General features: G+C 27.2%; 5 protein-coding genes across 8 annotated transcripts; 1 reads left to right on the plus strand and 4 right to left on the minus strand.

The window, feature by feature from the left end:
• Positions 1-5,982: 5,982 nt before the first annotated feature.
• On the minus strand, positions 5,983-10,934 carry LOC127276834 (odorant receptor Or1-like). 2 transcript variants are annotated; one of them, XM_051297505.1, is made up of 5 exons: positions 10,228-10,934; positions 8,792-9,157; positions 7,096-7,300; positions 6,861-7,016; positions 5,983-6,729 (listed from the first exon to the last, which is right to left on the minus strand). In XM_051297505.1, the coding sequence occupies exons 1-5, from the start codon at positions 10,602-10,604 to the stop codon at positions 6,679-6,681; spliced, it is 1,155 nt and encodes a 384-aa protein (XP_051153462.1). In that variant the 5' UTR covers positions 10,605-10,934; the 3' UTR covers positions 5,983-6,678. The 2 variants fall into 2 exon arrangements, with proteins under 2 accessions (XP_051153462.1, XP_051153463.1); XM_051297506.1 differs by lacking the exon at positions 10,228-10,934 and having other exon boundaries at positions 8,792-9,216.
• Positions 10,935-18,356: 7,422 nt separating this feature from the next.
• On the minus strand, positions 18,357-18,848 carry LOC127276807 (odorant receptor 22b-like). Its single transcript, XM_051297462.1, has 3 exons — positions 18,780-18,848; positions 18,543-18,698; positions 18,357-18,407 (listed from the first exon to the last, which is right to left on the minus strand). The coding sequence occupies exons 1-3, from the start codon at positions 18,846-18,848 to the stop codon at positions 18,357-18,359; spliced, it is 276 nt and encodes a 91-aa protein (XP_051153419.1).
• Positions 18,849-21,729: 2,881 nt separating this feature from the next.
• LOC127276836 (putative odorant receptor 92a) lies at positions 21,730-22,734 on the minus strand. The gene is made up of 3 exons (XM_051297507.1): positions 22,217-22,734; positions 21,980-22,135; positions 21,730-21,843 (listed from the first exon to the last, which is right to left on the minus strand). Exons 1-3 carry the CDS (start codon positions 22,418-22,420, stop codon positions 21,793-21,795), a joined length of 411 nt encoding a protein of 136 aa, XP_051153464.1. The 5' UTR covers positions 22,421-22,734; the 3' UTR covers positions 21,730-21,792.
• Positions 22,735-26,337: 3,603 nt separating this feature from the next.
• LOC127276838 (uncharacterized) lies at positions 26,338-40,561 on the minus strand. 2 transcript variants are annotated; one of them, XM_051297512.1, is made up of 6 exons: positions 40,247-40,561; positions 35,532-35,671; positions 33,539-33,887; positions 33,285-33,472; positions 30,329-30,542; positions 26,338-27,472 (listed from the first exon to the last, which is right to left on the minus strand). In XM_051297512.1, the coding sequence occupies exons 1-6, from the start codon at positions 40,404-40,406 to the stop codon at positions 27,294-27,296; spliced, it is 1,230 nt and encodes a 409-aa protein (XP_051153469.1). In that variant the 5' UTR covers positions 40,407-40,561; the 3' UTR covers positions 26,338-27,293. The 2 variants fall into 2 exon arrangements, with proteins under 2 accessions (XP_051153469.1, XP_051153468.1); XM_051297511.1 differs by having other exon boundaries at positions 33,285-33,887.
• Positions 40,562-40,843: 282 nt separating this feature from the next.
• LOC127276837 (uncharacterized) lies at positions 40,844-59,999 on the plus strand. Of its 2 annotated transcripts, XM_051297508.1 has the most exons (6): positions 40,844-41,051; positions 44,100-44,177; positions 45,235-45,301; positions 47,539-47,658; positions 51,301-51,432; positions 56,958-59,999. In XM_051297508.1, exons 2-6 carry the CDS (start codon positions 44,149-44,151, stop codon positions 59,238-59,240), a joined length of 2,631 nt encoding a protein of 876 aa, XP_051153465.1. In that variant the 5' UTR covers positions 40,844-41,051; positions 44,100-44,148; the 3' UTR covers positions 59,241-59,999. The 2 variants fall into 2 exon arrangements, with proteins under 2 accessions (XP_051153465.1, XP_051153467.1); XM_051297510.1 differs by lacking the exons at positions 40,844-41,051; positions 44,100-44,177; positions 45,235-45,301 and adding an exon at positions 50,937-51,205.
• The last annotated feature ends 2,697 nt before the right edge of the window (positions 60,000-62,696 follow it).

Here is a 62,696-nt window from a genome sequence, read left to right on the forward strand (position 1 = left end):
TACAAATAAACATATACTCACACACATCTGCACACACACACATACACACACACACAACATATATTCTGCCAAAGATATTACAAAAATAATAATAACGTTAAAAATGAAAAAATCAACATAAAAATCGTTTTCAGTAACGTTTTAAATAATATTAATTATCAATTATAAATAATAATAATAATGTAAAAATGAAAAAATAAAGATAAAAAACGTTTTCAGTAACGTTATAAATGTTATTTTATTTTTTTACCCATAATTCACTTCGATTTTCACAAAGTGTCCAACCCTGAGTATAATGTCCATCCCTGACGACATTTTTATTTTTTTCAAATGATCAGAACTTTTTTAATTTTAGACCAATCAATTTACGATCTGCAGAAAAAGTGTTCCTCTTTTTTTGTACATCTTTCTAACAATATAACTGAATTGACTAAATTAATTTTTTAAAAAAAGATTATAAACAAAGTCCAAAATGGTGTCCAACCCTGAGTATATTCCCCTACTTATCAAGTATTTTGCGAGTAAATTTACGGACAATATTAAGGGGTTAAACCACTCTAGAATTTTCAAAAAATCAAAAAAATTTTTTTTGCTTTAAAAGGTGCCTAAGGGTGTATAGAATAAGAAACAATATCAATTATAAGTCAAAACACTTTTTAATTTGGAAGGTCAATTATACGGCGCAGGCATTGCAGATTGAAGGTATATCGAAAAGTCGTAAGTAAAACTTTAAACTCGTTTTTCTCAAAACTACATTTTTTGTGCTGGCCGGAAACATAACTTTTACAAATCTCAACCGATTTACTTAAAAATTAAACTGTAGCTTCTCAATAACATTATCTAGAGAAAGACGTACGGATTTTTTTTTATGTTGCATATTTTTTTTGTTATAAACAATTTAGTGTCAATTTTTTAAGTAAAAAACTCGGTTTTTCCTTAAAATGTTCGCCATTTTTGCAAAAATCAATTGAAAAAAAATCCCCTACGTCTTTCTCTAGCTTTTAAGATGTAAAAATAGAAAGAAATTTGTTTTTTGTTCTAGGATGAAAATTGGAGCTAAAACCTTTCCGACCGCGACGTGATTCCTCTCAGAAAGGGTTCCTATCACGTACCTGGAAATTTGATATTTAAAAAAAAAATAATTAATGAAGTATATTTTTTTTCTCTTTAAAGTGTACCTAATAAAGATATGTAAACATAGACGCTCTAGAGTTGTTTAACCCCTTAACATGTGAAATCACAACAATCACATAACCTTAAAAAATGTATCTATAGATAAAACAACAACTGAAGAACCAGTAAGCTGCATAAGACGGCTGGCTCTCATCATTATGATTATCAATTTTTGCTTTGTTTTTAGACTTAATATGTTCCAGTCCATTTGATATATTTCATCAACAATAGACAAACTCTGCAAATTTAGTTTTTTTGATATAGTCACATTTGGAAAATGTGTTATCAATTTTTTGATTTTAAAAAAATACTTCAATGGAATAATGTTTAATTACACGGAATGAAGAGTTACAGTATTATATAATTACTCAAAACATTTAATAATGATTCTACTATATCAGTGTAGTTATTGCTCTGTCGCAAGAAAAAAAATTACCGAAATAAAATGCACAAATCTCCCAGTCAGCACAAAAACTTGCAGGAAGCTTGCCGTGCAAGTTGTGCAAGATTGCAGTGCAAAACATATAGCATGTTTGGTTCAAGTAACAAAATGTAAATGTAAATGTAAAATGTAAAAAAATTGTATTTATTCAGTCAAAAAAGATTAAGATCTGTAACAATACGAATAATAATGTGATCAAAAAATTATTAAATTCTTTTTATTTATTGTGGTCACACAATTGCACTCACATCGGTATCGTTACAGATCACAATATATTTTAAAGGAATCGTAAGAAAATTCTTGAAAAAAGCTCTGATTGTGTAAAGTGAAATGAACCCTTAATTTAACAAACCGCTGTTTCTCTTCATTCTTGTGGTAAATAACAGCTTCTTTATTATTACGAGGAAGGCAATTTTTTTGTAACATCATATTAATTAAAGAAGTGATGTCTTTTTGATAAATGTTAAAATAAGTTGCTTTCAATGATACTAAAAGAAAACTTGTAAAGAAAAGAAAGTTTTCTATATACACTTCAGGATTATTTCTATTTTGATAAAGATTAATTAAAAAAGTAGACGTAAAGAAGTATTTAAATATAAATATAATATGAGTATAAATATTATAAAGGCGTATTTTCGAAATAGATTTTAAAGATATCGGCTTCCAAATTCCAGTAAATGATAATACTCTAAAAGAATATTCAGCTCCTCTTATACTTCTAACATACATTTTTAAACACTTTTATTTAAAACTTTCTCATAATAGACAGTTTTCAATTTGAAATTGTATTTCAAATAGTGTTAAACACTTTCAGAATATTCAGATTTTCAAAAACAATTGTTTTCTGATTTTTTTTATTACAATTTAAAAATCATTTTTTTTTAAATTTAAAAAATCTAAAATTTTATTTATAAGGAAGAGTAATCTCTAAAATTTAAAATATCCTAATGGTTTATATGCGACATACAAATTTAAATTTAATTTCTATCTAAACTTAGTTAATTTGTTGTTATATTTATAGTTAGATGATTATAGGGTTTTCTGCCTTATGACGAAAATTATATACTGAGTCTTTAATTACGAGTATTCTCCTTTCGAAAATAGTCGTTGAAAGAGAATTAAAAAAATATATATTGTCTCTGGCGACTTATAATGAAATATTATTACACGTAGGTAAGAATAATTATTTAACCTGTGCATTTATATTGAATCTTATATTCGACTAAAAAACTACGATAATTATTGTCACGACTCAGTACAGAAAAATAATCGATCGATTTTTGTTTCAGCAATAGTGTATAGACAGTCCTTCTTCACATGGCATTTATATATATATATACATATATATATATATATATATATATATATATATATATATATGTCGTAGGGAAATAGAAGAATCCGGGAGTAAGTCTACTTCCTAGGCAGTAGGCTTACTGCTGGCAATTAGAGGAATTCACGTAGAAATCATTCACATTCATCTATTTGCGTAGGGAGTAAGCTTACTGCTGGGCAGTAGGCTTACGGCCCGATAAAGATTCGGCATTTAGACAACTTACATCGCGTGTACATCGCGTTATACTGCACTCCGAACCAATCTGCAGAATTTCATACATTTTGGAGTAATGATAGAATTTTTTTGACTTTTTTTCACTTCCATTAATCAAAATTGATTTCACTGCTTCATATTGCTGTTTACTTCACACGGATCTATTTCCTGTTTAAGCCTCCACTTTCATTTTAAATATTTTTTTAAATTCACAGCGATTCACCGAATTAACTTCCATTATTAATAATTGTAATTAATTTATATAAAAAATAATAAAACGATAGAAATTAAAAATGAATAAAATCACTACTGTTTGCTTCAACGGTTCTATGACATTTGTAAATTGTAAATACCAATTTTCACTACCTATGAAGTCTTATACTATGAATATTAGACGAGGAAAATCTAGGAGTCATTAGTATCTAATTAAATTCATTGTTTTGAATTGCGACTTTAGGTTGATTCATAAACAAATACACGGATGGCGATGTAAGTTGTCTAAATGCCGAATCTTTATCGGGCAGTAAGCCTACTGCCCAGCAGTAAGCTTACTCCCTACGCAAATAGATGAATGTGAATGATTTTTACGTGAATTCCTCTAATTGCCAGCAGATACCTACTGCCTAGGAAGTAGACTTACTCCCGGATTCTTCTATTTCCCTACGACATATATATTATTTACTCTCCCTGCATAGCAGGGTTCGAGGATCCAATTACATTGTTCTTAAATCTAATTACACTAAACTTAAAACTAATACAAAAATCTTAAGACTATTGCAAGAAGGCAAAAATTCTCTCTCTCGCTTTCAATTGCCTGGGCTTCCGTTTCCTGTTTTTTAGCTCATTTTGTCTTTCTCGAGAATTCCCCTTACAAGTAAAAAAAAATCTAGTTTTTTAACGCCCACCCCATATCTAATTTCCCTGCACAATCTTCCTTCTCTCATCCAAATCTTCCATCCATGCTACACCTTGTCCGCTTTCATCCAAAATCCAACTAATTATCTCACCCATTCCCCAATTATCCTTCCAAACATTCATTCCTCTTCCACACCTTTCCAGCACATGTCTCCAATCTTCCACCTCGTACCCACATACCCTGCACATTTTCTCCTCATTCTTTAACCAATACCAACACGCATTCACTCCCTCACCCATTCTGAATCTAACCATCCTACTCCACTTTGACTCCTTTCCTTTGCCATCAAGATATTTTGGCACCCCAACCCGCTTCACCATCTTGTACTATATGTTGTACCTCGACCTTAATATCTTTTGCCATCTTTCTACCTTATCCATCTCTTTCCAATTTCCCTCCAAACCGTACCAACCCCTACCTTCCTTTCTCGCCTCCTTTAAAACCATTCCTCTCTCGACCTCCCATTTTGACATTTCTTTTTCCCCCCTTTCCTCCCTTTCCATTTCTCTGCATCGTTGAGTCCACTGATTCCCCCTTCCTTGCCTTCACTTCTCCTCAAAACCCCACGCGTTCACATGGCATTTATATAAAATTTAAAAACATACAAATATGCTTATTACTTTAGTAGTCCAGTCGCCCTGTATAAAATGCGTGACAACTAATTCGGCAGTTGAAAATATAAATCATTCGTTGGTAAATATGATTTATAATAAAACTATGACATTTTCACCCACTGAATTTAGTTGTCATAAATCTTCAAAATTGAAAAAACCAATTTTTTAAGGTTTTTTTGAGGATTGTTGCTCCCAGTGAATTTTTATGAAAAAAAGCTTAAAATAAAAGTTGTAGAGCTTGCAAAGACCGATAAAATGACTGGTCGAAAGATATTTTTCAGTCATTTGTTTACGAGTTAGCAAATTAAAACGATTTAAAAATTCGATTTTTTAATGTTTAATAATTTGTTTAATTTTTAATGAATCGGGCTCAAACTCGGTAAAAGTGTTGATTGCAGGACCCTTAATAAGTGTACAAAACTTGGGCCCTATTGGATTGATTGTTTTTGAACAATCCAATTGTTAATTAATAATTAATAAACTTTTTTTTTATTTCTGATGTCAGATTCCGGGCCCCTAAAAAAATTCGTTTTAAGGTGTTTTTTTACTCTTAAGGACCTATATTACCGATAAGAAGAGCCGCAGAATTTAAAAAAAAAAATTTATACCCGAAAATGACCGTTAAAAATCGTTAGATTTTTTCACTATAAACAATTGACTCTATCTTAGCGAATTTTTCATTTGAGACATTAGCATAAATGCCATTCAATTCCTATTATTTTTCTGAAAATTTTTTTAAAATCATCAATCTAGCTTAATGGGGGGGGGGAGATGGAATAGGGCTTCCAGGCATGACCTAGGGATGGATTCAGGGTAATTGTAGAAAAATTGTAAATTAATGTTGGAAAATCAGTTGAATAAAAAGTTCAAAAATTAATTTAAAATAGAGACGTTTCGTTGACTTAGATTTGTCAACCTCATCAGGCTCAAATTTATTAAATTCAAACACTTTAGTAACAGGAAATGTCTAGCTTTAAAAATAATTAAACTAATAACACGAATTTTTAAAAATTACCTTATTAAACACAAATACAAAAATTAATCACTCTATATTGAGAATTCTTTAAATTTCTAAACAAGTGACGTAAACAACAGAACATACATAAAATACTCATGGTCAAGACTTTAGTAGATTTAGGAATGATGAGAAAATCATAATAATACACGGAGAGAAGGGCGTAGTAGATTTTACTAATATCTCAGTTAAATCTACTAAACAGTATCGTTCATTTTGGACGGACTAAACATTCAGTTAAATGAACGATACTGTTTAGTAAAAAAAATATCTACTTTTAACCATCAAAATCTTACCATCTATTTTTCTCAGTGTTCTAGAATAATTGCCTTAAAATGAGTATAACAATCGATCCCGGATAATTAGTTTAAAAATTTTGTAAGACAACAAAATTCCATTGTTTTCAGTATAGTCACTCTTAAAAAATTATTGTTTTTTTTAATAGTGATTATCGATAGTCACTCCATAAAAATAATCGATAATTTTGGGGCGCATGATTATTGCCCAATTATGACATGTAACCAAAATGTGATTTGACTGAAATGCCATGTAACAAAACTGTCATTTGACTTACATATTTTAGTGCGAATTTCAAAATTGACCAATTAAAAATTATTATTAAAATTGTGATTTGTCAATTTTGAAATTCGCGCTTAAATTTGTAGGTATATCAAATGACAGTTTTGTTACATGTTGTGTAGATCAAATGTTAGTTTTGTAACTTGTCGTGTACATCAAATGTCAGTTCTGTTATTTGTCGTGTAGGTCAACTGAGAGTTTTGTTACGTATAATTTTGGTTAAATGACATGCATGTCGTATGCATTTCGGTTAAATTACATTTCGGTTACATGTCAATTAAGCAATGATCATGCGGCCCATAATTTTTTCATTTGATGGAGTAAATCATTTCAGATACTCAATAACGGTAAATCACAGTTTGCATATAGGATTTTGTGAAGTCACATTTTTCAATTTGTATTCCTCAATAAGTTATAGGATGAATAAGATGCCTTTAAAACCTAAGCATAGAATAATAAATTGTATCATTATTTGTTTTCACAATAAAAGATATAAATGTTTTTATAGAATACATAGAAAAATTAAATACAAATTGTTGAATTTAAAAATGTGTAAATCATATTTAAAGAACCTTAAAAAATGTTTCTATAGACAACACAACAACTGAAAAACCAGTAAGTTGTATGGGACGTCTGGCTCTCATCATTATCATTATCAATTTTTGTTTTGTTTCTAGACTTAATACGTTACAATCCATTTGGTATATTTCATCAGCAACAGACAAACTCTGCAATTCAGTTATTCAATGCTTTGTTATATGATGTCATTTAAAATTGTAATTTCAATTTGAAATAAGAATTATTAACCTTTCTTGTTATTTCCTCTCCTAAATAACAGTGTGTAAATATTTGAAAAATAAAACAACCCATTATCATAATTGAAAACCAAAAATATGCACCACTTGCATTAACTTTCGTTATATAAAATCCAGTAGTACATAAATTTAATACAGAAACAAAGAACTGAAGAGAAATCAATAAACCAAAAATATCATTTAATTGTTTTTCCATTCTGTAAATTAACTTTTGTTTTAAACAATTAAATTGGAAAACGTTTAACTGGTATATAGAATAATGTCAGTGTAAATAACATAAATAAACAACAAACCAATAAAATAAACAGATCTATTCAAAATCACTACTCAGCTTCTAGATTTTAGTTCTTGTGCATCTTGGTGCGCTATAAAGCGAGGGGTTTTTCACTTAATAAAATAACGCAAAATTCTGTTTTACTAAAACTTTTAACGTTTTGGTGCAAAAGAAAAAAACGTTACTGAACGCATTGCATCGCAAAGTTGCGTGAGTTTCAACTGGATTCATCAATACAAAGCATTTTTGGCGATGAAACGTGTGATTTCGCTAAAATCTGTAGAAGTCTGTAGGATTTCGTTTGATTTTGCTTGCGAACGCAAGATTAAGTGTTTCTGACCGAGGCCCGTTCGCGTTGCGCATGCGCTGTACTGATAGTTTTATTTATTTGTACACATTCCTTTTCATGAAAACTTTGCGCCGTCAAAAAAGGTAATAAAGGATTTGAGTAGAATATAATTCTACAGATTTTGTCGGATTTTCTGCATACATTCTAGGAAATATATTCTAAAAAAAAGTAAAATAAATTATATACAATTACTTTATAGTCTATTTAAAAATATTCTAAAACGTAATTAGAGAAATTTTTTTAATTTTATTTTTTAAAAATTATTTTAGACATAATTAATATTTTTAATTAATTAAAATTAAAACTAAAAAATTATTTTAAGTATAAATGTTTTAAATTCATTAATAATTTAATTTAATTTTAATTTGATAAGTTTAATTATTTCTATAATTAATAGTTTTTGAAAACATAATTGTGCTTATTAATGTATTTTAATAAATAATTTTTATATATTTATTTATTTCTTAATTATTATTAAACTAATTTTTTAAATAGTTTTATTCGGCTATAATATAAATTAATAATGTAAATTTTTGCCTTATGAAATTATATAAGTTATTTTAATTTTGTTATATATATACACATAAAAGTTCGTAAATATAATTAAAACAACAGCATTCACTATTATGTATATATATATTTAATATATTATATATTATTATTAATAATATATATTTAATACATATATTTAATATATACATATTTTGCCTGTAGCATTCACGCATATTCGTGTTTTTCTTCTCCTTCTTCTTACGCGCATCCTGTTAAATTCTGTTAAATTCTGTTAGATTTCGTCAGATTCCGTCCAAGTCTGTCATAGTCTGTGACAGAATGCGTACACAAAGAGCGGGCTCTGACAGAACGCTCAAAAGTGCAAAGAAAGGTAAATTTCTGAATACAAATCTAATTCAGCGTTTTACAACGTACTGATTTGACGGAATTCGCATTACATTGCAGATATTGCATACATTTGTAATAATTTGTGAAGTAATGTTTAAATGATTCTTACGGAATCTTAACTGAAAAACCCCTCGCTACAAAGTCTACGTCTCTTTTTAAACTTACGAGAAAATAAACACATGATGATCTACACAATCCTTTACAATGTTACACTCTTCTTGTAAAACATCAATTTTCACATATTCGGTTATCCTTAAATTTGTAATTTCGAATAGTCGAATGATAAAAATTTCAAGTTGAGTGCAAATATGTTGCATCAATATTGTTAAAAGCAATTCTGTTGCAGTGTACAATAATACCTCAAGATAAACACCACAACACTGATATAAATATGTTATCCAAAATATTGTCTTCGAGTTAATAGCATAAGGAACCCAACTTTTAACTGGTAGTGTTATATTTATCAATGACCATAATACATATATTGTGGATGTGAAGAAAATACAAGTCACAAAAAGACGTTCATGTAATCTGAAAAATATCTGTATATTTAACAACATTTGATTGTCAAGTCAACAATATTATTTTTGTCTAAAACTTTACACTGAAAATATTAAATAGATCCAGATAGCACAATATATTCCAGAAAAAATTAGCAGTTACGATTTAAGTCAAAGTATCATTTTCATCCTAAAGGTTTGTAGAAACATAAAAAATGTTCAAAACGTTGTCACAAAGAAAGTTCATAATATCGTCCTTCCTGTACAATGTGAAATTTTATGGAGATGTCTACAATATGATGAGAAATTGCTCTTATGTTTGAAAAAGTGTAATATTTGGTTGATTTAATTATTATAACACTATAGGTACTTAAAAATTTTTGAGAAAAAGTAGGATTTATCTTTATTAAGTACACAGCCACACAAAAAAAAATGTTTTGATCTGGGGGTCTGACTATGCCTACTTTTTTTTGGGTCGCTGAATCCGAATTCGAGGTCTGTTTTACCCCATCAGATCAGAATTTTGAGATAACTTAAAAAAACCAATATGGCGGACACTTTTTCGAAAAATTCATCAGAATCGCATGAAACTTGTTACTCGGGGGTTTTCGGAGTCGCTGATTACGAATTTGATCCGATGAATTTTTGGAAAAAGTGTCCGACATATTGGTTTTTTGAGGTTATCTCAAAATCCTGATCTGATAGGGGTAAAACGGACCTCGAATTCGGATTCAGCGACCCAAAAAACATCATAGTGAGACACCCAGATCAGAACTTTTTTTTGTGTGGCTGTGTAATTAATTCAACATAATATTAAAGATTTTTCACATAAAAGACCTTGCTCACCATTTATTAGACTTTTACACAAAATCTCAAATCAATCCATTCAATATTTTTAAATTAAAGTCCCTGAAAAAATTGACATTGTGGATACCTAACGATCACATATGCTGTTAAAAAATCAAATGCACAATATAAAAATTTTATGTTTGAAAAATTTTATATTCATATTCAATAGAAATATAAAATTCTTTTTATGAAGGAATAATTTATAAAAACCTATAATTATGATATAAGAAAAAATATTTTAATTTTACAAACCGCTGTTTCTCTTTACACTTGTTGTAAATTGCAGCTTCTTTATCATTACGAGATAGGCATTTGTTTTGTAAAAGCATATTTGTTAAGGAAACTATATTTTCTCGATAAATCTTGAAATAAGTTACTTTAAACGCTACTAAAAAACAACTTGTAAAGAAAAAAAAATTTTCTATATACACTTCAGGGTTATGTCTATTTTGATAAAGATTAATCAAAAATGTAAATGTAAAGAAGTATTTAAATGAGAATACAATAGCACTATATATATTATAAAGACGTATTTGCCAAACAGATGTGAAAGATATCGGCTTCCAGACTCCAATAATTGATAACACTCTAAAAGAGTATTCAGCTATTTTTATACTCCTAACATGCATTTTAAAAACAAATTTATTTTTAACTGTTTCTTAATAAATAGTTTTTAATTTGTAATAATTTTTCAAAAAGAATATACAATATTTTCAAAAAATTCAGATTGTTAAAATTTACAATAATGATATATTTGTTGGTTTTCTGGTTTTTAAATTATAATACAATAAAAAAATAATTATTTAATTTGAAAAATCTATAATTTTATTCATAAGAATTAACAATTTGGAAAATTTAAAGGAAAAAATCACATATATGCGAAAATGCAATTTAAGTTAGATTTTGCAAAATTAGGTTAATATTTATAGTTAGACTATGTTCGTGTTCTCTTCTATATGTCCTGCATTATACTGAGTTGTAAGTACACCCCTTTGGAAATTAAACTTGCAAAGGAATTAAAAATATTATCTCTCGCGACATATAATGAAATATAATTACACGTTGGTAAGAATAATTATTTAACCTGTGCATTTTTAATAAATCTTATATTCGACTAAAAACTGCTATAATTATTGCCACGACTTAGTACAGAAAAAAATCGATCAATTCTCGTTTCAGCAATAGTGTATAGACAGTCTGTTAGAATACTCCGTCAAGTTCACATGGCATTTATGGATAGAAATATAATATACATAATGGACTATACATAATAGGGAGTTTGCATAAAAAAAATGTTACGTTTTTTTTTATAAAATCGTAAATATAGGTATTTTAAAATATATTAGTGTTGAAAGTTTTAATTTTTTTTAAATTTTACATATTAAAATTTTTATTTAAAAGTTGAAACTATTTATACTAAAAGAAAACGATTTTTATTGGTACTGGGACGTGACGTCATAAGTGTCTACTGTCGCATCGTCTGCTACATGATCCATGTGTGATCTGTGTTTACTAATATATGCGTTCGCTGTTTTCAAATTATTTTATTTTTTTTAAGTAAAAATAAGTGATTTATTGTGTTTATTTATTATTGTAATTATTATTGTATTATTATTGTAATTATCCATATCATCCTTCAACTACAATGAATAAGTGATAAAAATATTTTGAGGTTTAAAATTTTTTATTTTTAGGTTATGTTGACTACTTTTATTTACATTATATAGTGACATTTGAAAGTTTTTTTAACTTTGCATGTCTAAAAATATAATTTATAACTAGTTTAATTTTAAATTATTTCAATGTAAATATTCACATTGAAGTGATCTTGACAAAAAAAAAATTTTGAATTCATCGATAACATATTCTTATCATTTCGTTTTGCAACTTGAAACCATTGTCTCCTAATATCTTCTTTCTGTGGCACAGTAAAAAACAATTTTCCGGGTGTTTTAATTGTTGTACTAAGACAATTTGGCACAAAACACGTTTTATATCTCTTGATTTTCTCCATTTCATAAAAATTTCCAGAAAAAACTTTCGTTCCATTAGGTTATTCACAAACAGTTCATGACAGCAGCAATATTTGGGCACTACATACGTCACATTCTGTTCGGTAAGACTCGGCTCTTTCCGGACCGTTTTCGATGTTTTAAAATAATATAAACTATTATTATTTAATTATATGCTTATTTTTGATTACAAAATTATTTAAAAAAAAATTTGTTATATAAATTAGACCTAATCTATCGATTAAAATTAAAAAAAATTTTAATGCAAACTCCCTATTCGGCTATAGTGAATTTAGAGTTCAATCTTTCTGGTAAGCCATGTTGGCAATACAATATCGCTGGTTCATTTTTGACGAAATGTTTAATTGTTATGGCGCAAAAATCCTCAGATGCAGTTGTACTTTTCATTCCGTGCAGGGCTAGACAGATGAAAGAATTTTTCAAGTCTATTTACATGCAATGCAATGCGCGGAAACGTCTATGTCTGTCCACTTGGCCTTTTGGCAGGCCAAAGTAAATATTGATTACAACTTCTTTGCAGTTAAAATTTTTTTATATTTTTCTTATATTTTGAAATTTATTATTATGTTTTATCATTTCGTCGATTGAGGGCAGAAATACGCCAATTCAGGCGAATGTTGAGAAACATGACAATCTAAAAAATATTAGGGAAACCTGCCATTCCAGTGAAGATTTCAAAAACATGCCATCTCAGATGTCAAATTTTTGTAAAAAAATTATAATGAAGTATACATTTTTAATAATATCAGTACATACTTATATCCTTTTTTCCACAGAGAACAACTACAGAAAACCCTTGGAAAACAAATGCATGAAAAGAAATATTCGTTATGTTTCAGAATTTCTGAAGCAAATAATTCAATATTACTTCAAGAATACTGCTTTACTCAAAGGAAAAATTTATATAATATAAAGTGGATGTAAAAATGTTTAACGATGGATATATCGCAGGAGTACATTGTGAATGTGTTATTGGAAGTGATTATACTACACATTGCAAGCAGGTTGCAATGCTCCTTTGGATAATCGAGTAAATGGTAATATAATGATATATTTGTTGCTAGCATTGTCTATTCAGATTTGTAGTAACTGTCGTTATTTTGTTAAAAGCACTTCTTATATTTTCCTCCAACTCATATTTTTGTGAAACCGAGAAAATGACGAAAGAATTGAATTGATCGATTGCATCGATCGAAATAGATGATAGTCGGATGGTGCCATCTCTGGACTAAATGGCGGATGGTCCAGGAGATCCTAGTTCAATTCTTCAATTTTTTCCTGAGTGATTTTTGCAATATTTGCTCACTTTTCCAATCACATGTAAATGATTTTCAATAGTAAAATGACTGCATTCAAACTTCACAGCAAGTTCTCACGTTGTTTGACAAGGATCTGATTCGATTGTTACTTTAAGAGCTTCGTTATTCACCAATTGGGGTCGACGGTTATTGGATTCGTCTCCAAATGCGTTAAACAAACTTTGTTTCGACTCATCTGCTGCCGTTTATCCTTGTTTAAAGTCATACAATTTACAAAAACGAATTCTAAATTTTTGATCAGCCATCTTTTATACATCTCTAAAGATGTTTATCTTGGTGACTTATCTGCGAATACTAATTATAATATTACCAACTGTTTATGCAAGCATTTTAATTCTGTTTATACAATTCCTTCGACTAATATTTCATCAGCAAACTTCGATTATATAAATTCATGTCATATCAACACTTTTTCAATTAACAAAAGCTTAATATTATCAAAATTAAAAAACTTAAACGTTAATAAGGGAGCAGGTCCAGATCATATTCCGCCGTCCTTCTTAAGGTCATGCTACTCCGTTTTTTTGAGCCTTATTATATATTTTATTTAATCGTTTATTATCTTCGAACATTTTTCCTTTGGAATGGAAAAGAATTATTGTTGTTCCTTTAAACAAAGATGGTGATAAGAGAAATGTAGCTTACTACAGACCAATAGTTATACTCACAATCAGCTCTATTTCCAAAATCTTTGAAAATATAGTTTTTGACTAATTTTATAGATTAACTGAACATTTAATAATTGATGAGCAGCATGGCTTTATGAGGCGACGTATTGACTAACATGTCATTGTTTACAAACTTCACATTTACGAATCTTGAAAAGTCAACTCAAGTCGACTGTATATATACCGATTTTGCTAAAGCCTTTGATACGGTCGATCACTCAATACTGATGGCGAAGCTTGAGGTTTTTGTCTTCTCTCGCAACGTGATCTGCTGGATAGAGAGCTATCTCGCGGATAGATTTTTGTCCGTTCGTGTCGAATATGACTTTTCAGTAATTTTTTTGGCAACTTCTGGTGTTCCTCAGGGTTCGCATCTTGGTCAACTCTTTTTTCTGCTCTTTATTAACGATATACACCCTTTATTTAAACATAGTTTATTTCAACTTTTCGCCGACGACCTTAAATTATATAAATCTACCATTTGTAAACAAGACTGTATTGATCTTCAGGCTGATCTTAGTAGGCTTGTTCATTGGTCCATCAGAAAAAAGCTTTTTTTAAATTTTAAAAAAATGTTTTGTCATATTAAACATAAAAAAATTTTTGAGCATTGCTACAAAATGGGTACAAAATATATTTCTAGATTGACCACAGTGTGTGACCTTGGGGTAAGATTAGTTTTTATCATGGATTTTAATACACACATATGTCAAACTATTAATAAGGCCAATTGAATTCTGGGCTCTGTCATCCGTAATACTTCTTTTTTTACAAACATTTGAGCCTCCGGAAAATAAAACCACACATAGAATTTCCACGGGCGTTTGAGTTGGCCCCTGATGATTAAAAAATCGATTTTCAAAAAATGCAATTTCATGACCACTATCTTATAGGAAATTTTATGGCGCATCTTTTTTTTCTTATGAAAAAAATTTATAACTCTTACCAATTTCGAGAAAAATGCAAAAAACTGTTTTTTTTTTGAAAACACAAATTTAATTAAATTTTTCACTTCAACTCGCTGGCAAATGAAAAGTTATGAATATTTTTGGATGAAATTTATATGGGATATAGTTTAAACTATCCTAAAGACAACAAACTTTGAATAAACGCAAATTTTTTCATTTGAAGAAAGTTAATAATTTTTTTATTGAGCAGTGTAAAAATTATGGTTTTCAAACTTCAGGCGCTAGGTTTATCTAAAAAATTTTCACTTCGGAAAAACTTCCAGTGAAGAAGTTGTTGATTAAGGTGTAATAAAGATTTTTGTAAAATAGTTTTACAATCCGATTAACCGTTTAGAAAATATAAGTGAAAAACTATTTTCCGTCATATGCGCGAGAGTCAACAATTGGCCGTTTCCACGGAGCAAGGCACGTTGCCGTCGCAGCGGTCTGAAGGTCATTTTTGTTTACTATAATATGTACCAGAAGTCTTTTAACATGTAACTAATGACTTTAAAGAATGTAAAAAAAGTATTCTTTTTATTTAATTTTGGATTAGCAGTACGTAAATTCTTTTTTAAAAAGATGTCTGATTTCATCAGAAGCTCGGATCTTGGTAGAAAGAGACTACAGAATAAAGAATTTTGGTTAGATAATTTGCGAAAAATAAAAAGAAATAAGGTAAGTGAAGTTTCATTTTTTTCAATAGAAAATCTTTAGTGTTATTTATTGAAATTTATTTTATAATTAAATTTTTTAAATTAGATTCTGAATATATGAAGAAATTAGACTAAAATCAAAGTTTTACAAGTTTTAATAAAAATATTTTTTTTAAATGAAAAATATTCTACTAATTATTTTGCTTCCTCGTGGAGGAAGCTATGTAGTCCTTTCGTTTATAAACTTTTTAAAAATGGTGAAAACAAATTTTCCTCTATATAGAAACATGTTATATGAGATCCTGATCAATTGTCCGGATGTATGTATGTGTGTGTGTATGTGTGTGTGTGTGTGTGTGTGTGTATGTGTGTGTGGATCGTTTTTGTGAACACGATATCTTTAACAGGTTTTAATGGATTTGGATAAAATTTGGTAGGCTTATTTAGCTCATTAATCTCTCAAAAATGACGAGAGGATTTTTAAAAATACCCCAAAAAAAAAATTTTATCGTCTTTTTTCCAAAAATTTTTTTTTAATTGAAAAAATTTTTAAATCGAAAAATTTAAGGTAATATATAATATAATCGTCTTCTTTATGTCAAGATGAATCGATTGATATATATAAAGTATAGATTTGATTGAAATTTAAAGAATTAAAGAAAGTTAAAAAATCAAAAATTCTCATTTTAGCTAAAAAATGAGGTGTTTATTTAAATTCATGTTTATATATGAAATAATTTTATTCCCTGCATTGAAACGAATTGGTTGGTATATATAAAGTATAGATTTGATTTAAAATTTGAGAATTAATAAAAATTGAAAAATCGAAAATTCATATTTTAGCTAAAAAATTTTGTGTTTTTTTTAAATTCAAGTTGATGAATAAAATAATTGTATTCCTTGCATTAAAACGAATCGATTCGTATATATAAAGTTTATGTTACACTCAAAATTAATTAAAATTTTCTTTATTTTTCAAAAAATTTAATTAATTTAAAACATTTTTAATTCGAAAGTTTTTAAATCAATCAATTGAATTGGACAAATTCATTGCTTCCTTCACGAGGAAGCGAATTTTTTGCTTCACATAATGAGGAAGCATAATGTTTATGAAATAAACATAAAGGACCCCCTTCTTGTTTTTAAATGTAAAATGTTTAATTAATTTTTTTAAAATAGTATTATGTCAAAGACTTAAAAAAAATCGTGTATTGTTTTTTCAGTTAACAATACTATATTTTTTTGAAACAGGAGTGCTGTGATTTCAAAAAACAGTATTACGCTTATACTGTTAAAGACTGCTGTTTAATCAAAAATGTAATAGGGTTAAGAAATAAAAATTTTTGGAAAAAAGACGATAAAATTTTTTTTTTGGGGTATTTTTAAAAATCCTCTCGTCATTTTTGAGAGATTAATGAGCTAAATAAGCCTACCAAATTTTATCCAAATCCATTAAAACCTGTTAAAGATATCGTGTTCACAAAAACGATCCACACACACATACACACACACACACACACACACACATACATACATCCGGACAATTGATCAGGATCTCATATAACATGTTTCTATATAGAGGAAAATTTGTTTTCACCATTTTTAAAAAGTTTATAAACGAAAGGACTACATAGCTTCCTCCACGAGGAAGCAAAACAGTATTACGCTTATACTGTTAAAGACTGCTGTTTAATCAAAAATGTAATAGGGTTAAGAAATAAAAAATTTTCTAGAATACATAAATAAATGTTACCTTTTCTATAGTAAGTAAATCCAAATGACCTTGAAACCGCTGCGATGGCAACGTGCCTTGCTCCGTGGAAGCGGCCAATTGTTGACTCTCGCGCAGATGACGGAAAATAGTTTTTTACTTATATTTTCTAAACGGTTAATCGGATTGTAAAACTATTCTACAAAAATCTTTATTACACCTTAATGAACAACTTCTTCACTGGAAGTTTTTCCGAAGTGAAAATTTTTCAGATAAACCTAGCGCCTGAAGTTTGAAAACCGTAATTTTTACACTGCGCAATAAAAAAATTATTAACTTTCTTCAAATGAAAAAATTTGCGTTTATTCAACGTTTGTTGTCTTTAGGATAGTTTAAACTATATCCCTTATAAATTTCATCCAAAAATAGTCATAACTTTTCATTTGCCATCGAGTTGAAGTAAAAAATTTAATTAAATTTGTGTTTTCAAAAAAAAACAGTTTTTTGCATTTTTCTCGAAATTGGTAAGAGTTATGAATTTTTTTCATAAGAAAAAAAAAGATGCGCCATAAAATTTCCTATAAGATAGTGGTCATGAAATTGCATTTTTTGAAAATCGATTTTTTAATCATCAGGGGCCAACTCAAACACCCCCCGTGGAAATTCTATGTGTGGTTTTACTTTCCGGAGGCTCATTTAGGCCTTGAAAATACTTTTTTTCTCACTAGTTAAACCTATTACGTTAAAACAAAGATTTTTGTACAACGATTTACTTTTTCTTTTTAAAATTATAAATGGTATTATAAATTGCCCTGCGCTTTTGTCGTTAATGAATTTTTTTGTTCCAATTAAACCGGTTAGATATTCTATATTATTGACCTTATTTTAATTGGAAAACTTTGTTATAAATAAATTACGTTTATCTTGGTAGAAATATTTAATACTTTAAATTACAATTATTTACTAAATATATTTACTCTTTAATATGACTCTTTATAGCTCATTATAAAATTGTCTTACAAAAGTTTATATTAACAATCGCATTTTTCAATTAGTATTCCTCAACAAGTTATATGATGAATAAGATGCTTTTAAAACCTAAGCAAAAGAAAAATAAACTATATAATTAATAATTATAATGAAATAATAAAATAAAAAATTCTTTTTAAATACATAAAAAAAGTTAAAACAAAAAATTGTTGAATGTCTAATTATGTAAAACATTTAATTAACCTTAAAAAATGTTTCTATTGATAAGACAACAACTGAAGAGCCAGTTAGCTGAATCGGACGGCTGGTTCTCATCATTATTATTATCAATTTTTGCTTTGTTTGTATACTTAATGTGTTCCAGTCCATTTGGTATATTTCATCAGCAATAGACAAACTCTGCAAATTCAGTTTGATAATGTTTTGTTATACTGTCATTTGAAAATTATGTGTAATCAATTTGAAATAAAAATTATTAACCTTCCTTGTCATTTCCTCCCCAAAATAACAGTGTGTAAATATTTGAAAGATAAAACAACCCATTATCATAACCGAAAACCAAAAAAATGCACCACTTGCATTCACTTTTGTTAAATAAAATCCGCTGGTACATAAATTTATTACAGAAACAAAGAACTGAAGAAAGATCAAGAATCCAAAAATGTCATTTAATTTTTTTCCTATTCTGTAAATTAACTTGTTTTGAAAAACACTTTAATGGAAAAATGTTTAATTGGTAAGGGATAAGGTCAGAATAGATGAGCAAGCATAGTTCTTTAAAATGACAATTGAGGGTTAATAACACAGGCCTACAAGGTTTTTTTAAGATATCAATGTGGTTTCTAATGTATTTTTGTGTCCTGAACACGAACGCGGGTTCCAAAATTGCGTATCACATCAGGATTTAAAGTAAAGTGGGGGTAAAGTCTCCAAAAACCGTGTTTTTGAGGGTGTAATTAAAAAAATTTTCAATTAAATTTAAAAATTGAGGACACCAATGCAATAACCAGACGGACGCTCGGACCGGTCGCGCTAAAGCCAGTCAACGAATGAAAAAGTCGAAAAAATTAAAATTCAAAATTTTGATTTTTGAAATATACTACGTTGTAGAAAATAAAACGGCGCATCTCTTTTTCCTTTAACTTTTTTTTGTAGAATGAATAGTTTTGACAATAATTGCAAAAAACTAAATATTTTCAATCAACAAATTTTATTGAATTTTTAAACACAAATCGTTCCAGTTCCGACAAATATTAATTAATTTACTTCAACTTTGGTATACCCACGCATTTAGGTCTAGAGAAGACGATAGCATGATAAAAAAGTTAAAAACCGTAAATTATTTAATTATTTATTAATTTAAATAATAACTTACCTGTACTCTCGTTTTCCTATCTTCGCCGACAAAAAGTATGTGGCGATCTTTTTCGTTGAAAAAACTTCCAGTGAGATATTTGTTCCTCACATATCGAAGAAGTTTTGTGGAAAAATTCAGATCGATTTATTTAAAACTGACGAAGATACACAATTTTTAATGAAAAACACGCAACGCCAATCAAAATAATTCCGCGATCCACGATCCACACTGCCAGACGGCATTGTCGATAAGGTCGATGTTCAGCAATATAAACACACAAATCAGCCAAAGCGTTGCGTGTTTTTCATTAAAAATTGTGTATCTTCGTCAGTTTTGAATAAATCGATCTGAATTTTTCCACAAAACTTCTTCGATATGTGAGGAACAAATATCTCACTGGAAGTTTTTTCAACGAAAAAGTTCCCCACAGACTTTTTGTCTGCGAAGATAAGAAAACGAGAGTACAGGTAAGTTATTATTTAAATTAATAAATAATTAAATAATTTACGGTTTTTAACTTTTTCATCATGCTATCGTCTTCTCTAGACCTAAATGCGTGGATATACCAAAGTTGAAGTAAATTTATTAATATTTGTCGGAACTGGAACGATTTGTGTTTAAAAATTCAATAAAATTTGTTGATTGAAAATATTTAGTTTTTTGCAATTATTGTCAAAACTATTCATTCTACAAAAAAAAGTTAAAGGAAAAAAAGATGCGCCGTTTTATTTTCTACAAAGTAGTATATTTCAAAAATCAAAATTTTGAATTTTAATTTTTTCAACTTTTTCATTCATTGACTGGCTTCAGCGCGGCCGGTCCGAGCGTCTGTCTGGTTATTGCATTGGTGTCCTCAATTGTATTAATTATTATACTACCAGAAAGTAGTTGAATGACCCAAGAATCCATTTGGTAGATTGAGATTTTGTAGTTGTTTCTTTGTAGTTGTTTCAGACTTTGTAGTTGATTTAATTAATTTTGTAGTAAAATGTGAAAAAGAAAGAAATTATTTTTATTAATTTTATTAAAAAGAGTAAAATTAATTACACACAGAGTTAAAATAAGTATGGTCGATCTCAGTTTCTATGGCCTCTACAGCTGCGCACACTTTTAATTTTCTAGGATCCTAAAGTGTTGAACGTGTGAGAAAATATCGATGAATTTCATATTTTAAAAAAATTCTAACTTTCTGTGAAATATTTCCTAAATTTATAAGAGTATATTATAAGAAATATTTTAGAAATATCATGTGCTGTGTAAGCAAACAGTTGTGCTATCTGGGAAGTATTTCATTAAGGGTTTTCCTGGGTATATGTTTGTTGTATAGAATCCCAAAAACTAATACCAATGAAGTTTTTGTAAAATGTGACAAAAATTATATATATTTTAATTTATAATTTTACTAGGTAAGAGAGGCGAAAATGATGCTATGAACAGTTTGAACGTAGCAATTACTTCTTCTTCTTCTTAAATGACTTGTTCCGTAGCCGAGTGTCAGAACTAATGTAGCAATTACAAACATCCCGTAAGTCATTTTAAAGTTATATTGGATCACCGTTAAAAGTTGTGGAATTACTAAAAGAAGGTCCAAGGAGTATCCAAAAACCAGGAGTGGGATTACGAATGGCAACAGCGCTACGAAAATTTCGCTAATAGCGATTTGAAGCTACATTCACTTAAAAAAAATTTTTAGTTAATGGGTGACTCAAAAAAATTGTATCAGTTTTACAGATTTAGGTTTGCTAAGTAGATAAAATCTTTCTGGAAATTGACATGAATTCTATGTCAAAGGTCTTATTCAGTAGGGTTATGTTTATATTCTCCTTGGAATTACGATCTTGCAGTTTAAGTTTTAAAGACACTGTCAACGCTATTTTATTTTGAACATCATTTAGAACAAATTTCACTAAAAATATGTAAGTTTTTAACCCTAAATAGCGACTTGCGCTATTCGTAATCCCACTACAGCAGTGTTTAATTCGAATATTTTATTATAAATAATTTATGTTTATCTTGGTAGAAATATTTAATACTTTAAATTACAATTATTTACTGAATATATTTACTCTTTAATATGACTCTTTATAGCTAATTATAAAATTGTCTTACAAAAGTTTATATTAACAATGGCATCTTTCAATTAGAATTCCTCAACAAGTTATAGGATGAATAAGATGCTTTTAAAACCTACGCATAGAAAAATAAAATATATAATTAATAATTATAATGAAATAATAAAATAAAAAATTCTTTTTAAATATACATAAAAAAATTTAAAACAAAAAATTGTTGAATGTCTAATTATGTAAAACATTTAATTAACCTTAAAAAATGTTTCTATTGATAAGACAACAACTGAAGAGCCAGTTAGCTGAATCGGACGGCTGGTTCTCATCATTATTATTATCAATTTTTGCTTTGTTTGTATACTTAATGTGTTCCAGTCCATTTGGTATATTTCATCAGCAATAGACAAACTCTGCAAATTCAGTTTGATAATGTTTTGTTATACTGTCATTTGAAAATTATGTGTAATCAATTTGAAATAAAAATTATTAACCTTCCTTGTCATTTCCTCCCCAAAATAACAGTGTGTAAATATTTGAAAGATAAAACAACCCAATATCATAACCGAAAACCAAAAATATGCACCACTTGCATTCACTTTTGTTAAATAAAATCCGCTGGTACATAAATTTATTACAGAAACAAAGAACTGAAGAAAGATCAAGAAACCAAAAATGTCATTTAATTTTTTTTCCATTCTGTAAATTAACTTGTTTTAAAAAACCACTGTAATGAAAAAATGTTTAATTGGTAAGGGATAAAATCAGGATAGATGACCCAGTTTAGTTGTTCAAAATGACAATTTAGGGTTCACAATCCCCTGCAGATTACAATAATTTTGATTGATTTTGACGTGTTTTTTTAACTTTTAGTATTATTTTAAAATTTTCCCAGATCGTCATTAAGCCCGATTTTTAATTTTCTTTTTGCCATACAATGTAAATTTTATTACTGTTTGATCATTTTTCAACTTATTTGTTTTAATAAATAATGTCGCAAAATGAAAATTAAAAATCGGACACATAGTTATAATAATAATATTCATTAAGCCTGCACCCAAAAAAAAGTAATCTTATACTTAGAGGAAAATTCCTCTTCTAATATCCTCTAAATATTTCCTCTTAAAACAAGATTATTCAATTGAAATGTAGAATATTTTTATTCTTCATTTTAATGGAAGAATGACAAAAGGATTCCTTTTGTATTTTCCTCTTTAATTAAGATTTTCCGTTTTAAATTTAGAAGATTTAAAAAAAGGAAACGGAAAAAAATAATGTAATCGTTTGATCCCTTTCCCTGGGTATGATAGTTGTGAAGTTGTTTTTTAACCTTTCAGTTTTAATATTTCTGGTAAAATGTCAACAAAAAGGACAAAAAAATGGATTTGCTTTATTAAAAATACAGAAAATATAGTTAAATTCAAATTAAATGAATATTTTTAACGCTATTTTTAGATTTAAAAAAATTTGGATATTTCTTGTGAAATTTTACTACTCAGGTAAATAGAAATACTATAACCCCATTTTTGAATCTTTCGAATTTTTTAAATCTTTTTATTTACTTTTTTAAAAAAGTTTTAAAACGTTAAATAATTTCATATATGAAATTTTTTTCTGTCCTATAAAAAATGTTAACTTTTAAACATATCATCATGTTTTAAAATTATTTTTGCGCTGAAAATCTCGTTGATCATTACAACTGATTAATGAAAACTTATTTTTTGTATTTTAATTATCAATATAAAATGTTGATAATTAACCAAAAACATGACATTGTTAATGTTATATTAAAAAACAATTTTTATTATTATATTGAAATGAACTATTATAATTTTACTTAATTTTAATTAAAAAATGTATTTTCTGCAAAGATTTTATTATTTGATTGAAATTATAATTATTTTATTGATGGCTTTGACATTAAAAACAATTTTACGAGGTTTGGATGTCGACGTTTAATTTAAGAGGAAAATCCTCTTAAATGAAGAATAATAATTTTGATACCAAAATTAAGAGGAAAATATGCATTTATTTTAGAGGAATCCTCTAGATTGAAAATTACTTTTTTTAGGGTGTGCTACACCGTCTGAAAATGCTTTTTGAGAATGACTTATCATCACTATTATATAGGTAAAACTACTAGCATGTAAGTATTCGTCTCCATGTTTTTTCATGTCTTAAATATATCTAATAAACATATTCAATTGTTTAGTAAAAAAAAAAGAAAATAAAAAATTATACTCTTATTGGATAGAGTGCGGAGTAATGGCACATATTAAGTTAAAAATTATGGAAAAACAAATTCATTTTGAGGAAGTAATAAAAAATTGTTAGATGATATTAGTTAAAGTTGTGAACATAATAAATTTTAAGAGCATAAAACATGCAATAATCCATCAAGCGCACTTATTCTACACCTGAGTAGAAAGAGTTCAAATACGGTTTGCGTTCATTTCATTGCGGGGAATTTTTACAGACCATGAAACGTCCAATCAAGAGAATAAACAAAAAAATTAATATAAAACCACACGATATTCAACTTCTGGGTTTTGTTTTTCAGTGCGTTATAGCATGTGACACGTCTTATTCTAAACTTACGAAAAAATACAAACATGATGATTTACACAATCCTTCAGGATATTACACTGTTCTTGATAAATATCCATTTTCATATACTTTATTTTTTTAAAATTCGTAATTTCAAAAAGTCGAATGATGAGGATTTCGAGCTGAGTGCAAATAAGTTGCATCAATGTTGTTAAAAGCGTTTCTGTAGAAGTATAAAATAAAACCTCAAGATAAATACCACAGCACTGATATAAGTAAGTTATCCAAAATATTGTCTTTGATGATATGTCATAAGGAATCCAGCTTTTAATTGGTAATGTTTTATGTTTTCTGTTCGTCAATGGCCACAATAGATATAGTGTAGCTGTGAAGAAAGTAGAAAGAACAAAAAGACGTTCATTGAAACTGAAAAAATTATAGTAACGTAAGACAACTTTTACAGAGGAATTTTTTTTAAATAAAGAAGTTAATTCTGGGACGTAGGGGAGACCAAGGGGAAAAGTAACAAAAATCAGTTTTTCCGGTCTAGTATAAAAACTATTCGCCGTACAAGTTTCGTTAATAAATTAATTGAAAGCTTGAGATTTCACCTTTTAAATAAAATTTCAATTAAGATATATTGTAAGGTAGATTGTCCACAATAATTCTATGAGTTGACATTGTTAGCTACTAGGGAAATTTTTTTGTGTGTACTTAATTAAAATTTCAGAAATTAATACAATTAATTAAATTCTAATAATAGCACTGAAATAATTTATTAATTTTACAAACCGCTTTTTCTCGTTATATTTGTGATGAATTGCAGCTTCTTTATTATTGCGAGAAAGGCAATTTTTTTGTACAAACATATTAATTAGAGAAGTAATATCATCTCGATAAATATTGAAATAAGTTACTTTCACACATATTAAAATTGTAGTCGTAAAGAAAAAAAAGTTTTCTATATATACTTCAGGATTACTTCTATTTTGATAAAGATTAATTAAAAAAGTAGATACAAAAAAGTTGTTAAATATGAATACAATAGCACTATAAATATTATAAAGGCGTATTTGCCAAACAGATGTGAAAGATATCGGTCTCCATACTCCAGTGATTGACAACATTCTAAAAGAGTATTCAGCTACTTTTTCACTTTCAACTTGCATTATACAGTAATTTTATTAAAAAATTTTACTTTATTAAAAGTTTTCAATTTCAGAATAATTTTTTAAATATAGAATAAAATACTTTCAAAATATTCATATTTTATTTGTAAGGGAGAGAAGAATATCAAATATTTTAAGGATCCATATGCTCTATATAAACAAAATAAAACTCCTGTTGGATTTTTTAAGACAATGTCAATTTATAGATTTTTTCAGTGTTCTCTCCCTTATGTTGTGCATTATACTGACAATTTAGTTGCAACAACTTCCCTTTAGAAAATAATTATTCAAAGAGAATTAAAAATATTACTGTCTCTCGCAACTTATAATTAAATATAATTACGCATAGGTAAGAATAATTGTTGAGCTACTGCATAAATAATGAATCTTATATTCGACTAAAACCAGCGATAATAATTGTCACGACTTATAATACAGAAAAGAATCGATCGATTTTCTTTTCCGCAACAGTGTATAGCAGTAGCCAGTCTTTCAGTAGACTTCTCCAAGTTCACATCTTTTAGCTTCAAACGTTAGGATCCCTACTGAAAATCCCCACATAGGCTCCCATATGGGAACCCACATGGGAACCTACATGGGTTCCTATATAGGAAACCATATGGTTTCCTATACAAAATCGTATACGTAATTGGAACAGGAATTTTAATAGGAAAATACATAGGAATTTACTTATGTAATTTTTATGAAGAGGCTTCAATTTTCCCATGTCAATTCCCCACATCAATTTCCCACATGGAATCCTATTTAAATTCCTTTTGAAAATACTATATAAAACCCTCGTTTGACCCTGCCCTTCAAAAATTTTCCTATATGATTTCCTTCAAGAAAAACGCATATTAAACCCCTAAAATGGACTCTAAAAAAGATATAAATACGCATTTTCAGTTTTTTATTTATCAATTTTATTACAAATTTTATTTTCAGAAATACAGATTTAGGTAACAAGTTAGCATTTTGTCCTTCTGATTACTCACGAAGAAAAGAAATTATAAAATTTTTGTTTTTTAGGACACTGCAGTTTGCGCGCATATTTTATAGATATCTCAAGTATTTAAAACAATGTCATTAACATTTATGTTCGCGTGTAACAAAATTTCATATTTTTGGTTTTTAATTGAAAAAAAATGTCTTTTCAATACCAATTTTTTTAATAAAAAGTACGGACATTGTTTCCACTTTAACTCCAATACTTTTAAAATTTAAAGTTTTTTCTACTTAAAGAAACGGATTTCTCGTTATTTATACAATTCTGTCTTACGTAAAACTAACACAGTCAATGTTTATTACGAAACAAATTATGTATCACTCTTTTAGAACGAAACAAAAATATTTATAATCCCAATGTTACGCTTAAATATATTAACAATGGAACTTTAATTAAACACAAGTAACATAACATCTCCAGTTGCGAACAAGAAAACAATATCTAATAGACCTATTGATATGTACGATTAATTCAAAATGTGGACGTCAACGTTGAAATAACGCCAAACAAATTATCATCGTCTTCGAAGCAAACAAAAATATAATTTTTATACTAGTGATACTAGTTTCTAATCTTAATGTTACTGTTAAAAATATTAGCAATTAAACATTTCGAGAATAGTAACACATCTTAAATTAAAAATATATAAACACAAAAGAATATTTAATAGACCCAGTTGGTCTCAACGGACAATATCACAAATTCGTTGAGACGAACATCATATCACATTCAGGATTTACCTTTAATCACATGAAACATACTTATTAACTTTTCAGTAATAAATAAACGGTACTAAAACTTGGGTTCACCAAGTTAAATGTATTTAAAAGTTAAATGTATTCAAAAAAACTAATCGGATTCTTCGGATGAAGTTGATGAGGTTGATGAGGAATTTTCTCCTCCTCCTCCTTTTCGTCTGTTTAAATCATTAACTTTTTGCGTAAGTTTCTGTCGGACTTCTTTTATTTTTTCCCTTAGGGCTTTCTTTCCCTTAATTCCCTGCTTCTTTAGTCTGTCTCGATAAACTTCTGAAATTCAAAATTTATTTTCATTGCAAGAATATATATTTAAAATTTTAATAATTAAGGGGACTTTCTGGTTTAAAATTGACAAAAACCACACTTTTTTAAAAACTTTTATTGTAAGAAAATTTATTAAAGTTATTCAGAAAATTCTTTTTGAAAATTGTTACATATCACGTGGAGAAAATTAAACAAAAATGTTTGAGTATATTTAGTTCAATTTCGCAACTGTAGGTGGCGTTTTCCAAAAGATTTTTTTTTTGCTGTACTGGATTCCGGAAAACTTGTAACTCATAAATTAAGAATTCAAAAGGGAATCTCATCATAAGAGTTTATTCTAGACAATAAACCTTTAAAATGTAATATTTCTACTTCTTTTTTTTATACGTGGGTAAATTGCCACAAAAACACAGCCGTCTTGTGATTTGAGAAAAATGTGCATAAAAAATTTAAAGAGAACTTTTTAAAAAATCGTTCTTTAGGTTTATTGTCTGGAATAAACTTTTATGAAGAGACTCTCATTTGATTTTTTAATTCCTGGGTTACAAGTTGTCCGAAATCCAGTGCATCAAAAAAGTACATTTTGGAAAACACTACCTACAGCTGCAAAATTGTACTAAATATTCTCAAAATTTTTTTTAACTTTCTCCACGTTATATGTAACAAAGTCCAAAAAGAATTTTTGCATTAACTTTAATACATTTCTTACAATAAAAGTTTTTAAAACGTGTGGTTTTTTGTCAATTCTAAACCAAAAAGTCCCCTTAAAATTGTATATATTGAAGTTTCAAATATTTTAATGCCTATATGTATAGGTATTAATGTTTATTATTAAAAATGACGTTGATCTAAATATTTTGTTCAGTATAGGTTACGACTTTTAGCGTTTTTACCAAGCAGTTGAGGTTCGGTCGGAGTTTAAACCCTGTGCCTTAAACGACACGATACATTAAGAGGTTTGTCTCATACAAACGACCTTTTTTAAAAAATCTTTTCTTCCCAATTAAATTTTATTTTAAACTTTCGTATGTCTTTGTACATCAAAGAAAACATCGTAAATTATAGTAAAAAAATTTGTTATCAATATTCTAAGTTCCCAGTCAAAAAAGTTCTATAGAATTTGAGTAGAATCATACTTATAGAAATTCACTAGTGATTCTATAGAGTTTTTACATGAATTTTATAGAATATTCTATAGAATTTCTCTAGAATCACTCTACAGAATTTCTACATAGATTCTAAAGAATTGTCAAGTAAATCTTCAATATTAAATATTATGGACTTTATTAAATAATTTATAGTTTATAGTAACTTATAATTTTGATAGACACTGAAAAAGCTTACATTTTTATATTTTGACAAACGATTAAACTAGCAGTTTGTAAAATAAATTCTTATCATCTGTTTCAACTATTATTACAAACTTCATGTATATTTTCATATATCGGAAATTAACATTAAACGAAGGAAAATATTGAATAAAATAATTATGAATAAAAAAATTGTATGTAAAAAAATTATCACTTCAAACAAGTAAAAATCATTAATAAACCCTATTTAACCAGGCGAGCTACAAGAAATTCCTTTCTAAAATTTTTAATCAGTTGAAATCACGATTTCTTTATTTTTAATAATCTGTAATTGGGATAAAATAACTTTTCAAAATGTTGATGTATAAACACATGCGAAAGTTTAAAATAAAACTTAATAGAAAAAGAAAGTATTTTTAAAAAAGATTGTAAGAGATAGACCACTTAAATTTTAGTTTTGTTAGCGATTTTTTTCTTAATATGAAAAATTAATTGGGAAGGGTGGGGCATGGATAGTTAAGAGGCAAGGATAGTTAGTGACTCTAAAGCAAAAACGTCTCGGTAAAAAAACGGGCCATTTATCAAGTACACTCGTCTTAATGGAGGTTCCAGAATAGGTGCAAAAGCCAAGTACAAGTGCAAGTACAAATGCAAATCCCATGAGTGCAAAAGAGATAGGTAGTCTATTTATCTCTCTTGCACTCATGGGACTTGCATTTAGACTTGTACTTGCACTTGGCTTTTGCACCTATTCTGGAACCGCCTTAACACCAAAAGACGAGAGTAAAAATTTGAGCTTGCAGGGACACCATTTGTAGCTACGTGTAAATTTGTGTTAAATCTCAGTTTTGTTAAAATATTTTCACATTATTCAACTTATTTTTTCGGATACAATTTATTATATATATATTTGGTTGCGTAAATGTTTTCTCGTGTGAAATTTTGTGCTGCAAATACGAATAGCATATTCGTTAAAAAAAAAAATTTTTTTGTACTAAAAATTTGTGATAATTCGAAAAAAGAGCTCATGGGGCAAGAATAGTTAGTGCCTTGTTACAATACTAATGACAAGGTAATGTCTGGCTAACACCGTTTTTTAATTGTAAACGAAATGCTAATGGCTTTATATATACCGGGATTTAATAGTTTAATTGTTTTTCAAAAAATTCACAAAAAACAGGTTTGATAAATTTTGTATTAAACATGATTCCATTTAAGTAGAACAATAATTTTTATTGTTAAGTTATGACAAACATAATTTGATACCTTGAAATAATGAGAAATCAAATTTAATAATTTTTTTTTATCATTCTCAGTAAAAACAAAAACAAATTTTTATCATTATTATTATGTCGAAGGCATTGCAAACTACAGCAAAGCAATATGTAGGAAAATTGTAGATAAATAAGCAGGCTTTCAAACGATACTATTCTTCTTCCGATGCCAGTTGAAATTTCACGGCTAGATCAAAAAATGTCTTACCTAACTATCCTTGCCCAATCCTCCCCTACTCCAAAATCTTATTGTCCCTTTTTAGAAAAGATATACTTACTTTCCAATACTTTCAGTTTTTTAGGAGTGAAAACTGTCCTGGTCTGGCCATCTATACGAGGTCGTGCCTTTTTATTATCTAAACATTTATCTATTAAATCATTTGGCCACAGAATTTCTGCAAAGTCAATAATCCACAACGAATTTTTTCGTCGTGAATTTAAAGTCTCCCAATCGTCTAAATTCATAAAGATATTGCCACCTCCAAGAAAAATCTAAAACAAGAAATACGAATAACTTAAAAAGATCATTTTTAAAGTTTTTAACGATATTGGAAAACTAACGATTAATTTCTCACTTCGTTATCAATAGTGTTAACAATTGCATACGCAATGTTTACATTTATAAAATTAAATATTAAATATGTATTGGAAACAATTAAAGCAGGGCTGTAATGATTTAAGGTATTACTCGCGCGACTAGTAATATTCAAAAGTTTGTGCCTGATACTATCCTTGTGAAACGAATATAGATGCGAATTGCAAAGAAAACTTTTGCGCAGGTACAGTTTTACACTATATTTGAACTTGAAAAAATCTCAATACAGAAAAGCGAGCGTGGCAACGTCGCAAGTCCTGAACACATATTTATTTCAAATTTCGCGCCTAAACTAGCCGACGAGCTGTACACTTTAACAAGCGCCGTTATCACGTTTACGCATTCGTCTCTCAAAGTCAGCAAATGTTTTAATAATTTTTCATCTTTTACGTTAAATATTTATCAAACGAAACGATAAAAAATTGTCATTTTTTAAATACACGTTCATTTTTGTACAATAAATATTGTGTTATTTTTTTTTAAATCTGTCGAGAAATATTTATGCAAACAATAAAAATCTGTAATCAGTACATGGTTTTCGTATCTTGTACATGTAAAAAGTATAAACTTTAAATTAACTTTTTGAGACTTAGAGACGGTCAATTTTATTTAAATTAATCTTGTTTTGTAGATAAATATCTAAAGAATAATCAAGTGCAGTTTAAAAAATATCTGCCAAAAAAAATCTACGCGAGTAATACCTTAAGTCAACTTGATTTAAATCAAGAAGTCGTTTACATTTAAATTATGATTTTAAAGAAAATTATCATTTTTCTTTCAAAGAATGTAATTGAATAGTGGAAAACAAACAATTATCTACAACTTCACTTAATTGAATTTTCAAAAACTGCATTGTTTTGCAAATATGATTATTGCTTTAAAAAAATTTCACAAAACTTTAAGAAAATTTTGCATAATTTCTTAAACAAATAATCATATTTCGCAAAACAATGCATTTTTTGAAAATTCGATTGGGTGAAGTTGTAAATAATTTATTTATATAAAAACTAAGCTATAGTAAACAAAAATTGCATCAGTTTTAAATACTTATATAATAGCGACTTGAGAAAGAAGTTTGATTACTTAAAAATATTTATAAATGAATAATTTTTGTATTACAAATTTTTTTCTTCAAAAAATGACATTTTTTCTTCAAAAGAATATAATGTAGAAAAACATTTTAATTATTTAAAGGACAATCTTATTTTTTTCTGAATGCCTTTTTTTAACAAGAGAAATACTTTAAAGTAAAAACTATTATCATTATTAAAGTAAAAACGATATTAAAAAAATAAAATTGAAATTAATTTATACCTTTATTTTATAACGATTGAATTATTTTAATCGGGGTGCGTTAAAATTTAAGCAGGGTTACCACTAATATTTAATTTTGTTTTTCTCTGATTTCCAGAAGAAATTTTGAATTTTTACCTTTCCCAAATGAAAACATTTTAAGAGGTTTGCGATTTTAAAAAATAAGACAATAATTGATGCTCCGGATCTTAAAAGGGAACGCGCTCAAATTTGTAAAACATCTCCAGACCGCTTGTGGTACAATTATAAATCTTTCACAATTGTTTTTTAACTATAAATAAACAATTGTTAAAATTTGTTTGTGAAAGATTTCAACATTTTACCACAGGCGGCCTGGAGATGTCTTACGATCCAGAGCCTCAATTTTTGAAAGTAAAAATTTGAATTAAAATTTTCAAATAACATAATTTTCATTGCATTTTTAAAAACTTAATATTCTTCCACTACTTTTGACAAAATTCCTTGACTTATCAATTTAAAATCTCTTGAAATTCAAGAAATTCAAGAAATTCAATTATTTTTAACAATATAAGCTTCAAATCTTCCTAAATTCAATTATTTAAAAAAATTTTATCTAAAACTTCCTGATAATCAATTATTTCTAAAAAAGCTTAACTTCAGCTCTTCCAGAATTCAATTATTTAAAACATTTGTCATTTAAAAATTCTCTAATATTCAATAAGTGTGAAAAATTTGTAAAAAGTTTTCAACAGATTAAATGTACAAAAATTTTAAGTTCAATTCTACTGAAATTCAATTATATAGGTAAATAAAAAATTAATTCAGATATGGAATATTTGTATTGTAAATTGATTAAAATTTAAATTACTTGAATTTTTATCTTTCAAAATTTTGATAAATTAAATTTAGATTATGAATTAAATTTTGTATCAGTGAATGGTTTCCTGATTAAAAAGTAAAAGTGATTAGCATTTGGAAAAATAAAATTTTTATTTGACTGATATTCGGAATAATTTAATTTCAAATTAATTAACATTTGGAATAATTGAATGGATTTTTATTTTTATTTGATTTAATTAAAGTTTCATTTGACTAATAATTAATCGGAATAATTGAATTATTAACTGATTAAAATTTAAAATTTTACACGGTTCCTACCAAAATTTGATTTTGTTCTTCCTGACTTTTCCCTGACTTACAGACCCTTTAAAATTTTTATTAATAAAAATGATATTATTTGATATTTTTATTATTAATTTCTTCGTTTTTAATATTTATTAAAAACAACAAACCACTTGAAAATAAACATTTAAAAATTTTTTAATTTAAATAAGAAAATTAGACCTATTTAATAAGTATAATACCCTATTGTTTAATATGTCATATCTTCGTAGCCGATGAAGTGATCTTCCTCCTCCCGATGTGGATGGTGCATTTAGTTGGTTTTCATCCACGTGCATCTCACGTGCACCATCGCTTTGATGTACCTGAATATCACTATTTTCTTGCAGATCCTCATGACGTACACCATCCACCTGACAGCCCCCTTCACCTACACCATTGTGTTGATCTACATGAATGTCTTTGTCACTTTCACCAAAGTTATCTATTTGAATACCTTCGTCATGTAAACTCTCGCCTTGAAAGTCCTGTTCAATTACATGATCGTTTCTGTCGCCTTGAGGGTCCTCATGATTTATACCACCTTCTTGAATATCACCACAATTTTCTCGAAGATCCTCGTGATCCACACCATCTAGTTGCAAATCTCCGCCATCTTGTTGATCTGCTTGAATGCCCTCGTCACGTAAACTATTCTCTTGAAAGACCTCTTCATTATCATCGAGATTTTTATTTCCTTCTTCATCGGATAGATTCAGTACTTCCATTTCAATATTCTTCTTTTGTACTCTTTTTTCCAAAATTTTTTTATTTTGAATTTTCTTAGCGAGAGCAATCTGCGATTTCTATATTTTAAGTAGAAAGAAATAAATGTACACCCAGAAAAAAGATTTCTTTGATTCAAAGAAATCAATTTTTTGCCAAATTTTTCTTTGATCCAAAGAAAATTTCTTTGTTTCAAATTATCTTTGTTTTGAAAAAAATTATCTCCGTTTCAAAGAAATTTTTTATTAAATTCAAAGAAATATTTCTTTGACCCTATATAACAATGCATTTTTTTCGTTCAAAGAAAATTTCTTTGAAACAAATAAGTTTTTTTTGTTTCAAAGAAAATTTTATTTTGAATGAAAGAAAACAGGTTAAAGAAATTGATTTCTTTGAATCAAAGAAATCTTTTTTCTGGGTGTAATATAAATAATATATAAAGTGCCATTCCACGAGAAATTTACTACTTTTCGGAGTAACCTCACCAATTTAAATGACACTTGTTAGACCTGTATTTCTCATTGCATGAATAGCATTTATGCCAATAGTATAAACATTATTGATTGAAAGGCGTTATGAAAACGGTGAAATATGATATAAATTGTATACAATGATTTTTATACTTTTGGCGGAAATGCTATTTTAATCGTATATTTTTCTAACTGTTCAATTATTTTCACTTTTGACATATTTAATTAATTAACAAAGTTATTTATACGAAATAACCTTACTTTCACCGAAGAACACGAAATTAAACGGCTGAAAGTTTGAAATATTCCTTGTGTGCACTCTTTCACATCTAAAAGAAAATAACTTTTCTGGCATATAAACTCGCCCGTGATTTTCGAAATTGAGGCATCCAATCAAATAACCGGTCGCGCACTCAGGTCGACCGCTCTGAAGTCAGTCATCTTACGAAATAAAAATGAAATTCAAAATTTTGGTTTTTAAAATATACTACTTTATAGAAAATGAAAAGGCTCATCTTTTTTCCTTTGACTTTTTTTGTAGAACAAAGGAGTAGAGCGGCTGACTCGAGCGCGCGACCGATTATTCTATTGGGTGTCTCAATTGTTGCTCAATTTTTAGGTATTTTGAATCCTCTAAATCAACTATTATGACTGCTTTTGAGATTCAATTATTGAGAGTCAGTAATATGAACATGATTCGTGTGATTCGTGCACGAAATATTATAAATATAACTTCACTTTTCCGAGTTATGTTGGTATCACTAACACACAATAATTAAAAGTCAAAAGCAACCAAAACAGTTGATTTTGAGGATTCAAAATACCGTAAAAAACGAACAGTAATTTCCAGAACCACGGCCGAGTTTATATGTTAAAAAAGTTATTTGCTTTTAGATGTGAAGGAGTGCAACGTAAGGAATATTTCGAACTTTTAGCCGATCAATTTCGTGGTCTTCAGCAAAAGTAAGTTTATTTTATTTAAATAACTTTGTTAATTAACCAAATGTGACAAAAGTGATAACTTAATTAAAGCGTCTCATTTCTTCTAAATAGAATGAAAAAAACAACTTGATTATCTTTTTCGGTTTAAAAGATATGCCCATTTAAACAATTTTGAGCAATTGTTGTATCCTTTAAATAAACAAATGTTTTTACTTGAAAAGTTAACCTTCTGGATCCTTGTGTGAACAAATATTAGTCTACCAATTCATTTAAATTGGTGAGGTATATTTTATTATGTATACATTTACACACCTGTAACTTTAAATTTTGAGCCAGTTGAGAAGGCCGACTCTCTTCTTCCTGGCTTTGCAATAATTTTTGTGAAGGCAATCGTAGGCGTTTGTTATTGCTTTCATATTCTTTAATTTGTCGTTGGATGTCCTCCTCACTTTCTATAAAAAGTCAATAATTAACCTAACAATATTATACTTACGCGAAAAATGAAAACCAACTAGGCAAAGTAAATTTATTGTAAAAATGATGTTTCTTGTCTAGTGGGAAGTAAATGAACATACATTATTCAATCTTTTCTACAATAAAAAATTTTTTTTATTTAAATTAATAGAATTGATTTTATGTTAATTAATTAATATTTGGAATAATTGGATTATTAACTGAATAAAATGTAGAATAATTTGCACGGTTGCTAAAACAATTTGATTTTGTTTTTTCTGACTTTTTCCTCATTTACAGACGGAATTTTGTCTTTTCCTCTTTCCCAAATGCAAAAGTTTAAAGAGATTTCAAATTTAAAAAAAATTGAACCAGTTTTTTTACAGTAAAAATTGGAATTAAAATTTTCAAAAAACAGCATTTTTGTAGCATTTCTAGAAAATTTATATTTTTAAAGTAGTTTTGACAAAATTCCCTGACTTTTTTCTGATTTTCCTGACCCGTGGCCACCCTGATTTAAAACTAAAAAGAAGACATCATTTTTAGAAGAAGGTTTCTAATTTTTTTTATTTTTTGAAATATCCTCAAAAAAGGTAAAAAAAAAGAAGTGTCTAATTAGAAGAAAATTGTCTAATTAGGTTAAAAATGAAAAATAAGACTTAAGGGGAATGACATTATTACCCTTGAGTGATAAAGTGTACTTTATCATATTATTACCCTAGGGTAATAAAGGGCACTTTATTTACCGCTGGGCTATAAGGAGGAACTTTGGATTCGCCTATACAGGTACGTAAAGTGACCATAATACGCCTGTGTTGCATTAAAAAAATTATTTTTTACAATTTTAGAGATTTTATTTCTTAAAGAAAGTGCAATTGTTTAAAATTTATACGATTCATTGTTTAGAACCATGAAGAAAGCATAAAAAATTTGTCGATGAAAAATAATAAAAATTGTGTAAGAAAATGAATTTCAAAAGAATCATTGGTGAAATTTAGACCAATCAAATTTTACGTTGTTTAGGATTATTAAATTTTTTGACGTTTTTTAGAACCTAACATCATATTCTATTATGAAAGACTGAAGAAAGTGATTTTTGATCATTACAATTTATTTTTATTTTTTAGAAATTAAAACATTTGTTCTCTTGAATTACAAAATCCCCCTTTTTAAATTAGAATCATACTTTCTACGCTATTTTTAATTACTTTAGCCGATGAAGCTTTTATTTGTACATATTTTTGTAACAATATGTTAATTAACCTCTTTAAAAAATTCAAGAAAATATTTATTTAAAAATGGCCTAAGATAATTTTTTTTATTTTAGACATTAGGAAGCATTCCAGAAATGAAAACAAAAAACATCGAGGTGTAAGCTCTTCAAAGTTGAACTTAAATGAGCCCAAATTATATTATTTTGATTTGCCTTTGCCAGTTTTCCAGAAAGCGTAGCAACTCTGTTAAAACTCTTCGTCGAATTAATTACTTCCAATAATTTTAATAAATTTCATCGAAAATTCAATTAAAGAACTCAAATTGACTTTACGGTACAAAAAAGTAGCTTTAGATTAGTCGGTACTACATATATCACATAAAATAGTTAAAATAGTCGATTTTTTAATTTTCTTTAAAATTATTTAGTTAATAAATTCTTATGAAATATTATAAAGCGTCTTCTATATATTATTAACTAACATTATTTATTTAGAATGTTTTATAATAGAACTAAGAAAAATTTTCCCTAATTTAAGATTATAAAAGAAAAAGATTTTCTTTTGCTGATTCATCTTTTATTTTTTCTATAGCAATCATCGCAGACATAACTCTAAGCCTTTGGGGAAGCCATAAACTCGTTTTTTTAGCTATTTTATATTAAAATAGGTATTTTTATTTTAAGTTTCTTTTTTCTTAAAAATTTTTTAAAATATGATTTATAGAAAATTTTCTAATTCAGACTTTCAATAAAATTTTTGAGTTAAATCGTCGAAATCGTCTACAACTTTTAAATTCACGTTTAAAAAATTTATTTAAAGTCAATTCCCAAAAAAATGACAAGTCAAATAATTAAAAAAAAATTTTAATTAAAAAAATTCTTAAAATATACACTCATAAAAATTGTAAATACAAAAAACAACAAAATACCAAAACTCATACATAAATTTTTAAAAATTGTGCAAAATAAAAATTTTTTAATTTCCTGCTTTATGATGTGTATAAAGATTCAAGAAAAAAATCAAGCATTTGTAATAAATAAAAATTAATTCGTCATTAAAAATAATTCATAGAAATATTTTTAAGAAATTTTATTTATATTTCAGACTTATACTGAGAAAATTTTTAAGTTCTTTAGATTAAAAAGAAAATTTTAAGAATGGATATAGGACATTTTTGCAATGTTGCTTTGAACAAATAATAATTAAATTTTAAATTGAAAATAAATTAAAGAATTTATAAATTACATGTACGACTCATATTTATACTAATCAATCAAATTAAAGACATCATTTTTTCCAAAATCAATTATTTGGAAAATAAATTACTGTAAAAATCAATTATTAATTTCAATTTCTTGTAAATTTTAAATCAATGTTTTTATAATTCAGTTTATTTTTAAAATGCAACTTTTTAGATTCAATTATTTTCAAAATTCTGTTTTTTTAAATTCTTTGATATATAAAAACTTTAATTCTATTTAAAAATTTTACAATTTGAAAATTAAATTACTATTAAAATTGAATCTTTTTTATAATTTCATTATTCTTGTTTTTAAATATCTTGTAACTTTAATTATTTTTATTACTTTATTTTGAAATGCAATGAAAAAATTCCGTTATCGCGATTTTGACAGCAAAATCAGTTTAAAATATTTTTCAACCAACGAATTTCTTAAAGCAATTGAAATTTTAATAGAATTCAAATTTATTGCTTATTTTAGTTTATAATAAACTAATAGTGTTAATTTTTTACTTTCTTTATTTGTTGAATTCAGAGAAAAATGCTAAAACTTTCAAAATTATGTTTCTACTTTGCAACATTAATATAATATAAAGCTTATGTTTAATTTATAATTTTTTAATTTACATTCAAAATAAAACATTTTTATTACCAATTTTTTGAACTATCAATTATTTTTTTATTTATGTAAAGTAAATTTATGAAAATTATTTCGAGATTTTCAATAAAGCAATAATATTGAGTGAAATAATTAAAATAATTTTTAAGTTAGAAAAAGTCTCAAGATTTTAACTCATAAAAATTTCAAAACAGAAGTTTCAACTCAAAAATAAATTTTCAAAAATTGTTTAAAACTAATTTTTTATGTTCTGCTTTATCATATAAAAATTCAATAAATAAATAAATCGATCAGTCATTTTTTATGCTATAAAAGACGAAATAAATTCCATTTTATACTAAAAAAAGTTTAAAAAGTCGCATTTTACTAAAAGTCGAAAAAACGTACAATCCGAGGCCTGCAATTATTAAAAAAACTACAATTAATAATTTTCTAAAACTTTATTATTGACAAAGATTTGTAGAGCAATCATTAGGCAATTCAAGATTTTTAAAATTTTACTAATTTTTAACACATCACAGCTCAATAAGTCCCGGGCCTACAGCTAATAAAAACATTTTTTTTGCAAAATTGAAGAGTGATACATTTATTCCAACACTTATAACATTTTAATCCCGTTGAATTTTGCAAGAAAAAGATTTTTTCTTTAATATTTAAGCCCGGGACTTTACTTCCATGAAGTCGGCGTCGACGCACAGCGTCGAAAATTTATTTTTCATGGAACCAAAAACAACGAATCATTTTATTAAAGTTTTATCGGTTTTTATTTAGTATACAGAGGTTTAAAAAGATGGAATAAAGTATTTCGTACAAAATTTGTTTGAATTTTGCAAGTTTTATTGAAATTTTATTGTTTTTTTTGGAATCGCGAAGGATAAAAATGGCTTTGTTCCCATGGGCTTAGAGGGTTAAAACTTCTTAGGGCGTTTTTTAGACTTAAAATCTTTAATAAAATGTTTCTTTTATTTTGGTCTCACGAAAAAGCGGACTTCATGGAGGTGGGACTTTTAGAGTCATGTGTTATATTCTATTTTTTACTAAAAATTTTCGTCAAATTGATCATTTTTAATGATTTTAATGTTATTTAAAAATTTTATTACTTAAAAAAATTTGAATTAAAAATTTTCTAAAATTTGACAGAAATACCATGGAAGTTTCATGGTAGTTAAAGTCTATAAGATACGGAATTTTTTCACAAATTTAATGAAAGTCTTAAGGATAATTTGTATAATTTTTACAGAACACGATTTAAAAAAAACGACCAACACATGTGACTTCTCAAATATGCCCCAAAAGTTCAATAGACATTGTCATTTTGTTTGGTATCGTTATTAAGATTTTAAATCCCTGTCGTCATTTTTTTCCCCTTTGACAGGAAATTGTTTGACCCCCGTCCCTTCTACTTTCCTAAGAAGGTTGCATCAGGCAGTTTTATTAATATGCCAATTTTAAATTGCAAGAAAAAAAATATAAATCTGATAAAATTAATGCAGCAACTTACCTCCAACAAAGTGGATATGTGAAATGCTCTTGCTCTCGAAATCATTCCTTTGAAGAAATATAGTATTACCGGAAGAATAGGTTTTGCCTGCAGGGACGCTAACAATTTCTTTGGCTTTATCTGACATCCACTGTACGTATAAATATGTAACAGCTCCCATTTTGACACTTAAATAAAAGTAAAATAAAAAATAGACGATGAAATAATATTTGAATCTCTGTAAACGACTAATTTGCCAATAAAATAACACCAGCAGGATGCATGCAGCACACAAAAGGGATAGCCGGCCGGTAAAGAGAGAGAGAGAGAGTGGGAGAGAGAGAGACGACTAAGAGTCTAAGCACAATAATCGCGAAATCCGCTTTTAAACCAGGGATGGGTCAATCGTCATTTTTTTCAGTTTACCTAGAATACCATGATGAAAAATAGTATTTAATGCAGAAAACCTCATTCTACAAATTTCAGAGATTTTCATGTATGTATATAAATCATATAGAAAACTATGTATGTAAATCATAAGATACCTCAAGTAGTTTTCCGAAGTTATTGTGCGTTAGCCTTAAAAGAATGGTAACACAGAACACACCGCGTTTAAACTACTACAATCTCTGCTACTACATAGTCTGGGTACATGATCCAACAACATTCATTGCTCCACGTGCATTGTTTAAAATTTTATATATTGTGCTACATATATTCAGATAAATTCTGTGAAATTATTTTATATATAATATATGTTTAATGCTTTGTGTTAATACAATTTTGTGTTGAAAAAAAATCAACTGTCTTCCATTTCAATTGAAAGGTACGTACACGAAATAGATTATATATATATATATTTTCTTTATTTATTTCTAAAGCAATTTTTAGTAAAAACGTTTGTATAAAAAAAGTATATATTATGAACTTCTAACAAATAAAGTGTCAGTAATTGCAAAGTACCAAAGAAAGGTAAGAAAACTTTCTTTCTTTTTTCCTTTATAAAATCCTATATATAAACATGCCACATGGGATTTTATGTGGGATTTTGTATGTATATATAGTTGTATGTATATATTATATAATATATAGTGACGCTCATGCACAAGAAAAGGGACCTTAAGTTCTAGCTATCAGTTGTAAAATTTTGATGCCAATTGAGAGATATTGAGTTTTCTTATTATTAAAAGTATTTGAGGTCAACTATTTTTCATTTTTATACATCGGTATTTTGTGTAACATCGAAAATAAGTTAAATCTTCAGTAAATAATTAAACATAAATTATAATCTATTTTACAAATCCGTTGATCCTTAAATGGACAAAAAAAGTAGTCTACTTCTTTTTAATTATAGACAAGTAACACTTCATAATTTTAATATGATTGACAATATTGTCATTAATTGATTCAGATTTACCTGAAAAAAAATTATAATTTTTTAACTTTATTATCTCGAAAAGTTTTTTGCGCGCATAATCAAAAGTCAAGGAATTTTTTTAATATGGTCCAAAGATAAAATTTTTTTATTAATTTTCTTTTAATTTTTAATTTTCAATTAATCCACATTCCAATCAATTGCAAAATAATTTATTCCAAATTCCAATAAATTAAAAATTCAGTTATTCCAAAATGTAATAAATTAAAATACAATTATTTCTAATTTTAGTAAATTTAAAATTTAGTTTTTCCGAACGTTAATCTATTAAAAATTCAATTAATCCATATTCGAGTCAATTAAATGTTCAATTATTTTAAATTTTAATAAATTAAAGTTCAATTATTCCTAATTTTAATCAATTTACAATTTATTTATTCCGAAAGATAATCTATAAAAAATTCAATTCATCCATATTCCAATCAATTAAAACTTGAATCATTCCAAATTCTAATGAATTAAAAATTAAGTTATTCCGAATACAAATCAATCAAAAATTCAATTTTGCATTATTTTCATTCCAATCAATTAAAACTTGAATTATTCCACATTTTAATAACAATGCGATGAGTGGTAAAAAATTTTTTTTTTACATTTATTATTTATTTACAACAATTGTCAATGTATATACGCGGACTATAGAGTTTACCAGGAATTTTCTTATTTGTATATTGTTAAAAAGACGTGAAATCATCAAGGCAGTTCACTATAATTGTTAACTGCAGACAAATAAAGTATTTTACTAAAGTTACGATAAATTATTTATTTGTTTAAAGAATTTATTATTGTTAATTTATAACAATTTCAAAACCAACATAGAGAAGCAAATTCTTATAAATTTGTCAAGTTCTATTGGTATTATGCAATACTAAATCAGAACATAAGGTAAGGGATTAAATTAAATTTGTTGCATCTATCATTCAAAATTGTTTAAACAAATAATTGTTGTTATTTACTAACTTTTTTCCTATTACAGCTAAAAAGTTGTAGTTTTTTCCTAATTTTTCAATTTATCAAGCTAAGCATAATAGGAAATAAAGAATGTATGTGAAATCATTTTTTTAACAATTGTTTAAACAAATAATTATTATTTACTACACTGAAAAAAATTTATCCGAAATCTTCAACTACCTTTGGGTAGTTAAGTGAAAAGAAGTTAAAACAATTACTTTCTTAGTTAGTTTAACAATGTTTGTGTAGTTAATTTCATTATTTCTTAAGAAGTTAAAAATTAGTAGTACAATTAACTTAAAAATGTAGTTAGAATTTAAAACTAACTACAAAATCTTATTATATCAACTACATTCTTAGTTATTTTAACAACTTTTTAGTAGTTAATACAAATTTTAAAATTGAGTTGAGGACCTATTGTACTGTACAGGGTATGTAGTTAAAAAGTAGTCTAATCTACTACTTTTTTTTAGTGTAACTTTTTTCATATTGCACCTAGAAAAATGAAGTTTTTTTCTAATTTTGCAATTTATCGAGCTAAGTTAAATAGAAGATAAAGAATATATGTGAAATCATTGTTTCAACAATTGTTTAAACAAATAATTATTATTTACAACAAAAATATTTCAAATTTCAATCTTGTCTGTCAGGTTAAAGTTACATTACTGATGAACTAATAATTAACCGTTATTAGTATTCTTTTATTAGATTAAACTCGATAAATTGCAAAATTAGTAAAAAACTGCATCTTTCTAGATGCATTGTAAGAAAAGTTAGTAACAACAATTATTTGTTCAAACAATTGTTGAAGTAATGATTTCACAAAATTCTTTATCTCCTATTATACTTAACTCGATAAATTGCAAAATTAGAAAAAAAAACTCTATTTTTAGGTGCAATAGGAAAACAGTTAGTAAATAACAACAATTATTTATTTAAACAATTTTTGAAATTATTATTACGCATATATACTTTATCATATATTATACTTGGCTCGATAAGTTGCAAAATTAGAAAAAAATGCATCTTTCTAGGTGCCATAGAAAAAAGTTAGTAAATAACAACAATTATTTGTTTAAACAATTTTTAATAATAGTAGTAAGAAGTTTAACTAAGCCTCTTATTTGAATTATTAATTTAGTAGCAAGTAGCACTAAAAGAAAGTGATATTTTTTTATAAAAATATGTTGTTTTCTAGTATTATTTGAAAATGTTATAAATAATCAATAATAAATTGTTTAAACAAATAAAAAATGTATCTTAACATTAATAAATTACATTACTTGTTAACATAAAACAATTATAGTGAAGAAATTTAATGAATCCAAGCCTTTTTTAATATGCAAATAGGAAATCTTTGCAGGGTAAAAAATACCCTGCGTCACGCTCCGTGTCACAAATTTTAGCGTCGCGCTCGCCGGGTTAAAATTAATGTTGTCCTCTGTAATTCATTTTATTTGTTAATATTTATTCATTTTCCTTTTGCAGAATATCGTTTTTTGTCGAAGTTACAAGTTGATGAAGTATCTAAAGCAATATGAGTAAACGCCCAAAAAGATACAAACGGTATGTATAAATAATTTTGATTAAAATTACACTGAGAGAACTAAGTAGTTAAAACAACTAATAAAATGGTTGCAAATAACATTTTGGTTAGTAAACTATTCTGCTGCTAATTCGATAGTCAGAGATACCATTTATAGTAGTAGAAAAGTTACCATTTAAATTTGTAAAGGGAACTACTATAGTTAGTATCTGTAATTAATGGTTAAAGGTAAAAGCTTTCCAAATAAAAAGTTTATTTTATAAGGTTATGTATATTACTTAGCAGCAAAAGTAGATAGAAAACCAAGTTTTTTATTCAATTGCAGAGATTTGAATTAATTAATGAAAAACAAGTGGTTTTCTATCTGACATTTGTCCGCAAATAAGATACAAACCTTCTGTACATCACTTTTATAGGTTAGGCACTTATTACACTTAAAACTTCCTAAACTTTGTTCAAAATTCCTTGCTGATAATATCTTCTTCACATTCGCACAGTTGACACATATTTTGACACAAAGAACAATGTAAAAAAGTTAACTGGATAACAGAAAAACACAAAGTGATGCAATAATATAGTTTTATTTTCTTGTGGAGTGGACAGTCTGAAAGCGCTTACAGTAGTGACAATTGCGTTTACAAACAAAATTGGTAAAACCAACTACTTTATTATTATCGATTACAATTTCATATTTACTAATTAAAAATGGTTGTGTTTGCCATGGACAATATTAAAACTTACTGCAGACATTACTAAACGGTACTAATAAAATAGACAGGAAAATAAACACCCCTTTTACGAATAAATACGTAGTTACTCTGACTATTCATTTCTCTCAGTGTACTCTAAAAAATATTAGTGCACCTGACAAACATAACCCAATGCAGCAGTGATACGAAATTTTCGAGCTGAATGGCAATATTTTTATATATTGTTTCGTGAGGTCAATGCACCAGTCAATGCTGATATTGCATTTAATTGTTTTCCGCGTAGAATGTAATGTGCAAATCTGTATTTTTATATAATTTACTATATAATATAATATATTATTTAGTTACTTCTTTTTTAATATTCAAGGGCATTAGAAGTACCCAGAACTACAGCGTATAACAGAAAAAAGGCGCTACTCCAGAAAAGCAGTGAGGTAAATGTGAAAGCACTATGTAAGAGCTCATGTATTATGAGTATTAACCCTTAAAGTACACACTTCAAAAACTTACGTTTGATACACACATGGTCGATTTGCACCCCGGAATACTTTGAATGTATACATCTTTAGTTCAAATTGATGAAATTCAGTCGAATTTTTTTGTAATCAATAGGAAACTTTCTCAGGATCATGAAAAATATAGTTTTATTGATATAAAAATAATTTGTTAAAAAATATTTAAGAATAAACAATGGTAAAATATTTTTTTCGAAAAGTTTTTTTAAGTAACTACATTTTTATGATAAATTAATATTTTCAATCTTTTTACGTAATTTTTGAAAAGTTAAACTTTAATGGCTTGTCCAAGTTGAGGAATGTAAACAAACGAAAAAGTAATCAAACCATATGAAATTTGCGGTAACCCTCATTTGTATAAAATTTAAAAATTTCACATTTTCTTTGTGAAAATAGAAAGTTGAAGTTTAAAACTAGGTAAATGGACTGTATTTGGCTAAAAATAAATAATATTATTAAAACTATGTAGTTTAAAATAACATTTTTCGCATGTGACAAAAAGTTAAAGCTGTTTGACTATATCAGAGGCACGGACGGTGAGCACCTAAGCGGGAGGTAGAATCGAGCGATTGGACGGTCACGAGCAGGAAGGGGCAACTTTGAAAAATATTTCCCTTTCCTTCTCGTGACCGTCCAATAGCTTAACTCAACCTCCCGTCTGGGTGCTAGACTTTCTTCACCGTGCGTTTTGAAAAAAGAAGAAGAAGAAGAAGCTGTAGGCGAAACAAAGCTTCGCCTATAGCTCGTCCCAAAAAAAAACTTTTTTAAAAATCTGCAACTGTTAACACAAGTTACGAACGGTACTTTTTTGCACCGCGTTATAAAAACTCATTTTAAACTACATGGTTTTCATAATAATATTATTTATTTTTAGCCGAATATAGCCCATTTACCTAGTTTTAAACGTCAACTTTCTATTTTCACAAAGAAAATGTGAAATTTTTTACATTTTATACAAATGAAGGTTACCGCAAATTTGACGTGGTTTGATTAATTTTTCGTTTGTTTACTTTTCACAACTTGGACAAGCCCTTAAGAAACCGTTAGTCGTTTTTTGATTCATTCTAAAATAAATATATATATTATGTGTTTGTGTGTTTGTTTGTTTGTAAATCAAATATCGCAGTTTTTTGTACTGAACGGAATTTGAAATAAATAAAAAATTGACTGTTTATCGTACAACAAAAATGGATATTCTCAAATAATAAAGTAATATTAATAAAATAATAGATAATCAAAATAGATATTCTTCGCAAAATAAAATAAATATCTATACTGATTATAAATTTTTAAATACTGAGTAACCTAAGCAAAAATATTCTAAAAAGGTAGATATAATTTGAATTATTTATAAAAAAAAATGTTTTAATTCAAAAATTACTTTTATTTTTTAAAGCTGTTTAATACTTAACGCATTTAAAGCGAAACTTTGCATTGTAAAAAATCAAAATCTATGTGCATACATACCTTCTCCTGAAATAATATATTTCTTTAAATAAATATCTCACATTTTTATCAATGAATTTGTTGTAATTTAGTCATATAAAATACATAACATAAGAAATACTACATTTCTTATACTCACTACAAGGTTGCCTAAAAAGTTGTTCCGATAGACCTAAATGCGTGCGTTTTAAAACTGACACGCTAATTCAAAAATCGTATTAGCAATTTACAACACTCAATGTGTGCTTTAAGGGTTAAATGAGAATTATTTGTATTGATCTGCAAATACAGTAATTGTTCAAATTTTTAAGTTTTCTGATTAGTGTTTCATTAATATGTTAAATTATTCAAATTAAAACTTAATTTTTTTCAATTGCTTTATAATGTAAATGGATAATGTTACAAGAAGTTTACATTTCCTTTCAGCCTCGTAGAAAATATTTGTTCAATAATAAATTTCTAAAAATTCTAAGAAAGCACAATTATAGCAGTCTATTCGTTATTTTTTAACAAAAATCATGTCTTATATTACTTACGTACACCCATATATGAAGATTGTCATTTTTTAAAATTAACATTTGAATTAACTGTGTTAGCACTTTTGGAAGCAGTATAAAAAATAACTCAATCTGATAAAATTACAATTTCATAGTGCACTTTTTGTATTACGTAAAATTACTTTATTTTTAAAAAATAAATAAATTTTTCAGGAATCCAGCGATTCTAGTACAGATTTAAATGAAGATATAATCAGAGAGATCGGTGTTCAAAAATTAATCAAACCTCACGATGAACAGTTTTCTAAGACTAACGTCAACATATCTGACGAGGTAAAAATATTATACAAATTTTTCGGGTGTACTTCTGAAGAAGGGGAATCACCGATTTTTTACATATATGTACATAGAGATCCTTACCGAAAAGTTGAGACACGTTTACCCTTCCACTAGACTGGTGTCCTTCCGCAATCGGAAGTGATGAGCAATTGTATTATTACATACCATTGATCAAAATAAGTCTTTAGTAAAATTCATTTCAAACAAACGCGCTTATTTTGAGCCAATCAAATAAATTTCTGAAGAACTTAAGCAATTTCTTTAAAAAAAACTAAATAATGACAGGTTTAATATATTTTACAAAACGGTTTTTAGTAAAAAAAAAATCAATGATAAATTTCCGCATTTTCTTGGTCGAACTTTGGTGATCTGTATTTTTCAAGAAAAAAATTACACGTCAATGGTTATAAGTAATTCTCATTCTGTAGGAAATCACCTTTAAAATGAGCCTACAAAAGTTAAAATTCGTTAATAATTTTACAAGTAATTCAAATTTTTATAAAACGTTAAAAATGACACTTTTTTCAAAATTTAATAAAAAATTCACCAAATCACTTCTTGTGGGTCTTTTTCTTCTTACAATTTTATCACCTTATAAGAAATAAACAGAAAAAAATTTAAGATTACATAAGGAGTGTATAGAAAATAAAGTGCACAGTTTTGAGCGACTGCTTCTGGCAATGTAAATGTATCTTTTCAATTTTGTAAATGGCATTGGATAGTCGAAACTGTCCGATACGTATATGAAAAACAAATTTGCTGTAAATTTAGTCAAAAATATTGTTACAAAGTTTGGGAATCACTACAGTGTTAGATACTTACCGAAAACTTACCGTAAAAAAGTGCAAATGACCTAAAACTTAAGAAAGTCATTGTAACTATGAAAGCACGGAATCTGTGTATGTCAATTTGTGATTTGTCAAAAAAAGCGAAAACCAGACAAGAAATAATTCAATAAGGCAAAGGAAATAATCTTAAGATCTATAGAAAGCGAGAATGTTCGAAGAAACGTAAAAAATATCCACCTACGAAACAGGGGTACGAAAGCTATATGAGTTTTTCGTGACATAGAAATTGTGAATTTCTTTAAGGGGGCAGTCCACGTTCGGGCCGTTATTTCGAGCCTCTTTTTAGGAGTTGTTTGTGAAGAAACTACACACGATAACGAAAAAGGGTTTTTTGTCTCTTATTCTACCACTCTTGAAGTTTTAAAATATTATATTAATTAAAAATAATAATAACATAGGGTAGAAGTACCGTTTGTGGCCACTGTACCGGTTATGGCCACTTTCAGATTAATGTTGGTATTATTAAATTTCTTAAAGTTATTATTAGATTATAGGGTCATTTATAGAATTTTGACGTAAGTTAGCAATACTTTGTTCACTTGTTTTTGACAGAAGTTCAGTTGGTTTTATTAAAAACTATACTTATTGTTTAACACGCTCAATCAGAACAATTTTGAAGGTTTTATATTAAAGGACGTGATAACCTGATAACATCACTTTTAAATAAATAATTATTATTCAAAATTAATAGCAATATTTGTATACTCTTTCTCTTATTTATACATATATGAAGGATAAATATCCATATAAAAGCATTAATTTTAAAAGAATATCCTTAAATAGTAAAAAAAGTCCATGGCCAAAAGAGGTACGAGCAAAAACATAAAAACACCATTTTTGGCCACTCTTATAGATTAAATAGACATGATTTTAGTTTGGTATTTCGTAGCTTTCGCGTTATAATTTTTATAGTGAATGAATTTATTCTCAAAAATAATTTATTTTGTTTCCTATATAAGTTAAAATAATAAACTCTAATTACTTATAACAATTTTTCAAACAGTGGCCACAACTGGAACAAAGTGTGTCCACAAATGGTGCTTCAGTGGCCATAACTGGTGAAAAAGTCCATTTAAAGAAATTTAATTTTTTTAAAATAATAAATATAAGTTAAAAATGTTTTTGATTATCATAATCAACTTAATAATATGTATTGAATTTGATAAAAAAAATTATAATTAAATATAGTGCTTTAGTATATTTATTATTCAATAAAAAATGACAAACCGCTTAAAGTGGCCATAACTGGTACTTTTACCCTACGCGACCTTGAATCGTCCTTGACCGCGGGCCTCCAATAATGCTGCGACCAACATTTTGGCAAGATTTTGTCTACAAATTTTGGTCAATCGAAACCTTTTTTTTAAATTGTTCATTAGACATTTCTATAGGTCAGGACACGAGCTTTTTTAAAAATTTTCAAATCTCTCATTTTGGCAGTCTTTTTTCTCAAAATATTTTTTTTTGTCCATTTTTTGCGAGCTTATAAATGATGTAAAAATTGCTCAAGATAGTATTTTTAAAAAAGCTCGTGTCCTGACCTATAGAAATGTCTAATGAACGATTTAAAAAAAACGTTTCGATTGACCAAAATTTGTAGTCAAAATCTTGCCAAAATGTTGGTCGCAGCATTTTGCGGTCAAGGACGATTCAAGGTCGCGTGTGTTATTATTATTTTTAATTAATATAATATTTTGAAACTTTAAGAGTGGTAGAATAGAAGACAAAACCCCCTTTTTCATTATCGTGTGTGGTTTCTTCACAAAACCATTTCTAAAAAGAGGCTCGAAATAACGGCCCGAACGTGGACTGCCCTCTTAAAATGTATAATGAAACGTACGCCAAAATGGAATCGACAACGTTATCAGGTTCTAAATTTTATACAAAATTGAAAGGAGACATTGTTAATTACATAATAAAACAATTGAGTTAAAAAAACTTAACAAGAAAGTTGTAGTATAGCGGGATGTTTGCAACAGAACAAAAAAAAGTTGTGTGCAAAATTTAAAGAAGCATGTTAAAAAGAAAATTCGTATAAAAATCAAGAATTCAAGTTGGCTTTTTTTTTTCTTACATATTGTTTTAAGTAAGCAATATTGTTTGTAGAAATAACAAAAAAAAATTTCGAGTAAATTTGCGAGAGTTATAAAAAAAAGTATATTGTGTGCACTTTATTTTCGATACAGTCCTTACATTTCATGTTTAGACATGTTTTTCATTCATCAATAAATGGGTGGTCCCACAATCACTGCAAAAAGAAGTATCTTAAAGTGCATTGTAGTCACTTTTTAAACGTTTAAAACATCTTATGTAAACATCTTCCATCTTAAAAACTAATGGATTTTAAGTTGCTTTTGGTAACTTTTTGGAAATGTTTTAAAAGTGAATACCAATATGTCTTATAATAAGATGCTTACTTTTCAGAGTGATGCTGACCGGCAGTGTATTTAAAAAATTGTTTATTAAAACATGATATCCAAAAGTGGAACTGTATGATTTAAAAGAGCATTCTTGTATCTATTAGTGACAGAACGAGTCACTTTAATATAGTCAAAACATTAAAAATACATACAATGATTTTAAAAGATTTTAATATCTTAAAATCTTAATCGCAAATTTAAAAATTTCTTTAAAAACTTTTTCAATAAAACGAAAAATTACGTGTTTTTAATATTCTCGAAAAAATAACACAGGTATTTCAACATGAAATGATTAACTAATTTTACTACTCATAGTCTTTCTCATGTAATAAAATCGATTTTCTTATAAGTGTATTTCACCTTTTTAGTTATCACGAGTAGGTGAAGATAATGAAATTTCATGGGACTATGAGAAATTGGAAAATGTCAAAGGCGTTGTCAAAACTATTTGTCTTGATGAATATGCACCAGATTACTACCACGTAGGAAACAGACATGAGGTATTTACAAAACTTATTCCATATATATTGTAACGCTCTTAAAACTCTGAAGTTTCCGTTAGTTGTCAGAGTTCTTTTTGAACTCTTGTAAACTGTAATAATTTTGATAGACAGTAATTCAATAATAAATGTTCACTAAACTTAATTTTGAGAATGTTTATAGAAATATTACATTTAAATATTAGGGTGAAGGAACCAATTACCGAGTCGGCATTAGTTGTCGAGCCGCGGTGACTACTTTTGTCAATAAATAGTAAATTGTATTGAAAACTTAAAATATAAATATTTTACAATGTTTCTGAATAATATATCTGTGAGAAGAAAAATATTTCCTCCTAAATTTCAAGATCATTTTTTTAGAAAAAAATAATTTTATACGCATTACCCACCAAATCAGGAGACAAACGCCATTTGCTATTTTCATTCGTAATGTGACTGGCATTATTTTAGTTCCAAAAGTAGTATTTTCTTTAATATTTTAAATACATTTATTATTATCATTGGATTTAAAAAACTCAAAGATTTTGAAGAGCCTGTTAATTATTTCATTTGATATTTAATACCGTCAACCAAGGCTATTCTGGTACACCTGGGGCTATTATGGTACAAGCTAGTTTTTTGTTTATAAAACAGTCATTTCGAAATGGTTAAATTTGGCACTTGCCGTATTTGTAGTCTTATAGTTTGCCGACAGAATAATTAAAATGTTATCAGTGAATTCTATTTTAGAATTGAGAAAAAAATTTGTAAAAATGAAGATTATTCTAAGAAAATTTATTTCCTAACAAGTAAAAAAACTCTAGTGTTTCGTTTTTATATATAAAAGTCTTATTTTTGTATCAGAAAATTGAAAATATATCATCAATTTTTAATTTGAAATTTTTTAAAAATATCAATGCTAACCTAAAAACAATAAATAAATGTCATATATTATTCCCATAACAATAGCTGTTTTGCAGAAATTTTTTAAAAAATATTTTCTATAATATGTTTTTGAAAATTTCCATACAACCTGATTTGAAGAAAAAATTGTTTGAGTTTAAATAACAAAAGTAAATAAAAATTGTTCACAATAAAACTTATACAGAAAATCTTCAGAAGGATATGTCGACAACATAATTAAATAGTTTAAAAAATTTTTTTATAAAGTTTGAAATTCCGGTAAAGCAGAGAATAGAAAAAAGTGAGTGTTTTGTACCATAGTAGCCCCGGTTGACGGTAGTTTAAATAAAATTAAAACTCGGTAATTGATACTGAATTTTTATTCATCTCCAATTGTCGAGTTTTTGACTCGAGAAATGGGTTTCGTGTATTTTATTAACTGATACCAGATCTCGACTGTCAATTTTCTATTGTTTCTAAAGGTTAAGTATTCCTTGTGTTGTTAAATGTGACATATTTGTAAATTCGAAAAAAAAAATATTTAAGAAAAATGAAGTTAAAAACTATAAGGTAAAAATGTTTTTAATTAAAAAAAATTATTAAAAAAATTTTATTAAAAAAATTAATAATAATTAAAAATATAAAAAATTAATTAATTAACATTGTTTTTCTGAATTTGAAAGTACAACTTTCAACTCTGAAACTGTCTCTATTTTGATTTACATATATTACAACAAATTATCGTTGGAAGCAAAATGTTTTCGTTTCCTTTTAAAAAAAATATCATTGCACAAAAAAATTGTTGTATTTTTAAATACAATTTAAAATTTTTGGCCTTTAACCTTTACCTCAAAATAACCCTTTTGCTAAAACAGTAAATTAAATATATTGTCCTATAATTTGTGTATTTACATAATACCCATTTTTTGATGAATGGAAAAAATATTAAAACACAAAATATAAAGAAACTAAATTTTTTATTTGTAATTATAGTTATTTGTAATAGTTAGTGTAAATCAGTTGAAGATTGAGTAATATTTCAGCATTCGATTTGTTGAAACAAGTAAAAAAATGTTTAATTTATTGGTAAATAATAAAAAATGTTCTCAAAAATTTCTACGAATAAAATATTTGCATTAAAGAAAGCAGTTCTAAATCAAAATGAAAAATTGTGAATGGAAGGTTAATAATTAATATAGGTTACATGCAATGTGTATAGTGAAAACGACAATTGGATCAAGACATCGAGCAACTGGTATCAGAGGCTCGAGAAATGGTGTTTTTACATACCTTTTCGTTACTTATTAATTTCTTTAAGATAATTTACATTTTTCTAAAAAAAATACTATCAAAAATAAAAGCTAGGATTGTCTTTTACCCAAATAAATAATTGCAATATGTATTGGAGGTTTTATTTATGAGTTACGAATTTAATATCTTTGTAACCCCACTATATCCTCGACAATTGGTTCCTGCACCCTACACAGATTTTTGAAATCTTTCAAATCTTAATTTAAACGGAAATTTGTATAAAATAGAATTACTGGTTTTAATAAATAATTGTCGTCAATTCAGCACATCTGCATTCATTAACACAACAGCAGGGATCACAGTTTGTCCCCCTTTTCCCCTTAAATAAAAAAATACCCTTTTTCCCTAAAATCAGGTATTTTTTCCCCTTTTTTCAGTAATTTTATTTATTTTTTTCTTTGTAAAAATAAAATTTACGACTTAAGTTTTTTTATAAGTATTTAGTTTTGTGTAATTAATTCAAATAGCTCACAAAAATTTACGTTGAAGCTGAGTTGACAAAATCAAAATTAACAAAATTACCTAAAACATTTTAAAATATCAATGAGACATTCAATTTTTGAAGCAAACTATATGGTAAACAATTAATAATATAAGACAATGCTTACGAAATTATTATTCTTATTTAACAAAATCAATTATTTAACAAAATTACTTGTGATGTTAGAAAAATTTAAAAGAAATTTCTAAAAGATTAAAATATTCTTTCAATCTTTTCCTTTTTCATGACCTTTTTTAAAAATAAATTTACTTAAACTCTGAACGGTATAAAATGGATCAAAATTCATAATATTAATTATTTCTCTAATTTATAAGAAATAATTTTATATATGAACAAATTCTGAAAAGTATATTTTTGACTTATTTAGAAAGTTGTATTTCAAACTAAATGTAAACAAATTATATAATTTAAAAAAAAAATTTTAATATTGCTAACAATCTTTATACATTTATTTAAAAGTAAAAAATAGGAATGAATTTTCAACGAAAGTTTTTAAAGTTTTTGCAGTTTTTAAATAAAGCAAAAAAATCCAAAAACTGGCCCTTTTTACATTGACGCAGTTTTTGTACAAAATTTAATATACGTTTAAAAAAACTACAGTAAAAAGAAAAAGATAAAACAAAAACTGATGATCATTTAGGAAATTTTTTTTTTTAAAGATTGTGTTAAAAGATGAACTTCTCGGAGTTAAAATGAAACACACATTTTGTTTAGAGAAGATTAATTCAGTTTATTCACTTAGATGCAATTTTGGTTAACATATACTTTTAGAACAATTTAACTTAATTTCACTCATATAAAAGAACTTTTTTATAAACTAAATAAGAAATAAATGTTTAATAGTTTTAAAGAGTCTCGTCTCACAATATAAATTATCTCAGTTTAAAAACAGTCTCGATAAACTTTAAACTTAAATTATTAACAGTCTCAAAAGTTCAAAACATCATATTGATCACAATAATGAAAGATAGAATCTCAGGTTGGAATATTTAATAAGTGTTCACTCAATTAGTGTGATAATAGGGCGAGACTCTTCAAAGTGTGCGATCTCTGGAATGTTTGTAAGGTTGCTTTGCAAGCTGAAAATAAACTCAACTCAGGAGCTTGCAAGGATGCGGGTGATCTCAAACCTCACAAACGCGGTTCAACTCGTCCAGAGATCATGCTCGGAAGAGAAATGAGTCTCAAGTCAAAGAAAACTCAACTAACTTATTAAATTACTCAAGAAAGATTTATAAACTCAACTCTATTTAATGTAACGACAATAAGTAAGAATCTTGGTAAGCAAAACTCATGGATAATTGAAATTAAACTCAAGAATGAAGAATTTGATTGATCATCTCAGTATTTTTCTTCCGAGGTTGACTTACCAAAAGTCAAGAGAGAACTAGTCAAAAATGACATTATCGTCGACCTAGCAACACAGTGCACAAAGAAAAAGGACCCTTTTCTCACGAAAACTAGAGCCATGTGTTTTTGGCTATCGTACAGTTTTGTTTAGAGAAATCGGACCCATGGTGACTCATAGCGAATGTTGCGACGCAGTATAAATGCATTTCGAACACGAAAGAATATTTTAAATGAAAAGTTATTTAATTTTTTTTAAATTAAATCTACTTTTATTTTTTAAGTATTTTAATAATTCTTTTATATTCTTTAATCTTTTAACAGATTGATTTAATAAGAAGAGCTCTATAAAAAAAAGGAAGGAACAAAAGTTCTTCTAAATAAAGTGTATAAATATGGTTTAATATACATGTATTAACATTTTTTTATTTAGAAATTCCCCTTTTTTAATTGAAAAATCCCCTTTTTTGAACACAAAATTCCCCTTTTCCCCTTATTTCAGGTTAAGAAACCACTGTGATCCCTGACATTATTAATCAACATATGCAATCCATCCAGAAGTTCAATAAGGGCTATTTTAAAAATGTTGCAAATTAAAATTAGATTCTTTTCCTCCATTAAAATAAAATTCTCCTATTTACTACATTGACTAAATTTAAAGATTAGAATTACGATGAAACTAAACCAAATTTTTCAAATTTATAGTTTTTGAAGTAGATCAATTTTCTGCGGTATGTTTAATTTTATTTAATGAAATTCAAAATACTAGTAATTTTTAATCCAATAGCAGGTACTCAAAATCTTTATTTCTGTCATTTAACAAATTATATAATATATGTAGCGTATTAGAGGCAAACGTATTAGCCGGAGCAAAGATAATAATCGAAATATCTTCATAGTTTATAAATTATCAAAATTTTAATTTATAGAAAGACCTTTAATTTAATTAGACAAGTAATAGTATTTGAAAATGTTTTTTAACTTTAAGCTAAATAAAGAAATTTTAATAATAAACACTTTTGGTCAGAAAGATGCTAAATTTTAGAGTCGTGAAATGAGGTTTTTAACAAATTTAAAAGAAATTACGTCCTAAATTTTTGATATTCTATTTAATATCCATAAGGGAACATATAAAGGAATGAAGGTATTCAAAAAGCTAAAAAAAACTAATAGCTACTTTCTTGTAGCCGTGTCGAGTCCAGCTATAGTTTAATATTATTTTATTATATATTAAATATATAATTTTACTCGGATAAATCGACATTTTCGAGAACTTGAAAAATTTCGAGTATTCGCATGTATTCTTGAAATCGGGCATTTTTGATTACTTGACTAAATTACAAAAATTAAAATAACTTTAGATGTTGAAAATTTCAAGTTCTCGAAATCATTCAAGAATCTTAGTTAAAGTAGCTTGTTTAGGGCACGGTCTCATCTTTTCTAAAAAAGCTATTCTTATATTTATTATTTATATTATTTTTAGGTCAGCAATAGTTATTCCTATTCTATTGCCGAAAGTGAGGAAGATTCTGACGCAGAAGTTGATGATGGAAGTGCAGAAAGGAAAAAATACGATTACCTTCACTCATTTCTTGACAAGATGGATTTACTTAATCCAATTGACACTCCAGTTAACAAAAATGTTGGAGAAGTTTTAATGATGATTATTAAATATTCATTGGCGAATTCATTAACTTTAACAGCGACGGCAAATTTATTCCAGTTAATTAATTGTATTTTTGCGAAACCTATTCTTCCTGAGAGTCGTTACCTAATTGACAAATTGTTTAATCCCACTTCTTCTACTACTTATCACGCATTATGTACTACTTGCGGAAAAAATATTGGTACCTTTAGTTCCTCAGATATTGTGAAAAGATGTGACATTTGTAATATTGATGTAAATGTCAAAGATCAAATGTATAATAATTTCTTTGTCACTTTAGATCCTTCAGATCAAATTGCAAATCTTGTAGAAGCGAATAGTGATTATTATAGCAACGTAATGAACTATGAAAGAATAGAACCGGATATTTTTCGAAATATCTGTGACGGAAAATTGTATCGAAGGTTCTTGAAGCGTCTTCATCCTATTGATAGAAAACGATATCTAACGGCTACTTTCAATACGGACGGTGCTCCTCTTTTTGAGAGCTCGACTTACAGTATATGGCCAATATACATTATGCTTAACGAATTGCCCTTTTCTGTTAAAACAAACAACTTAATTGTTGTTGGTTTATGGTTTTCTAAAAAAAAACCAGAAATGAATGTATTTCTTGAACCATTTGTTACTAAAATGAATGAATTAGGAGATGAAGGAATTCCGTGTACTATAAATAACAAGGAAGATAGAGTTAAGGTATTTTGCTTAGTTTGTTGCGTGGATTCAATAGCCCGAGCTCCAATGCTAGGTCTCACCCAGTTTAACGGTAAATATGGATGCCCTTGGTGCAAAAATCCTGGTTCGTGGGTAGAAAATCCAAATAAGGAAAATTGTGGCAGCCATAAATATACATGGATTAATCCAGTAGGGTTGCTTAGAACAGAAGAAGAAACTCTTCAACATGTGCAAGAATGTACAGAAGAGAAACCGATTTATGGTTTTAAAAATCCATCCGAATTATTAAATTTAAATAAGTTTGATATAATTGATGGTTTCGTCCCTGACCCTATGCACATTTTATCTGGACTAGGAAAACAATTTGCTCATGTTTGGTTTGGTGTTAAATTAGGTACTTCCAGTGTTTTAACAATGTCGGAAATTGAAGAGATTAACAGAATTTTGAACTCAATTAAAGTTCCACACCAAGTAGGTCGACTTACCCGGTCATTAGTGGATAAGGAACACTGGAAGGCCCGAGAATGGGAAAATTGGATTCTCTATTACAGTGCGCCAATTATGTCCTTATACCTTGATAAAAAATTGGTAGATCATTGGGTAAAGCTTGTTGAAGCTATTCATCTTCTTCTGGGGTCAAAAATTACACTCCTTGAGATTAATCGAGCTAACCAACTGCTGCATGAATTCGTTTATGATACGGAATGTTTGTATTCTCCATACGCTATGACGTTTAACATTCATCTTCTGCTACATCTGGCTCGTAGTGTTTTAAACTGGGGACCACTGTATGAACACTCAACATTTGCGTTTGAGGCCGGAAATGCAAAGTTATTGAATTCTGTCCATGCTGCAAAAGGAGTTCACAAACAGATCTGTAGATATATTACTCTGAATTCGAGCTATAGAGTTCTTGAAATCCGAGTTGACCCCTTTGCATCTTCAGAAGTTAAAAATTTTTGTACACAATTAAGTAAACTGATGATCAAAACAACTGAAAAATTATCTACAGTGAGATACTTCGGTAAGTCCTCAAGGGTACCTTCGGATTTGATAGATGAGTTGCGTCTCTCTAATGTAGCGCGTTCTTTTCAGAAAATTACAAAAGACGGTTGTTTATATTTAACGTCGTTAAAAAAAAACAAGCGGTCAGATAATAGTTTCGCAATATTAAAAGATGGCACTTATGTGAAAATAAGATCTTTCATAGTAGATCGAGAATTAGAGGTTCAGTATGCTATCGTACACCAAGTAGTAACGCACAACTCTTTTCGTAATAAATGTAAAATGATTCAAAAAATTGTGGCTGTAAATGTAAATAAGATTGCCATAAATACTTGTGATATCGATAAAATATGCGTGCACGCACAAGTAGGTGACCAAGTTGAGTACATTATCGCTCTTCCAAATTTATGCAGTTATTAAATAAATAGGAAAACTCGAAAAGGACTCAACTCCATAAGAAAAGTTGACATGAAGTTGTCTTTTCTTTTATTTAACATAAACTTTTAACCTGCGAAATTATTATTATTATAAAATTTGACGATTATAAAATAATCTTACGTAATGAGTGCAAACATCAGAAAATAAAGAAAATGAATTTTTCCATATTAAAAAACTATAAATGCCATTTTATCATGAAAATGATTTAATTTGTTATATTAATTTCAAAAAGGGCTTAAATTCAAAAGCTATAATATCAATTTTCTTTAATCCTCTCTCATTTCAGACATTTATTTTGACATTTCTTCATGTAACATAATAGTTAAGAAATATAGAAAAAAGCTGTCCTCTTTTAATTAAAACTGTTTAAAAATAATCATATTTTTGTATCTCCTGAAAAATTTAAAAAGAACGACTTGAGCACTTTTCGAAATTCCGTATTCCATTTTTTTAAAAAAGAGTTAAAATGAAAACCTGAAATAACGTGAAGTTTGTAATAGCAAAAATATTTAAAAAATGTTGTATTATAATGTTTGGATACTTGTAAATTTAAAATACTTTTAATAAACTATGGTATATTAATTTCGAAATACATGTAAAACAAGCTTGGATAATGTGCACCCGCATGGTAATATTAGTATATGAATGTATAAATTCTTTATATTTATAAATTTAAAATATATTTTTAATGTATCACACTCTAAATTTAAATTAATTAAAAATAACTAATTATTAATACAATCGTGGCTCACTTTTTGCTTCATCTATTAATAAAAAAGAACTAATTGTTAGTTAAAAAGTAAATGGAAAAAAATCTAGTTTCACTAATTGAATTGGTTTTAATAAAAGTTTTACTGAAATATTAGTTATTTTAACATAACCTAAAATTAATTGTTTAACTAAAAATTAGTTATTTTTAACTAAATGATTAGTAGAAATATCACTATTTCAACCTATTTCAGCTACTAAACTAGTTATTTTTAACTAATTTAAAAATAAATGAGACAGGAAAATATGTTAATATTTCAATATAATTATATAAATATTCAGTTAATTTACTTGTGAATAATAACACTAATATAGCGCTTTTTATATATACTATATTTATATGCATATTGCATATGTTCATGGAAAAAATAAATTTTGCGTTGTGAACCACCTAATCCTAAGCAGCACGGTATATCAGGCAAAATTCCTGATCGGTCCAGGTCAAAAAAAAAATAGTCCAAACTTTACTACAGTGTTTTCCTGATTATTGTAAGTGTAAATATACATTTTTTTCAATCTCAAAACCCTTAAAAGATCCCACTCTGGATTTAACATATCTTATAGAAAATAAGCCGAACTATCGATTAAGTCAGATTAGAAAAAGAAAAAAAATTCGTTTTCGAGATATATTGAAATTAATTTTTTGACCTTGAATTTCAAGGTCAAATTTTATTTTAATAAATCTTTTATTATCGTATAGCCCGTAAAAAGACCTTTAAAAATTACTATATGAATGTTAACTTTTGTCCACCTCTATTATAGATATAGTAATTTGAAGGAAATTAATTTTCAAAAAAGTTAAAATTAAATATTCTTTAACTCATAAAATATTTTTTCAAATTAAAAAAGTTTATATTTACACTTATAATAACTAAGACAATGTTATGTCAAAAATATTATTTCTAGTCTGAACTTATAATCGTTCCCTAATCTAATACCCTCAATTTAACTTAGTTAAAAAATAACTAAGTTGGGAAGAGGTTTTTTTAATAAATGAATGATCTATTATATAAAAATTATTTATTTAAAGGAATATAAGTGTTTATGACAATTTGTACATTATGCATTATAATAATGATGAAATCTACCTTATTTTTTGGTTTTGATGTGTTTTCAAATCTTCTTCTTGTAGCACCTGGCTTTGATCTTCTGTGGAGGTAATTGACCGCTCGTAAAAATATTAACGGCTTACACTGTTGAAACTTATGTTTTTTTACTTGTATATATAAGACTTGTATTTAAATTGATGAACTATGACGACACTTAAAAACTGTATTGGATTCTTGCAACGATGAATGCCGCACGTATAAATTTTGGGACTGCCTTAGAAGTGAAAGGTCTCCCATTATATAGGTATATTTTCCTATGTATTCTTCGCGGCGGTACCAGCTCGCCTCTTTGGGTTAGTTTCAAGATCGGTACCTCACAGACGTGAAAAGCGTTTCTTCTATGTGTTGGTGACTTCCGTATGTTGATTTCTATATTCTAATAGTACAAAATGTCAAGAACACTATATCCCAAATTACAATTTTTATATATTGATTATTTTAATATTAATTATGATCATTAACATTATTATTTTACTATATATTTAATATTTATATAATTGATTTAATCCCAAATATTCGTTTTATTTATAAATAATTGTTTATTTATAAGTAATTGATTTAATCCCAAATATTCGTTTTATTTATAAATAATTGTTTATTTATAAATAATTGTTTATTTACAAATATTTGTTAACAAATATTTGTTTATTTAAAAACAATTATTTATTTACAAATGTATTTTTAGAAAAAATTAATTTTACATAAATAAATATAAAAAATGTTACGGTGACGTGACAACAACATTTTAGTAAAGTTTGGGTAAATTTTTTTTACCTCGACCGTTCAGGAATTTTGCCTCATATCACCTAAATATTCCCTCAATAACACCGTGGAATATTCCCATGATCTTCTGGAAAAATCAAAATGTCCGCCTCATAGTGATATTCCACGGTGACATTAAGGAGACATTTCAGTGAGGGAATATTTCTATGATATTGAGGGAATATTCCACGGTTAGAATGAGGAAATATTCAGGTGATATATCGTGCTGCTTGGGATTTGTAATAAAAAATTTATACACATCTAAATTTGTGCGAGTTTTGCGTTTAAGGAGGAATTGGACACCTAATTGGAACAAAAGTTATTCCAAGTAGTTTTAAATAGAATATAATTTTTAATTTTTTAGGCAAAATATGAACAATTTTATTTTTGTTTCTTTGAGATTAAAAAATGATTCCGCTAACATAATCTAAAAAAATTATATTGTTTTTAATCTCAAATTTAAAATCTTTATCTACTAGTAACTATCAATAGTTCAAAGTGATAAAAATAAAATTGTTTCCATGTCATCTACAAAACTGTTTTATTCTAAATTGTATTCTTTTCAAAAATGCCAAAATTTAGAGTTGAACCATCTTTTGTTCCGATATCAAATTCTTCCATAAAAAAGCAGTTATTTTCAATAATTTATTTTTCATGTTTAAATTACACGGAAAACAAATTTGTTTAATTAAAATATTGACTCTTATCAAACAAACATTTATTTGTAGATGCATTATGTAGAAACTTAATAACCAGCAATAATAATTTGTTTAAATATTTAGCAAAAATTTATTTGAAA

The sequence above is a fragment of the Leptopilina boulardi genome, unplaced genomic scaffold (genome assembly GCF_019393585.1).
Source record: "Leptopilina boulardi isolate dan_hultmark-lab unplaced genomic scaffold, ZJU_Lbou_2.1 LbouV2_154, whole genome shotgun sequence".
Classification (NCBI taxonomy): Eukaryota; Metazoa; Arthropoda; class Insecta; order Hymenoptera; family Figitidae; genus Leptopilina; species Leptopilina boulardi.

What these genes read in the sequence shown, in the direction of transcription:
- LOC127276838 (XM_051297511.1), bottom strand. Translation starts at nt 40,406, where the DNA reads ATGGGAGCTGTTACATATTTATACGTACAGTGGATGTCAGATAAAGCC. An exon ending in ACATATCCACTTTGTTGGAG is followed by an intron (nt 35,672 to 40,246) that starts GTAAGTTGCTGC and finishes GACTTTTTATAG; the next exon opens with AAAGTGAGGAGGACATCCAA. An exon ending in AAAACTGAAAGTATTGGAAA is followed by an intron (nt 27,473 to 30,328) that starts GTAAGTATATCT and finishes TTTGAATTTCAG; the next exon opens with AAGTTTATCGAGACAGACTA.
- LOC127276837 (XM_051297508.1), top strand. Translation starts at nt 44,149, where the DNA reads ATGAGTAAACGCCCAAAAAGATACAAACG. An exon ending in CGCCCAAAAAGATACAAACG is followed by an intron (nt 44,178 to 45,234) that starts GTATGTATAAAT and finishes TTAATATTCAAG; the next exon opens with GGCATTAGAAGTACCCAGAA. An exon ending in TACTCCAGAAAAGCAGTGAG is followed by an intron (nt 45,302 to 47,538) that starts GTAAATGTGAAA and finishes TAAATTTTTCAG; the next exon opens with GAATCCAGCGATTCTAGTAC.
- LOC127276834 (XM_051297505.1), bottom strand. Translation starts at nt 10,604, where the DNA reads ATGCATGTTAGGAGTATAAAAATAGCTGAATACTCTTTTAGAGTGTTA. An exon ending in AAGTGTAAAGAGAAACAGCG is followed by an intron (nt 9,158 to 10,227) that starts GTTTGTAAAATT and finishes GATATTTTTCAG; the next exon opens with ATTACATGAACGTCTTTTTG. An exon ending in CTATAGAAACATTTTTTAAG is followed by an intron (nt 6,730 to 6,860) that starts GTTCTTTAAATA and finishes TTCTATGCTTAG; the next exon opens with GTTTTAAAGGCATCTTATTC.
- LOC127276836 (XM_051297507.1), bottom strand. Translation starts at nt 22,420, where the DNA reads ATGGAAAAAAAATTAAATGACATTTTTGGTTTCTTGATCTTTCTTCAG. An exon ending in GGGAGGAAATGACAAGGAAG is followed by an intron (nt 22,136 to 22,216) that starts GTTAATAATTTT and finishes CTGAATTTGCAG; the next exon opens with AGTTTGTCTATTGCTGATGA. An exon ending in CAATAGAAACATTTTTTAAG is followed by an intron (nt 21,844 to 21,979) that starts GTTAATTAAATG and finishes TTCTATGCGTAG; the next exon opens with GTTTTAAAAGCATCTTATTC.
- LOC127276807 (XM_051297462.1), bottom strand. Translation starts at nt 18,848, where the DNA reads ATGATAATGGGTTGTTTTATCTTTCAAATATTTACACACTGTTATTTT. An exon ending in GGGAGGAAATGACAAGGAAG is followed by an intron (nt 18,699 to 18,779) that starts GTTAATAATTTT and finishes CTGAATTTGCAG; the next exon opens with AGTTTGTCTATTGCTGATGA. An exon ending in CAATAGAAACATTTTTTAAG is followed by an intron (nt 18,408 to 18,542) that starts GTTAATTAAATG and finishes TCTTTTGCTTAG; the next exon opens with GTTTTAAAAGCATCTTATTC.